This window comes from Antechinus flavipes, chromosome 2 (genome assembly GCF_016432865.1).
Source record: "Antechinus flavipes isolate AdamAnt ecotype Samford, QLD, Australia chromosome 2, AdamAnt_v2, whole genome shotgun sequence".
Lineage (NCBI taxonomy): Eukaryota > Metazoa > Chordata > Mammalia > Dasyuromorphia > Dasyuridae > Antechinus > Antechinus flavipes.
The window spans coordinates 264801893-264873981 of NC_067399.1; the positions used below are offsets into that span (position 1 = coordinate 264801893).

At 35.3% G+C, this 72089-nt stretch overlaps 1 protein-coding gene across 4 annotated transcripts; it reads left to right on the forward strand.

Moving 5' to 3' along the window:
- The first annotated feature begins 18586 nt into the window (after positions 1–18586).
- On the forward strand, positions 18587–30612 carry LOC127549189 (transmembrane and coiled-coil domain-containing protein 5B-like). Of its 4 annotated transcripts, none has more exons than XM_051977016.1 (12): positions 18594–18853; positions 19323–19369; positions 20158–20307; positions 20803–20920; positions 21351–21401; positions 22431–22505; positions 23962–24018; positions 25137–25196; positions 26052–26116; positions 27972–28014; positions 29244–29287; positions 30190–30612. In XM_051977016.1, exons 1-12 carry the CDS (start codon positions 18806–18808, stop codon positions 30386–30388), a joined length of 957 nt encoding a protein of 318 aa, XP_051832976.1. In that variant the 5' UTR covers positions 18594–18805; the 3' UTR covers positions 30389–30612. The 4 variants fall into 4 exon arrangements, with proteins under 4 accessions (XP_051832978.1, XP_051832976.1, XP_051832977.1 ...); XM_051977017.1 differs by having other exon boundaries at positions 30276–30612; XM_051977018.1 differs by lacking the exon at positions 25137–25196 and having other exon boundaries at positions 18587–18853.
- Positions 30613–72089: the final 41477 nt, after the last annotated feature.

The window sequence follows — 72089 nt, forward strand, 5'->3', positions numbered from 1 at the left end:
TCTTTTGCTCTATTGTATTGTTGATGTCGATCTTAAATATATGCTATAAATTTGCCATGTTAAAAAAAATTATCCATGTTGAATTCCTTGAAATTGCTTTTTGATATTGGCTCTTATATGTTAAATTTTCTATTAAGTTTGGGTTTAGTTGAGAGAAAGTCCTGAAAATCTGTGAGTTCATTGAATATCCATTTTTTTCTCTTTCAATATTACAGGTAATTTTGCTGAATATAATATTTTTGACCTCAGGCCTTGTTCTTTTAATTGTTGGTAAATATGATTCCAGGACTTGTGGTCTTTTATTGTGGCTGCTGCTAAGACCTTTACAATTCTAATTGTAGCTCCAACATTAGTTGAATTTTTTTTTCTTGTTTCTTGAAAAATGTTTTCTTTGATAATATTCCTAACGTGTTTTCTGCAAAGGATTTTGTTGAGGTGATGATCGGCTGATTTTTGTATTTCTATTTTCCCTTCATGTTCTATCACTCCAGGACAATTTTCTTGGATTATTTCTTGCATTATTGTATCAGGATCTCTTATTTTTTTGGTCACAACTTTCAATCAGTCCAATTATTCTTATATTTTCTCTTCCTGATCTGTTCTTTAGATCTGTCATTTTCCTTATAAGAACATTCTGTTCTGTTTTTTTTTTTTTAATTTTCTATCATTTGTTTTGTTATTTCTTGGTCTCTCATAGCTTCACTGGCTTCCCCTTGCCCAATTCTAATTTTCAAAGAGTTATTTTCATTTTTGAGTCTTTGTATCTCCTTTTCTAGTTGGTTAACTTTTTTTCATAATCTTGTTTTTCTTGGCTGGTTTTCATTTATTTATTTTAGTTTTTCCTCAATGTCTTTCATTTGCCTTCTAAATTCTTTTTAGCATTCTTTGATAAATTCTCTCTGAGCAGGGAGCTATTTCACATTATTTTTTGGGGTGAAAGCTTTTTTTTTTTTTGCTTCAGTGTCCTCCTCTGAAGATGAACCCCTGGTCTTCTCTGTTTTCATATTATGTTTCTGTGGTGAGGTTCTTCTTTGCCTGCTCATTTTTTTTTAATAAGAGGTATTAGTGTACTACCTTTAATCCTGGGGTGGGGGAATTGTGCCTCTGCCTTCACTTCAACTCTCTCCTCTGCCAGGAACCCCCAAAAAGCTCCATCCTCCAACAAGTGTCCGCACCCAGAAGCGCCTCTGTCCCCCTGCCTCATAAATGAGCTGGTTCCTTCTAGTCTAGGGTTGCATCTCAGCAGCAGAGCTGGGCCTGACATTCCTAATCAGCCAATAATCTTCCGGGAGTCAGATCCTACTAGACAGTCAGAAAGGTGAAAGTTTCTGTGGTTCCTGCTGAGGCTCCAGTCACATCCCGCTCAACCTCAGGATCCTCATTTGGTGTTTCTGTATAGCTAATCTGGTTTTGTTTGCACTTCTCACTGGTTAATCCCAGCCTCAGATCTTCTCAGGTTGTGGCAAGAGGACTCCTGTTTTGCCTCAAGTTTTCTTGATTTTTGTCGAGTCTATATTTGCCCTGAGGCACAAATTTGTTCCATTTGTTGGGGAAATCTGGAGATTTGAAATATATCAACATGCTCTGCCATCTTCCCAGAATCTTCCCCTTAAATTATGATATATGAATGTGATGAAATATTATTGTTCCATAAGAAATGATGAGTAGGCTAATTTCAGAGGAAGCTTGGAAAGACTTACATGAATTGAGGCTAAATGAAGTGAGTGGAACCAAGAGAACCTTGTACACAGCAACAACAAGATTATGTGATGATCAGTTGTGATGGACTTGGCTTTTTTCAACAATGAGGTAATGATTCAAGGCAATTCAAATAGTCTCATGAGGGAAAGAGTCTTCTACATCCCAAGAGAAGAATTTGGATCAAAGCATAGCATTTTCACTTTTTTGTTGTTTGTATATTTGATTTTCTTTTCTTTGTCTTGATTTTTCTTTCTCATATCTTTTCCCCTTTCTTGTGCTGCGTGACAAATAAAGAAATATGTTCAGAAGAATTGCATATGTTTGATCTATATCAAATTGCTTGCTTTCTAGGGAAGGAGAGGGAGGAAGGAAGGGAGGGAGAAAAATGTGAACACAAGATTTTGTAAAGGTGAATGCTGAAAAATATCATTGCATTTATTTGGAAAAATAAAAAGCTATTTAAAAATGAGGACCTTTTGTCAGTCCATTCCATTCTCCCAAAGATCTGCAGTCTTAAAATTTCAGGGCCTGATAGCCTTTGCCACCACCTCCATATCATCATTTTGTTCTTCCAATTTTATGCCATTTTATTATTCTTCAGGAGGCCTCTTTCAAGTCAACCCTGACTACAAATGACTGTCCTTCTCAGATGGTCTTTCATCTTCTCTATATATATCTTATATGCATAATTTTGGGTGAGTTGTCTCCTCCCTTAGATTGTCTACTCCTTGGGAGCAGTTTACCCAGTGTTCTATGTACTATAGCTATTTAATAAATACTTAGTGATTTGGCTTAAAAGTCTCTTATATAACAAATTAATTTGTGTTTGAATATTTAGTTTTTGTATCTCTTTCTCATATCTTTTAAAAGATTACAATCTTCTTGAGGGCAGAGAACATGTATTTTTATGTCTCTTTTAAAAACATATCCCTTAAAGTACTTAATAAAGTATCATATACATAGTATGTATCCCATAAATGGTTGGTTAGTTGTTGCCCTTCATTCTCAAAGAAGACCAAAATGACATTACTATGTTAAAGTCAAGTTAGTGTGTCTGACTGTGGTCGATCAGAACAATATGAACTCAGAATGTCACAGGTCAGACACAGATAGTCCCTATGAATATCTGGGGTAGATTTTGTAACTTTGCATATCTCATGTTTCTTTTGGGCTAATTCAGTATTCCTTTGCTCATAGAGCACAATACCTTCTCTGATGAGGACACGCCATGCTGGGCAATCCTGTGCTAGTGTCTCCAAGTTATACAATCAATTCTAAAATTCTTATGAGAAATGTTGAGAGTGTTCTTATGTCACCTTTTCTGACAACCTTGTAAGCGCTTGCCCTGAATGAGTTTTCTATGAAATATTTTTTTTGGCAAGCAAATATTTGGCATTTGAGCCATGTGATCAGCCCAGTGGAGTTTTGCTCTCTGCAATAGTTTGAATGCTAGCATTTATATATTTATATGCTATTTAATTTGATTCTTATAATCCAGTAAAGTAAGAATTATTTTTGTTCTCATTTTATAGATGAAGAAACTGTGGCTAAGATAAATTAAATGATTTGTCCATGGTCAGTCAGTTAACCAGCTTACTCTCATTTATTGTACTAATGGAACCATCAAACAACTCTGTTGAATGCTGCAAACAATCTAGCCTAAGAATTCTCTATCATTCAGGAAAACTCACTCAAAGTCCCTATGATCTTAGGGAAACCTTCCAAAATCTCACTGACTGTGGGGATACCATTCTGCAAATTCCTGAATCTAAATACCATCACTCTCTACACTATTCACCTTGGCCATTCCCCAACTCTTTTCTTCCTCATATTTGGGATTTTGATATCAGTGAGATATATAATCTTTTATCAAATAACTACAATACTAGTACCCATCAGAATATCAATTTATATAAAATTCAATCTTTTTTTAAATAAAAGCTTTTTACTTTCAAAATATACACAAAGATCATTTTCAACATTCACTCTTCCAAAACCTTGTGTTCCCAATTTTTCTTCGTTTCTTCACCCTACCTCTTCCCCTAGATGGCAAGTAATTCAATATATGTTAAACATATTCAATTCTTCTATACATATTTCTACACTTATCATACTCCACAAGAAAAATCAGATCAAAAAGAAAAAAAAATGAGAAAGAAAAAAAAAGCAAGCAAACAACAAGAAAAAAGGTGAAAATACCAAGGTCTGATCCATATTCAGTCCCCTCAGTCCTCTTTCTGGATGCAGATGGCTCTCTCAATCACACATCTATTGGAACTTGTCTGAATCACCTCATTGTTGCAGAATTGGTTATCATAGAATCTTGCTGCTGTGGATAACGTCCTCTTGGTTCCATTCCACCTAGCATCAGCTCATATAATAATAGAAGAATAAAGAATGTAATACTATCTTCTCTAAAATATAATTGCTCTTTGGGAGCAGATTTCTTGTGGGGCTTCTGGAGGCAGCCTTCCTTTCAGTTCAGAGTAATCACCCCAAATGCAGCCAAGAGTTAAAGTCCAAAACCTTTATTGTTTCTTTCCAAGTCTTGTCTCCTTCCTGAAGCCCAGTTAGCTTTCTTAGAGGCCTATCTCTCTCTTTGGTTCCGAGAGCTCCTGCTGCTAGTCCTTTGCCTCTGCCAGCTTCTGCCTCTAGCTCCCTCCGAATGAGCTTCTAGTGGGCTTCTCTTCTTTGGCCCTGAGAGCTCCTCCTTATATATATTCTCTTAAAGGTGTGAATCTTGTGGAATTATAGTAAGTACTAAGTACATGTAATTAAAGAATCATTATCACATCAATTCCACTGACTTGACACTTTGTAAGAATCCTAACAAATGAAGTATCTTGGAAATCATCCTTCTGATCATTTCTTGTAGAACAATAATATTCCATGACATTCATATACCATAACTTATTCAGTCATTCCCCAACTGATGGGCATCCACATATAATCAGTCTTCACAATATCTCAAAGGAGAAGATTCTAAAAAGTTGAAGAGTGTTTTTTAAAAATCTGAAAAGACTTTAGAAACTACCTAACCATGATACTTAATTCTTAATTTATAAAACATTTCTAAGACTTGTCTATATATACATTGAGTGTATCCTTGATGAAAATGTGAGAATGACTCAAAATCTTACAAAAAAAATGAATGTTGAAAACTATCTTTACATGTAATTGGAAAAAATACCATTAAGTGCAAAAAAAAAAAAAAGTGTGAGAATGGAATAGATAAGCTTTCATGGGCAATTTTCTTTAGTCAACCATTTACTGACAATGATGTAATAACTGAGAGGAATAGAAAATATATAAAATCCTATTCTGCTTCAGTTTGTTAATCACATACACTACAAAGTGCCATTGACTACATAGAACAAGATTAAGCTTTTAAAACTGTTCTCAACCTAAGTGTCTCCAACACACTCTCTCTCTCTCTCTCTCTCTCTCTCTTTCTCACACACACACACACACACACACACACACACACACAAACACACACACACTCTCACATATTAAGCTCATTTTTCAACTCAAATCCTGTCTTTAGCTGGAGACTTTCTCAATCCTCAGATGCTAACAAATGACTTCTCTTCTGAGATTGCTTCCCATCTCCCCAATTTATAATTTGTATGTATCTAGTTATTTATATTATCTTTCCCATTAACTATGAGCTCCTTGAAAGCAGGAGATATTTTTACCTTTTATTTGTATACACAGTGCTTAGCTTAGTATAATAAATAGTAAGTTCCCAATATACATTTTTGTTTGATTGAAGAGTCTTCCAAAGAGAGAACATCTTAATTCTTATTTTGATTCTGTTTCCACCTCCAAAAGGAGACACTTTAGACTGGAAAGATCATAACAAAAATAGTTCATATGGAATTTTTATGTAATATAAATATGAAAATATTGATATCCAAGATAAAAAAGAAAGTACACAGTGGCCTTTAATGCTTTCATCACCTGACCTGAATGAACTATGTTCTTTGTAATTCATAATTCATAGAACTGAATTCATAGAATATAAAAGAACAAAGTAAGAGATGGAAGTAGAGATACATTATGGGACCAAATGAGTTTGTGGGTATACCTTTACTGATCAAGACCCCGGAGCCCTTGTGTAGCAGTTCCAAAGCCAAATAGGTTAAGTACATTTCCTAAATTTTAAAAAAAGGAAAATTCAGGGCAGCTAGATGGCATGGTGGATAGAGCACCAGCCCTGAAGTCAGGAGGACCTGAGTTCAAATCAGATTTCAGACACTTTAACACGTCCTAGTTGTGTGACCCTTAACCCCAATTGCCTCAAAAAAAAATTTCAATAGACTACAATGAAAGATGAGTTATATTTAGTCTATTTGGTAGAATAAGTAGCAATTAATAGAAGATGCAAATAGGAGAATTTAACTTTGATGTCAATGAAAATTATTAACAATGTTGTTGTTATTCAATTGTGTTCAATTCTTTATAGCTCATTTGGGGTTTTCTTGGCAAAATCCTAGAGTGTTTTGCCATTTTTTTCTCTTCATTTTTATAGATGAGGAACTGAAGCAAACAAGGTTCATTAATTTTCCTAGAGTTACACAAGTTAGTTATGTGTCCGAGGCCAGATTTGAACTCATAAAGATGATTATTACTGATTCTAAGCTCAGTGCTCTATTCACTATGCCACCTAACTGTCCATTATTAATAATTAGAACTATGAAAAAGTATATTGAGCTGACTTGAGAGGTAATAGATGTTTTAGAAGTCTTCAAACCAAGATATCTCAGATATTTTGTGGAGGTAATTCTTGTTCAGATATACGCTACAACAGAAGATTTAGGTGAATTCCCAGAGCCCTTTTCCAACTATAATATTCTTTTATTTGGTAGCCATTGAATTGGTAAATGAGAAAACTTATTATTAAATAATCAATTGCTATTGGGGAGATATAGAATTTTTCTTCCTTCCCAGTTTGGAGATTGGGTTAAAGCTTGATTCTCTGAAAGCTTAGATCTTAGATGAAATGAAATTTTGGGATTGTTACCCCACCCAAATAGAAACTCTTACAAAGAAATTCTAATCTAAGGAGAATTCACCCCATTGCTTTCTACTCTGATAGACTTGGGTGGAAATAGATCCTGTTTCATTTGCCCAGGCTGAGGGTGGTCTGGGTCTAAGAGTGACATGATGTCATTCTCATTGGAGTAGGCTCATTGTAATGTTCAGTCTTTAAATAATTGTTAATTAATCATAGCTGATGCTGCCTGAGGATAATACCCACTCATCCAAAGAGTATAAGCATAGAGAAGCTGCCATGATTTCTCTTTGTGCCACTGACCCTTTTTATTAATTATACATAGCATTGATTAATAAAATGATTAATTATCCATAAACTATGTCTCTAACTTTTTATATGTTACTGAAATTAAGAAATGACATCTAAAGGAGCAATTTCAGTCTAATAGTGGTAAGGAATTGGAGAGAGGAGAGGGTTAGGGAGTTAAAGTATTAAGGATTTAAGTGAATGTAAGGATTTAAGAGATAAAAAAGTAGAAGCATTAAGAGAGATATTTTTAGGATATAGAAAACTTGTACATTTGGAGGTAGTGGATTTCATTCAGGTCTAGAGACCCAGTTTTTTCCAGTTTTTAAGTCTCAAACTTTAAAAAAGAAAAATGATATAAAATTAAGCCCTTCTGACTTGAGGACTAATGCGCTATCCATTGCATCATGATATAAAATTAGGACACCAAAAATGAATTAGTTTAAATTTTTATTTAATAAATGCTCACCTGGCCTTCTTATTCCCTGTGGAACTATACTGAGGGAAAAAATCCAGATTTTCTAATGTCACATTTGGTATAAATCATAATGAAGTTACTCATATACTGTTATTTCCCAGATGAACAATGAAATCATACAGTGATAGTTTCCTACCTACTAAATTTGAGTCCTCCATTCAATTTGAATCTGAGGTCAAACAGCATTCCTCCCACTGGATGTGACCTGCTCTCCTTCTCTGATTACCTAGCTTCTAAGATCCCTTCTGGCTCCATGTTTCTATTATACATGATATCAATCTATAGAATATAGGCATTAAACACTATTAAGCTAAAACTAAGTATATTTAGTGACTATGCCAGAGAAGAACAATTCTAAACACTACAAATAAAAATTGTATTCCACTTCTACCTTGATTAATAGTTAAAAAAATATACATATACATATATATATGTATATATATATAGGGCAGCTAGATTTTGCAGTGGGTAGAGCACTGGTCCTGAAGTCAGGAGAACCTGAGTTTAAATCAAACCTCAGATACTAGTTGTGTGACCCGGGGCAAATCCCTTAATCCCAATTGCCTCACCAAGGCAAAAAAAAAAGATTAATAGTCATTTATTTTAAATAAAACTGTATGCCTTGGTTTTAGATGTCACTTCATGAGAATATTGGTTGAGGTGCTAATTCATTTCAATCCAACCTGCATTTATTAATGACTTCTTTGTTTACAAGAGGAAGCTAGGTGGTATGCAAAGGATAAAGTGTGGAACTTAAGAGACAAAAAGATCTGAGTTCATATGCCCAAAAGTGCCAAAACCTGCATACCTTTTGATCCAGCAGAACCTCTACTAGGTCTGTATCTCAAAGAGATCATAAAAAATGAGAAAGGACCCACATGTACAAAAATGTTTAGAGCAGCAATCTTTGTAGTGGTAAAAAAAAAAAAAAAAAAATGGAAACTGAGTGAATGTCCAAGAAGCTGTAGTATATGAATGTAATGGAATAGTATTATTCTATAAGAAATAATGAGCAGGCAGAGTGCAGAAAAACTTACATGAACTGATATTGAGTGAAATGAGAAAAATCAGAAGAACATGGTACACAGTAACAGCAAAATTGTGCAGATGATCAACTTTAATAGATGTTGCTCTTCTCAGCAACACAGTGATCTAAGACAATTCTAAAAAATTTATGATGGAAAATACTATCCGCATCTAGAGAAAAACTATAGAGTCTAAATGCAGATTGAAGTGATTTATTTTCATTTTTTTGGTTTCTATTTTCTTGTGATTTCTCCTTTGGTTCTGATTCTTCTTTCACAACCATTTATGGAAATTGTACATATATAATCTCTATCAATTGCTTGTCATCTTGGGGAGGGGTAAAGCAGAAGAGGGAGAAAAAAATGGAAATCAAACTCTTATAAAAATAAATGTCAAAAAACTAATAAATAAATTTTAAAAATGAGGAAACCAAATTATTACTTTTTGCAGATGATATGATTGTATATATAGAGAATCTTAGAGAATCAACTAAAAATCTATTAGAAACAATTCACAACTTTAGCAAAGTTGCAGGATACAAAACAAATCCACATAAATCATCAGCATTTTTATATGTTACCAACAAAATCCAGCAGCAAGAGATACAATGAGAAATTCCATTTTAAATAATTGCAGACAATATAAATATTTGGGAGTCTACTTGCTAAGGCAAAGCCAGGAACAATATGAACCCACAACTACAAAACACTTTCCATACAAATGAAGTCAGATCTAATCACCTGGAAAAAATATCAAGTGCCCATGGGTAGACCAAGCTAATATAATAAAAATGAAAATACTATTTAAATTAATCTACTTATTCAGTGCCATACCAATCAAACTCCCCCAAAATTGATTTTACAGAGCTAAAAAAAAATAATAACAGAGTTCATCTGGAAAACAAAAGATCAAGGATTTCAAGGAAATTAATGAAAAAATTCAAATGAAGGTGGCCTAGCTGTACCAGACCAAAAACTATATTATAAAGTATTGAAAATCAAAACCATTTGATATTGGCTAAATTTGACCAGTGGAATAGGTTAGGTTCACAAGACATGGAGTCAATGACTACAATAATCTATTGTTTGATAAACCCAAAGACCCCAGCTTCTGCAAGAAGAACTCACTATTTGACAAAAATTGCTGGGAAAATTGGAAATTAGTATGGCAGAAACTAGTATTGATCCACAATCAACACCCTATAGCAAGATAAGGTATAAATGGTTCATGATTTAGACATAAAGAGTAATATTATAAGCAATTTAGAAAAACAAAGTATAGTCTATCTCTCAGATCTGTGGAGAAGGAGGGAATTTGTGGCCAAAGAAGAACTGGAATATATTAAGGATGCAAAATGGATAAGTTTGATTATACTAAGTTAAAAATTATAAAAAGTTAAAAAGAGTATTGACTCAAATTTATAAGAATTCAAGCCATTCTCCAATTAATAAATGATCAAAGGATATAAATAGACAATGTTCAGATGAAGAAATTGAAATAATTTCTAATCATATGAAAAAGTTCTCCAAATGACTATTCATCAGAGAAATGCAAATTAAGACAACTCTGAGACACCATTACACACCCCTCAGATTGGCTAAGATAACAGAAAAAGATCATGACGAATATTGGAGGGAATGTGGGGAAACTGGGACGCTGATGCATTGTTGGTGGAGTTGTAAACTGATTCAACCATTCAAGAGAGCAATTTGGAACTATGTCCAAAGGACTATCAAACCCTTTGACCCAGCAGTGTTTCTACTGGATCTGTATCCCAAAGACATCTTAAAGGAGGGAAAGGGACCCACATGTGCAAAAATGTTTGTAGCAACCCTTTCTGTAGTGGCAAGAAACTGGAAATTGTTCCATCAACTGGAGAATGGCTAAATAAGTTATGGTATATGAATGTTATGGAATATTCCTAGATTATTTGCCATCTAGGGGAGGGGTTGGGGTAAGAAAGGGAAAAAAATTTGGAACACAAGATTTTGCAAAGAGGAATGGTAAAAATTATCTATGCATGTATTTTGAAAATAGAAAGGTTCAATAATAATAAAAAAGAAGACCTGAATTCAAATCTGACCTCTGATACTTACTAGCTGGGTATCTTTGAGCAAGTTAACTGTTTGCCTCAGTTTCCTCATTTATAAAATGAGCTGGAGAAGGAAATGGCAAAGCTTTCCAATATCTTTACCAAAAAAAACCCAAAAAAACAAAGAGGATCACAAAGATCAGATATGTCTGAACAGCCACAACAACAACAATAGTCCACTTCCCCTAAGGATAATAGAAAAACTGTTTTAGGGATAGATACAAGGAAAAACAATTTAAAAACAACAAAATGTTTGCAGCATTATGCTAGATCTGGGGGAGGAAAAAAAAAAGCAAAACTAAACTAAAAAAAAAAAAAACAACTACATTCTATTGGAGGAAAGGGAAGGTGTAATATGTATACAGATAAGATGCATGTTAGAAACAAAGAAACACTAACAAGGATATCAAAAAAGGTTTCTTGTAGTAGATGGCAGGTAAACTGAGCCTTGCTAAAGAGAGAGATTCCAAGAACTGGAGATAAGAAAAATATTGCATTCCAAATATAAGGAACAGTAGACAAAAATACACAAAGGCAAACAAGCATACTTTTCTTTGCTCATCGCATCAATGATTATAATACTTATTAAAAAAAAAAAAAAAGATTAGCCTTGGCATTGCAAGTGCAAAAAGGCATTTTAATTCATGTTTTTTTGCTTGAGATAACTGTTTATTCAGTGTTTAGTAGTGACATGCTTTTAATATTTATCTTTACCAATAGTGGAGAAAAAATATAAACAACTTTTCATTATTCAGTAACTGATTATGAATTATTCAGACATAATGGCTTTATTTCTCTGTTAATTAGCACCTCCATTAAAGACAGGAATAGAAAGGGTAAAGAAGTAGAATTCAAATGAGTCAATTTAGGGCACATTTTGTGTCTATTGTTCTTGGCCTGATTCATCTATACGTCTCTCAGTCTGTGAGATATTTCTACTTTGGTGGCAGAAATACCCTATGAACCAGGAAGCAATAAAGGAGTAAGGAATTCCTCATCAGAAAGTCCAAAGAGAGAGGTTTTTAATTAGAAAAAGTGTTCCTCTGAGAAAGGATGCAAATTCTGCCCTGAACTTTTTAGTAAAAAGTAGTAGTTCATGAAAGAAAAGTCTAGCTCATGTTATGATCTCCTAATGCAAAGCTTATTCCACTGTGGGTCACAACCTCATGTGGGGTTGTGAAACTGAATGAGGAGGTTGAGAAAAATTTGGCAATGATAAAAAGGTATCAAACATTCCACCAAGATTTAATTCTTTTTGTAAATATCAACCAGCACTTCCATCTCATTAAAATGTGTTTGTTTTTGTCTTTGATAAATGGTAAAATTATATGTATACAAAAGAATTATTTTAAAATAAATTTCTTAATGTTTTATTATAAGTAAATGTTTGATTTGTATATCTATTTTATATATCTATATGCCCAGAGTTGCTTAAAAATTCTCAGATGAAAAGGGATCATGAGTGAAAAAAATTTAAGAAACCCTGCTTTAAAGGACAAGAATTTTTATGTTTCTGTACAAAACTTTTCTACTGTTTATACTTTCCAGACAAGCTCAAGTCATCAGGTATTACCATGGACAAGTTACAATTATCTCATTTGTAAAATGGAGAAATTGAATTAGGCAACTTCTGAAATTGTTTTAACTTCCTAATCTTTGACTCTATGATCCTACTATAATAAATGACATTTATACAAATTTTAAGTTTTACAAAGCATCTTATGTTTATACTAACTCATTCAAACTTTAGTATGACCTCGTGTGGGAGATGGATACAAAAACTGTAATACTTGTTTTATACATGAGGAAACCAAGGCTGAGTTTCAGTAACTTGTCCATGACCATACAACCATTAGTGTTCAAAATGGCATTTGAATTCAGTTCTTTCTTATTCCAAGTCTAATTCTTTTTGTTAGAAGCTAACTAGATATTCTAACAACTAGTTCAAGCAGAGGATATACTGCAGCAGGATAATCAGACCTTTGGATTTTACTTTGTAAGTGAATAGACTTGGGTGCTGACTCTTGTTTTGTCTTTTTAATTAAAAAACAATTTAAAATGTTTTTGTTATTCTGAACTTGATAAACACCAGGTAATAGAAATATTTCCATACACAAAGAACACAAAAATTGGATTGTATATGAGCAGTTTGCTTTTAACAAATATAGCTGATTTAACATGTTTATTTCAAAGCTATTCTACTTGTCTCCCCTTGAACTTCCTTTTGTTCCTTTTTATGTGTTTTTTTTAAATTTTCTTTTTTTTTTGGCATCACTTTTTCTTGTGATCTACTCCCCCATTATAACTCCAATTAAAAAAAAATATCCTCCTTCGTGATAAATATAGTCAAACAAAATAAAACAAATCTACATATTGCCCCTGTCAAAAAAAGGATTTCATTAGGTTTTAAATATTTGTGCCCCATTTTCTAATCCAAGGAAGTAGAGGATATGTGCAGGGAACCTGACAGTCATTTCTTTTGATTTTATACTGCCTCAGAAATCCACAATAAAGTAGGGCTCTGGAAAAGAAGATCTCACTGGTTAGGGCAGTGGCTGAGAAGGAAGAAATCAATCCTTGTTGCTTAATTGTAGATGTGAATATTTATGGCACAGGATAGTATGGAGCCAAGGGCAGCCAGTTTTTGACCTAAAGTTTATGTGCACCTAACTTCCTTCTCCATGTTCTCCAGGTACTTTTGACTACCTTTGTTGTTTCTATGGTAATATTATCTTTCTAGGTTGTCTTGGATGAACTATCGATAAATATTTAAGCATTTAAAACCATTGTGGAAATCTTTGCCTCTTCTAGATTGGATCTTGGGCCTTGAAATCACTTTCGGAGCTATCACTTAAGGCTACCTAGCAAATAAGGCAAAAGTAACTTATGATGACAATATTTTTCAAATCACAATGTGAAAAGCTAAATTTTCTTTGGGGAGCTACCTAAATCAGCATTTTAATTTATTTGCTGATGTTTGTCTCAAAGTTTTGCTATGAGATTTTGTGTAAATAAATGGTGATTTGATTAGAGAGATGCTGCTAGTAGAGAAAATAATCTTGTGTATTCCGGGCAAAAGAATTGGGACAAGCAAGAGGAAAGTCCTACTTGTTTTAAATGAATGGTTTGGAAAACAGAAGAGAAAATTTATTCTTGATAGTCTGGATGTTTTTTACATCTGATTTTATTGGATTCTATTGGAATGAACAAATCTGGGCAAGGAAATTCTGTCTACTAGTGCAGATAATTCATAGTTTAGCAATTTACCCTTATAGACTATTGAGTGGAGTAAGTTAAATGACTTTCCAGTGTCACACAGACAATATAGATTGATGGTAGGCTTGAACCCCATTTTTACTTTCCATGTATTCTGCTCTCTAGTCGCTACTAATTAATTCTAATAGCTAATCAAATAGTCACTATACATTATGCACCTATCATACACCAGAAATTATGCAAGGTACTAAGTAGACAAAAGAAAATGCAAAAATTTATATTCTCAAGGAACTTACTTTTTGTCAAGGAAAATTATTCAGGGATAGAGACTCAAAGCATACCAAAAGATGCTAATATCACCTAAAATTATGCTGAATTTACTTTGGATATTATTTTTATTTATATAAAATATCTTCCCTTATGTTACCTGCTTTTTAGCAGGGCACTCCTGAGAACACAAAGATATAACACAAAGAATATTTCTCTAAAGGTGTAATTTTAGGTATTGAAAGAGAATGATATTTTGGAGGCAGAAGGAACTTCTTCTGTCCATTAAATAAGATCATGTAGACAACTACTTATTGTTAAATTTGTCTCTCCCAAATATAAACAATAATTACATACAGTATATACCATTTTTATTATCCAATTTTTTAATATTTTGCTTATCCAGTATTGCTGAAACTATATTCTCATCAACTTTTTGTAACAGATCCTAAGAAAAATTGTCATCTCCTTCAGTGTTATTACATACTATGAAATTAGGCAGAGGAATGAGCTGATATAAAACAGTGAACAAAGTCCTCATGTGAAAGTTCCTTCCACTAATATAGAGTTTATTCATCTAGTATTTAATATATAAATCCTAAGAAAGAGCCTGTGGCACATAGAAATTGAGTGATTAGCCAAGGTCATATAACTAATCTCAGAGTTTCCAGACTCATCATTCCATACAATACTGTCTCTAGAAAGCTGAATATCAGGAATATTTTTAAGTCCCAAAGAAGCTTTTTACTTCATTTAGTCAAGCAGTTTTGTATAAAGAGGGGGTTCCCTAACAATGAAGTTTTAAAAAACTGACAATTTGTCCAGTTTTTCTTATCACTATGAAAAAAGCCTTTCATCACTGTTCCTCTTTGTTATTTTTTCTCTCCAACAAATGAAAATGTGCTACCCAAATGCATTAATTAAATTATCTAATAAGATTCTGCAACTATTAGCACAGAGCTCTAGTGGAAACCAAAAGTCCCCAATTACAGATTATCAATTGCAATTAACTCTTCAAACTATTCCCCAGTTGTATCCGGGGAAAAGAGGAAGAGTTTCTAATAAACATTTTAAAAGATTGAAAATTTTTTTTCAATAGCAGTCATGGAACCTCCAAAGAATTTTTAGGAGAAAATCCTAAATGGTCATTTGGAAAGCAAGGACAATTTACTAACATTTAATCTCCTGAGACAGAGTTATATCATGTTTTTTATTCAACACAAAATTATAAGTATCCTTCAAATTTTATTGAGTCACTAAGTTGGTGGCTTGGAATGACCTCTATCTGTTTTTTTGGTGTAACTTATTCAAGTTATATAGTATCAAAGTCACCATTCTGTTTCACCTGAGATTAAATACCGAGGACAAGGTGAGAATATAGTTTTCATACAGCCAGATACACAGAAATAATGAGCATAACAGATAGTCTGAATATTTGAGGGAGCCCTTGGAACACCTGCAGGAAGTTAGCACCAGGTTTTTTTGGAGCCCTCTAGTTGAAACCACTACAAAAGGTCCCTGGAGGTTGATCTAATACTTGACAATTCAGCCAAACAAGCTCTTTTCTATCTGCCTAGCCTGATTTTCCAGTGCCTGCAAAATACTAGACTGGAAATTGAGAACTGGGTCTTATTCTCAGCTCCCCAATGAAAGTTTTACTTTGGGAACTACTATCCAAATCCCACCTTCTATCAAAAAAACACAAAACTAGTGGACTGATGATGTTTAAAATATGTGACCCATCGCCTAATAAAAGAGTGAAAAATTCAGCATGTATTATTAGACCTTTTTCACATGGCTAATATGAAAATTTGTTTTAATTGACTGTGCATATTTGTAATAGAAGTTTTTGTTTTTCCTTATTCCTCAATGTGGGTGAGGAGTGGGAGAGAGAAAAGGCAGATTTTTCTTATTTAAAAAATAAAATTTAATGAGTTTTCTACTTGAAATAAAGGCTGCATTTTCTTAATGCTAATATTTTACCAGTCTTCTTCTATGACTGGAGGTCATGAAAGTTTAGTTTCTGAGGATTTATATCACCCAGAAAGCAATAGATAGGTACATGGTAGGTATAAAAGCAAGTTTCCAATTGCACAAGTTTAACCTTTATTGGATCATTTGCTGTCTAGGGGAGAGGGAGGGGGAAGAGAGAGAGAAAAATTTGGAACACAAGGCTTTTCAAGGGTGAATGTTGAAAACTATCTTTGCATGTATTTTGAAAAATAATAAGCTATTTTAAAGTCTTAAAAATATGAACTAAAAGATTAAAAAGCAAGTTTTAGTGTGTCATAATTGAAGTATTACAAAGAGTAATTGCAACAAAGGATGCTATAAAAGATATGTATGATAGAAAAGAAAGATGGTATTTATAAGGTGAAAATGAGGAATAACTGAGAACCTGTATACTTAACTGCCAACAGAAAGTTAAGCAAGACCCTGGCATTTTGGGTGACCTCCTGTGGATAACTTATGGGAAGCTAATTATAGGAGTGGGACAGGGCAGGCAAGCATGAATGGATTGCTATTTGCATCATTGAAGGGAGTATTCATACTAGATCCTTTTGTACATTGGAGCTTCCTTTTTAGCTGCTATTCCTTGTTTTGGTTATTTCATTGTTCCTATCTCATAGTCACTTGTGATGTGATATGATAAAAGTATATTCATGAGTTAAATAGAAAATAAGTTATGATTTCACTAAGCTGCCCAAAGAGGCAGTTTCTTTTTCAAATTTTCATTGCTTTTCAGCATTTGCAGAGTCCCAATCTCTCACTTCATATTGTAGAGTTATTCTAAATATTAAGAATAAATTGGACAACTAAATAGTGCAGTGGATAGAGCACCACCTCTGGAGTCAGGGGGATCTAAGTTCAAATCCAACCTCAAACACCTAATACTTCCTAACTTGTGTGATCCTACGCAAGTTACTTAACACCAATTGCCTCACAAAAGGAAAAATATATGTTGAAAATTGTAGCTTTTCTTGATAATGGCTTTAAAGAATTTTTCCACTCTGCATGATAAAACCTTCCATTATGTATATATCTCATTATATTGTCCAATTCAATAGCTTCATTTCAACAAATTTCTTTTGACTTTATAAAATAAGCTAAAGAAAGAAATGCCAAAACACTTCAAGCATCTTTGCCAAGAAACACCCTTCCCTCTCAAAAAAAAAAAAAAAGGTCATGAAGAATCAGCCACAACTGAAATGACTGATTAACAATGAAAAAAGGCAATGGTTAAAAAAAAGTATGTTGCAACATATTACCAACAATGATTTGTGTGTGAGAAATGGCATCAAAGGCATGGAGGACAAATGTAACCAAGAAAGGACATGGTCCAGGCATACAGCAAGAGTGAATAATAACATGTGGAAGGCCTTAATGTAGCTCTGATATCTGCACAGCATTAAAAACAACAGAAAAAAGCTCTTCAAATTTGCTTGGTAGATTCCCAACGGAAAACTTATAATAATATACATAAAAGTCATACCAGATAAAAAAGCAATTATCAAAATTTTAAACTGAACCAGTGGAAGGATTGTTGTCGTTTAAAGATTTTTCATTGTGTCCAACTCTTTGTGATCCCATTAGAGTTTCTTTGGCAAAAATATTAGAATGACTTGCCATTTCTTTTTCCAGCTAATTTTGCAGATGAGGAAACAGGCAGTTAAATGACTTGTGCAGATCACACAGCTAGTATATGAAGAAGGAAGGAAGGAAGGAAGGAAGGAAGGAAGGAAGGAAGGAAGGAAGGAAGGAAGGAAGGAAGGAAGGAAGGAAGGAAGGGAGGGAGGGAGGGAGGGAGGGAGGGAGGGAGGGAGGAGGGAGGGAGGGAAAGAAGGAGAGAGGGAGTGAGGGAGGAAGGGAAAGGAAGGGAAGGGAAAGGAAAGGAAGGGAAAGGAAAGGAAAGGAAAGGAAAGGAAGGGAAGGGAAGGGAGAGGAAAGGAGAGGAAAAGAAAGGAAAGGAAAGGAAAGGGAAGGGAAGAGTATACTCTACTCCCTACTCTTCCTACAGTGATAAGCATGAGCTTTTGCCTCTATGACATGTTGCCCCACCCTATCTTGTGTGCCTGATGGTCCCTTTGCCCCTGGGAGAGCCAAACAAACTCTATAGAGCTACTCCTCTCAAAGATTGTGAACCATTCAAGTACCATGGGGATTCTAAAGCCTTCTTTGGCTGCTAAAGGCTCCACAGGCTTCTGGGTTCTCATGAGTTTCTTAGGCTCTAAAGACTTCTACAAACTCTATCCAGTTTCTTAAGGCATAAAAAGCTCTAAAGTCTCTGAGATTTTCAGAGGGACTCTGAAAATTTTAAACATTTCTCAAAGGCTCTCTGAAGGTTTCTATAGAGTCTAAAGGTTTCAGATGGCTGAAAACCTGTGAAGAGTATGGGGACAGTTTAGAAAGCTGTAAGATTTTTCTAAGTTCCAAGTGGAATAAGTGAGACAGGGTGAAGAGAGAGACAGAGAGAGAGAGACAGAGAGAGACAGAGAGAGAGAGAAAAGACAAAGAGAAGAACATAAAAGAAAGGAAAGGGAAAGGAAAGAAAGAAGAAAAAGAAAAGGAGAAAAAAGGCAGAAGGACAGAATGAAAGGGGAAGGAGGATGAAGGAAGGAATAGAAAGGAAGAAAGGGGGAATGACCAATGGAAATAAGTGGAAAGATACCTCTAAAGTTAGGACTGATGATATCTGGCTTAAATGTATAAGCCATGATGTATGACTGAGGTTACCCAGGACAACAGAGACATGGGAATATCAATTCAGGTAACAACAAGCACAGTGTTGATTTCCTCCAGGCAGCCATGCTCACCATTTCCATTTCTACCTCTCCAGGGCCTTAAAGAAGGCAGGTTAAATAGGAAATAAATTAGGCATCCAATGTTTTTTGTTTTGTTTTTAAACAACTTCCACCTCCTTCATTATCTTTTTTAACATTCTATGGGGGTTTATATTGCTAAGAAAATTCTAGATAGGTCTGCTATGGGACAGATACTTAAGTTTTTCCAAGGATTAGTCACTCTTAAACAAAGTGAGGCATGAAAGGGGTAAAGATAGAGTGTGAACCAGAAATCATTTTCTGTGTTTTAGTTTGGGTGGAGAACATGGAACTAAATAACCAAGTTTTGTCCCCTATCTTTTAGTAATGTTTGTACTTCTCTCTCTCTCTCTCTCTCTCTCTCTCTCTCTCTCTCTCTGTCTCTCTCTCTTTCTCTCTCTCTTTCTCTTTCTCCAGAAAAAAGCTATCATGGAAGAATTTATTCAAGGCGCACTGGATGATTTGTAAGTACTGAAAACAATAAAGAGGGTTCAGTAAGGAAACATCCAATGAGGGAATTTTGAAATTATTTTGAAACCTCTCTGGGAAGGAACTTTAAGCTTATCAAGATTTTTATTCCACACAAGACTGGACAAAGAATTTGTAGGCAGGAAAATCTCGACTTTCAGTTCTTACCTTTTTATCAAACCAATGATAGGGGAAGGTCTGTGGTAGCTCTTTCTATACGTCTACAGAGGGAAAAAAAAACATATTTTTTTACTGATTAGGTCAGAACAAATTAGAAGAGTTTATAGGAAGAATTTCTGGAAATCTCCTTCCTGCCCATCTTGATATAACATAAGTGAGACCTGATTTTTTTTTTTAATTAACTACAGTGTACAAAAATGTGAACTTATAAAACAGATGGATTCTCTTCAGGGTCCCTTTATTTAATTTTTTTAAAATAAGAGAATCATTTTAAATATCTACATTTCCTTTAATATATTTGTAAGATTTCCTATTTGTTATAGTTTTAACTAATAAAAATCCAGTTTGCACATAACATTTTAGAACCTATCATATAAAGTGAAAATACAGGAGAAAGTGAAAATGGAGAATCTGGGATAATATTAGTGTATGTAACATAAGCAGGAGATTCTTTCTAGAACTATATTCTTCACATTGGAATAGTAAAGTCTAATATATGTTGTTGCTTTTAAAACATATTTCACACATGGTAGACACTTAAGAAGTATTTTTCCTTTCTTTTAATTGAATTAACTTGGATTGTAATAATGATATATCCTGTTAGTTCTCAAACTAAGGAAATTCTGAGATTGGAGCAGGCAAAAAAGAATCTTGAAAACCTGAACTTGGATCTTGAAAGGGATATGCTGAACCTAGATGAGGCAAACCAGGCTCTTCTTGTGCAAATCCGAGAGAAAGAACTACAGATTCAAAGGTTAGAGTTTGGTTTGGGTAGGGGAAGGTGGTCTCTAGAAGAGGCTGTTCCTAGGGACAGAGCATCTGGGGATAGGTAGGATGAATAGAAGGAAGAGAAAAGACATTCCTCTGTATCAGTGGTCATTTTTCATATAAATTCTCTTAATAGCTCTGACTCTGATTTCTTTCTTTTAATAACTGAAGACTCAAAATTCAGAGAATTCTGAGAGGACCTAAGGGATTTTAAAACACCTCCCCCATACACACACATAAGTAGCCATTCATCTATATTCAAAGAATATAAGAATGTTGAATTTGGGGAATTAAATACCTTTTTATTGTTCTCATTCCTCAGAAACTCAGATTTCATTGGTCTATCTCTAATTTGAGGTTCATATTTTGTTATTACCAAAGCGTCTTTAGATCTGACCCATGCTTTCCCCAGGATGGAGCTCTATAATTGCAGCTTAATCTTGAAGATTAGTACTTAGTTGTGTGATATTTTGTTATTCAGTCTAGAAAAAGAGATCACCAAGTCCATAGGCCTAGCTGGGGAAAGAGATGAATTTAACCTCACAGCATATGAGAGGGAGGAAGAACTGAAAAACCTGGAATTGGAAACCGCAAAATTGGTAAGAAAGGAGTCTAATGGATTTAGTTTATTACTGTACTATTCTTCCCCTCTCTGTGGGATTTTTCCTGATTTCATAGATTCTAGAGCAAATTAACAGAAATGAAATCACAATTGTCTTCAGGCATGGAGGGAGCAGAGAAGGACGGAGAGATCTGGAAATGGAGTTCTTGGCATTAATGAGATAATAGATGTAAAAGCACTTTGAGTCCTATGAGATTAAAGAATTATATAAAAATCAGTTATTGTTATTATTGTTGTTGTTGGCACTAGAAATCCTAATGCTTGGGCTCTGTTCCCAGATCTTCTCTCATGTTACGTGGGGTCAGAGCACAGTTTTGTCATCTGACAAAAAATTTGGCAGGAAAGGGAACCAAGAGCAGATGGGAAGATATGAGCTGCCATGATTTTTTGTTTTTTTATTTCTGCAGGAAAGGAGTAATGAGATTCTGACTAAGAATGTGAATGAGCTGCGGGTGAAGGTAAGTCTCCTCTTAAGTTTCCCAAAGATCCCCCATGTAAATATCCATAAGTAGACAGAGATGAGTATTGAGAAGGGTTATCCCATTCAGAATGGAATCACATTTTGATGACATGTCTATTTCCCAAACCCTAATATTCACTCTATCTGTATATTTAGATATATGACAAATAATTTTTAGAATCTATGCCCAATCTAAGGCATATTATCAGTGAATATAAAATAAACTCAATATTTTCCTATGATTGTATTAGGAAGGAGTAGGGGAAAAATGGAAGAATCCCTAAAGAAAATTTCTAAAGGAAGAGACATGTTTCCTCATATATTTCAGCATTCTTCTGTGTTGGGCTTAACAATTCATATGAGTTTTGTGGCATAAGGCAACTGGACTACTAGTTTTTGTTTGGTTTCCCCACCTCCCCATGAATGACTGATTCCTTTCCCCTCTTTCCAAGAGATAATTCTAATCTCTTTTTCTCTCTCCCTTTGATGAATACAGAAGGCCTGTAACCTATGACTTAAGCTACTTAGACCAGGATAGCACATGTAATTTTGGTTCAAATAACATATCACTTAAGTGCTTTGCAAATCTTAAAGACTTATGTAGATATCAATTGTATAAGTGGTGGGAGATAAGCATTTATGAACTCTTTCTGGCTTGGGCTTCAAAGGTTCAGGTTGTGGTCTCTAGGAAATACAGATATTATGGTAAGAGTTATGTACAACATATCATAGTTACATATAGTAAAGCACAAGACTGGTCCCAACCAGGACTTAGGATAAAATTCTAGTAAGAATAAGAATGATAAGCAAATTGTTTCAAATAGTTACACAAAGCTAGATGTTTTTGTTAGGAAGGAGCTATCTTCTACTGGGTTTCCTATTAGGAACCCCAAAATACTAAGCATTATCAACTAGAAACCCATTTCCCCTGACTTCAAATTTAAAAAAAAATATTATTCAGTTTCTGAATTTTATGCTTGCATGATTATAGTTCATGTCTGACCATATTTCTGGATTGAAATTTCAGCTTTCCAGGAAAACACCAGAGAATTTGAAAGAAGTTGAAAAAGAAAATCTAAAACAGATGTTGGAGGAATCAAAGGTGAATGCAAACAACAAAAAATTCTCTGATAAATGTTTTTGTGTTTCTACATTCTCCAAATGACAACTTCTTTGGGTTCCTTAAAGTCATGTTGTTTTCAATGCTCTTATGGCTAACTATTGGGGTTGTGGTTAATTTCTACCCTCATTTAGAGATATTTCATCTGAAACGGATATCCATGCTCCTACATCATCATGGGCTTCAAAAGTACACACTCAATATTTCACTAGTTAGTTCTTTCTACAATGATGTCCAAAAGAGCGGACATAAATCTTCTTAAAGTCCTCGCAATCGATTAATCATTCAACAACACTAAATGTCTGCTGTGGGAAGTTCTCAAGGTAAAAGATGATGTGGTCCCTTCCCTTCTAATGAAGGAGATATTAATTATAGCCTCAATTTCCTCATTTATTAAATAAGAAGATTAAAAATAATATTGCTATTAACTGTGTGCAATATTTTCTTGGTTCTGATCATGTCACTCTTTATTATTTCATGCAAGTCTTTCCATGTCTTTCTAAGATCATTTCTTATAGCACAGTAGTATTTCATAACAATTATATAGCATATCTTGTTTAATCATTCCCCAGTTGATGGGCATCCCTGTAATTTCCAATTCTTTGCTGCCACAAAGAGAACTTCTAGAAACATTTTAGAACATTTTAGTTTCCTTTCCTTTACCCCTAATCATCTTTGAAAAAAGACCTAGTAGTGGTGTTGCTGATAGTGGTGTAAACAGTTTAATAACTCTTTGGGCATAATTCCAAATTGTGGTCCAAAATGGTTGGAACAGTTCACAATTCTATCAACAATGAATTAGTGTCCCAATTTTTTCACATTCCCCTTCAGCAGTTGTTGCTTTCTTTTTCAATCACTTTAGTCAATCTGGTAGATATAAAATGATATCTCAAGGTTATTTTAATTTGCATTTTCCTAATCAATAATAATTTTAAGAATATTTTTCATGTGACTATAAATTGTAAAAACTAAATGATTTCTAAGGTCCTTTCTAGCTCTAAACTTATGACATTATGACATATAAACATAAATATAAATACAACCAACTACAGTCATTCAGAGTAAATTCTAGTATAACCCATAGCTTATAAGCTTATGCTAAAAGACTTCTTTAGGTTTACAAGAAATAGGACAATTTAATTGTTCCCCTTTATTAGGATGGCAGTGTGAAAAAGTAATTCATCAGATCTAACTGTTTTGATTCACTTTATCTCTTCCTTTAAAAGACAAAGAATACTATTCACTTTTCAAATCCATGGGATCTTAGAAGGCATGTAATAGTTGTTCTGTGGAATTTGAAAAATAGGATATTGGTATTGGGAAGGATAAAACATGCTTTTAGAGTCTCTGAGGTGAAAATAAGAGATTTTCACAACTATTCATTTTTCTTCTTGCTGCATATCACCAATGCTCTGTGATTGTTTTTCTTCTCTCATAGGTGAGATTACAAAAAGCCACAGACTACTGTGCAGAACAGGAAAAGGAACTGGCTAAGGTAGTGTCAATGATCTTAATATACTTTCATACCACCCTCTTTCTCTTGACTATCTGGCTTGGGATCCCAAAACTGCTCAGAGCCAAGCCCACAGGAAAGAGCTGGATTGATGGATGGAGAAGCTCTAACCAGTGTGTACTATATAATTGGAAATGTCTAAAGGACAGAGACTATGTCTTCATCTCTTTAAATTCTTAGGAGCAGCTGGAATTGCTACTAATCGTAACTACCACCTCTAAGTAGAAAGAGGACTGGAATTGCAATCAGAACTAAATTAAAGGTTCTAGCTCCTATGCTTACTATGTACGACCATGAGTAAGTCATTTAATGAATCTGAGACTCAGCTTCCTTGGCTATCAGGAGAAAATAATATTAATCTCCCTATTAGAAAGAAATAAAATACCAATCCCCTGGAAGGAGGAAAGTGCATTTATAAATTTTGAAATACTCTATAAATACATGAAATTACTTATTAACTACTAAATAAATGAAGAAATGAAAGTCAGTATGACTTGGACCAGACTTAAAACAGGAAGGTCTGGGTTCAGTTTCTGCCTCTGACAAATATTAGCTGGTGTGTCCTTTTAACCTCTTTGTGCCCTCATACAACTCTATTAGACTATAAGTTACAAAGAATTAGTGGAAGGAGTTTTTATACTGGGAATTTTCCCCACTGTGAAGAAATAACAGGCTTGAAGGAAAACAAATCAATACTTAATAGTACTTTTTGGTTTTTCTGAATCTAATGCTTAAGATGAAGAAAGCAGGATGCTGGATCAAATATTCTGGCTTCTTCTCTTTGAAACCCAGGAATAAATATTGCAATACACCATTGCAGTAGCCAATGGCACTGGACAGACACAGTTGCTAAGGTTTTCACTTATTTTCTTATTAAAGTATCATTCCTTTTACGATTGCTTAGTTTGCTCAGAATGGGTCACGAAGAATGAAATAACCTCATCTGGGATAAAATAGAGTTTTTTAAACTATGTAATTAACTATGATAGAAAACTGTGAGAAAATCATAATGGTCATTCTGCATAACATTTGCATGTCATTCTTATTTCTGAACTAACTCATAGAGTTTAGTTTGTTTAAAAAACATTCTGGTTTTCTAGGTAATATCAGAATGCCAATCTGTGGACCAACTCTGTAAAGACCAGGCTTACTACATAAAGGTATCAAATCTGGGAATTTTGGTAAACTTTGAAAACTCATAAGTCAAGATATGGCAACCAAAAAAATCACAGGAAGGTAAAAGGTCTAGAACTGGAGAAATGATAGTGCCTCTGACCTTGGTCAGGCCAGACACAGACCAGATGATGTTCTTTTTTTGGCACCATATTTATGAAAGATACTAATTGGAATATATTCACAGAAGACTGGCCAAGCTAATGAGATAAGAGACCCTGTAATAGGAAGTTCAATTGAAAGTACTAAGGAGTATTTATCTTGAAAAAGAGAAAAAATTTTCACTTTTAAAACTCCCTAACAATTGGACTTGTTGAAAACAGAACTGACTGCCTTGGAAAGTAGAGAGTTCCCCTGGACTGGATATTTTCAAGTGGAGGCTGCTTAATCATTAAAAATATTTGTTCCTATCCATAGAATAAATATTGGATTTTAATTCTCATATTAATTAATTCATTCATTCTATGAATTTCCCCAACAGTTAGTCAAGATATAATAAATTTCACACGGCTGCAGAGTTAAATAAAGCCCCATTTCTCTTATAACAAGTCTTGGTTTAATAGTGGAATCTTTGGTTTCCCAATTGTTCTCACTATGTGAAAATCTTTTAAAATGCACTCCTCTTCTCATCAATATTCTCCTTTATTCTCTTACCTAATCTGTATATAATAAGTAAATACCTACTTCAGCTTTCTGCAAAGCTTAACTTTTGGGGGAAGGAATCAAGAATGAGCTTAGGGTTGTTTGATTTGCTAATTTTCATTGTAATTAAGTAACTGTGAAATTTTCTTGTATATGTACATATATATATATATATATATATTTTAAATTTCCATGAGCAGAAATACCAAGAAATCCTGAGACTGATGGAGAGTGATAGGGAGATGCTGCTCCTTGAGACAGAAATGTGAGTTTTGTCAATTAGCTGGGCCTTCTTAGTTTGAGTAAAACCCATAAAAATCTATGAAAGAAAAAATAAATAAAAATTTTTAAAAATCTATGAAAGAATAAGTTCATACATCAAAGAATCTTAATGTTAAACTGAGTCCCTATTCACAGGAGGCAACTTAGTATTTGTTGAACAGAACTGAATTTCCAATGCACTATTTGTCCACTTCATCTTTAAGGTATGATGTTGATCATTGGAGAGGACTCTATTTATATTTTCTACTTTGAGGAAAGAATTAAGTAAGAGAAAAAGAAGGAGCTCCATGAAACTGAATACATGAAACTCATAATAAGTAATGGTATAATAGAAAGAACACAGAGCTCTGGAGTCAGACAACCTGGGTTTGAATCCTACCTTTGATGCATTTAACTTCTATGACAATTAAGTCATTTAAATCCCCTCATTTTTTCTCTCATGGAAAGGAATTATCAAATGACCATTCCTCATATAAATCCCAAGAGTGAATCAAAATCCCTATACATAACAGACTAATACAGTAGCATTTCCTAAAAAGGCCTAAAAGCCCTCAAACATAATAATTAACACAGTTTTAACAAATCCCATATCAAATCTTAGACACACAATAATAGATGATCCAGGCAAGGTTTAACAGTCATCAACCATTCCCAAAGTCCCTCATATCAGTCCAAAGTACACTAGATGCAGGGTCCAGTCCATGGTCTCATTTAAAACTGCTGCTTCAGGCTGTGAAGTGATAGGAGGCTCTCATTCCATGCAGAGTGGATGCATCATGCTGACAATCAAAGCTGATCCAAGCTGATCCAGGTTCCAGAAACAAGTCAATATCTGTAATTTGACCAAAATCTAGAACAAAAACACAAATCTAACACATAAAGATTAGATCAGTCTCAGATAGAAAGACTCAGTTCATTAAATTTACTCATTTCCTCCACATCTATGAAATAGATGAAATCAAATAAAATATTATATGTATTTTATAAATCTTCAAGTGTTATATACATGTTAGCTATTATTATTATTATGACTAAAATATGGTTGCATGGACTATCTCATAGGCTTATTTACATTTTCTATTTTAAAATTTTTTATTATGAATTTAATCAACATAAACACAAACATTAAAATATTGAAAGAACAAAAAGATAGTATTTGAAACTAAACTTGTTTTTCCTAAAAACTTGGCTAGTCTTTCTGAATTAAATTAAGTTTCTATTTTAAATTTAATATAATAAAACTGTTTTTTTAATCTGTGGCCCTTCTCTTTTCTCCTTTGTATAATTTCTAACATTTCGTTGATAGTCTTCTTTTTTGTGTTTATCACAACCCATTAACTTCTTCCCATGTAGAAATACTGCCTTGTAAAAAAAAAAAAGTATCATATTTATAAAACATTTTGCAAACTTTAAAGTACTTAAAATGTTGTATTTCTTGTTATTACATTGCACGAATTAGTAAACAGTGTTGACCTTGAACCCAGGTAGACCTATGTAAAAATTTTGCCTCTAACTGGCTGTAGGACCTTTTAATAAGTTGTTTAACCTTTTAATAGTTCTGAGGAACCCTCTAACATTTTAAGGTGCTAACCTACGTTGGTGGTAAAGGAAGTTTCCTCATCTGGGATTTTTCTATGCCAATGAAATTTATTATTATTTACATTTTCTTGAATTCATACTTCAATCAGTCTTTGGCATAGCTATTAATAATCTGACTAGATTAATAAGTTTGACAATTAGAAATCATTTTTACAGCAGTGACTTTTGTGTCAGTGTAAATACTTGAAAGTCTTTTAGACATCTCTGGACGTAATATTTGTTTTTGTTTTTCCTTTTAGAAAAAAAGCCCAGAGCATATACAGAAAATCTGATTTGATTCTGGTAAGTTTCCCTTTTATGCTTCTCTGCTCCATCCCCTTTTCTTCATCTATGCTTTCTTAGTGTGTAAAAAGAAAGCAATATAGAATAGAGATTATTTGAACCTATTTATGAGCAAATAGTACAAAACTCTAGGTGATTTCTTGAACAACTAAATTCAACAAACATTTATTAAGTGCCAAAGACAAAAAACAGGCAAGCAAAGAAATCTCTGCACACAGGGGAACCTATATTCTACTTGAAAGAATATGAGACCCCATGCATAGAGATAAAAATGCAAGGTAATTTAAAGAATAAAAGAAAGAACATTAATAGAGAACTTAAAAGGAACTTCAAGATGCTGGAAAGTTGAAATGAGGAGGGAATGAATTCCAGAAGTGGGAGTTTAAAATTGTACAATTATTTTCTAAGATGTAAATTTAGCACAATCCAAATAGGGAGTTTAGGCTGCAGTTGAAATGCACCTCCCTTTATGACTCCCCTGATTTTGGGAGATTGTCAATCGTTATTTCTAGGCCAACAAAGACATTCATAACACCCCAAACTCACTTCCACCCTCAACCTTCTCCCAACCAAAATTAAAAAAGGAAACAGGTCCTACAAGCACAGTTGTGGTACCAGCTTCAACCAAGCTCTCTGCCTAAGGCTCAGGGACTTCACTTGCACTTTATCCTCTTCTAGTGTTCACCTGATTTATACCAGTAGTAGTCCCTACTCTCCAGGATTGAAAGTTCTCTAGCAGAAGTGCTAGTGTTGTCTACTTCTACTCATTTTTACTCATTCCCTGAAGTAACTGGACATGCAATCTCTAGGTGACTCCAAGTCGTCTCTTCTTTTACTATGTTCTGCAACAACTACTCCAGTCAATGAACAACTTTTTCTTAAATGTTTATTATCTGTTGGTCATCTTCTAATTACTAAGCACTAGGCATAAGTAATGGAGAAAAGAAAGAAGAGATGGAAGAAAGGATGGATGGAGAAAAGAAAAGGATGGAACAAAGGGAAGGAAGGGAAGGAAAAAAAGAAAGGAGGGAGGAAGAGAAGGAAGGAAGGGAGGGAGGGAGGAAGGAAGGAAGGGAGGAAGGGAGAAAGGGAGGAAGGGAGGAAAGGAGGAAGGGAGGAAGAGAGGGAGGGAGAAAGGGAGGGAGGGAAGAAGGAAGCGAGGGAAGTAAAAAGAAAGAAAAATAATTCTAAGACCATCTTCTCATTTGTTGTACCTATTGCTTTCACAGGAAGAGAACATATTCAAAAAATTGCAAAGACATTTTTGGTTCAGGTAACTGAAAAAGGCTTGATTTAACTAGCCCAGAATACATTACCCTGGCTAAGGGATACCTCAGATATGGGATGCTTTTATACAGAAGACCAATAGGAATACTTGGCATAGAAATAACAATCCATTAGTCACAAAGCATTTTCCAACCCCCAGAATCCTTCTTGGCCCACCATGCCCAGAGTTAATGCCAGAGTGGAAGATGTGATACATGTTTTTGCTAGAAGCTGCAAAACAAGATAGACAGGATGAGATTATGGTTCTTGTTTAATCCTGCATAGTCCTAGTCCTTTAAGTAAAGGATTCATTTAAGTGATTTAGCTATAAATCTTGCCCTGTGGAAATTTAGGGCCAACTTGGACCAAATCTTGGTGTATAAGGTTACCTTACAGTTACATTTTTTAACAGTATAACAATGATATAACATTGTATCAACCTTTGTAAATCATAATTTGAAAACATCCTACACCACTAGTTCTCAAGCTTTTTGATCTCAGGACCCCTTGGCACTCTGGAAAATTATTGAAAACAAGCTTTTGTTTAAGAGGGTTATGTCCATTGATATTCATAATATTTAAAAATCAAAACTTCCTTATTATTTTTATTATGAAAACTGCTTAACCTTGCCAACTCTCTCCAAAAGTTTCAGAGACCACTCCTGGAGGTTCCCCAGACCCCACTTTGAACATCATTGTTGTACTCCAATGAAAATCATCACCTTATCAATAATTTACAGTCTCAGAGAATGTAGTCTGGGCCATTTCAAGGTTAAGTAACAACGTTAATATATGTCACAGACAGGACTTGAATGTTACTACCTCTCAGGCTGGCTTTTAATTTAATTATCTGCTATGATAAATCTCTGAAACTTTGGTTGATGATAACCTGCCCCACTCTTTTTTCAGGATTGCCCAGTTTGTCTTCTTGATAATCCTGTTCTTCACGAGGATGCTGAGCTTTGGGTTTTTGTATCTTCATTTAATAAATCCAGATTTTGTCCTGAACAATCTGCCCAAGATTATGGACAGAGACACCTTGTGGAGACTGAGGAACTTTCTACTTCCATCTCTCAATCTCCAAGCAGAGGACTTTTTGCCACACTAGTCCAAGGTCAGGCCCTTCTCTCCAGAAGGTCCCAAGCTTCTCCCAAACAGAAGTGACAAGCAGTCACCCAGACTTTGGGTGAGAATGGAAGGGTCACAAAGTTGGACAGCAAGAGTTCTCTTTAGAGTTGTTCACAGTGCCCTGGTCCTCTGTCCTCTGTATTCATTTTCTTTTGATTCCCATTATGATTTCTCTCTTCTAATAAAAAACATGATCATTTAAAATCATTTGATTTGAATGTTTAATTGATCCTTTGGTATTGACTAAGCTACATATACTTGGGGCAATGATGAACTTCAGTATAAGGTTTGAATGTCATGACAGATGTTATCCTGTGTAAAAATTCAAGGACTTTGTAATTCCTCCCTTGATTGATTGGATCTGACTCCCCAAATATATGCTTTTATTTCATCTCAGTGCTCCCAATTCAATTCAATTCAACAAAGAGTATAGGCCCTAGTTTACAATTTCACATTAGTAGATTGCTTATTTTCCTCCCCCTTTTTTCTTTCCACATCTGTTAGAAAGAAAATAAATAGCCAATGTTCTGCTAATTGTTTTTTGAAGGGTTGCCCGCTAAATTAATTTGCAATAAAGTGTGAATAGTTGTCAGAATGTACTGTCTGTCACAACCCATTCTACCTAAATTGGAACCTAGAACACTTTTGAATCAGACTGGCTTAGGATACCAAAAGCAACAAGCCTTTATGACAAGTGCACTTTGATTTACAAATGAGAAAACAGATAGTCTGACACCAGATAACTGGAGAAGTACAAAGAATACAGCTGGGGAGATCACAGGGATTTTGAATGTAGTGATTGTTGTTAGGATACAATAAGAGAAGGAAAAGGGTAGAGGATGGTCTTGCAAGGGGACTGCCTGTGACTTAATGTCTCCAAGCTCTTTTCAATTCTCTAAGGATGGAAATTCCTGAGTCCAAAGAGTTTGAGTGTATAAGTGACAGATTTATTATATGAGAAATAGAGTTTTTATTCAGGTGTGTTATAATTACTTTTCATCTCTGATAGTGTCCCAGGAAGGAGGGATCCTAAAAATTGATCAATGAGGCAACCTGCCCTATGAATATGGGATAAAGGAGTTTCTAGCAATGGAGGATTACAGCAATTGCAGTTTTCAGAAAAAGGCAGGTTAGAATTGCCAGATAATAGGGAGAAGGACGCAAAGAAGATATAGTCTACACAACAAAGTCTAGGTCAAAATAAAAAAGAGACTTGAGGACTATCAATATCCCAGGAATATTTTGATTTTTAAGCGATAAAAGGCGGCAGCTAGTTGGTGCAGTGAGTAGAGCACCAGTCCTGAAGTCAAGAGGACCTGAGTTTAAATCTGGACTCAGATATTTAACACTTCCTGGCTGTGTGACCCTGGGCAAGTCACTTAACCCCAAATCCTCAGCAAGAGAGAAAAAAAGGAGAGAGAAGAGTCTGTTAGTCTAAAATCCCTATTGGTAGGATTTCAGTGGAAATATGTTTGAGTAAAGATGACTTCTTGATTTCCCTCAAATTGCATCAAGACTTTCAATTATGGAAAAGGCTATGATGCTACTTTAATGGCAATGCAGAGAGTTGTGGAAATCCCTTCTTTGGTTGGAGGTGCAGATCCAATGTGAAAAGAATTCAACAACCAGAAAAGTATGGATGGCAAAAGGGAAGGTTATTGGCACTGAGAAGCCACAGCTTTGCTAGGAAGGCAGACTTCTGAGTAGCAAAGTCCTGTTAGGGAAATAGAGGTCAGTACTGAGAAGAGAATGTCTTCACAGTGGGCAAGAGTCCTGGTTGGCAGCTGTGCCAAAGGGAGAAGTCCCTTGGCAAAGCATAATCCTACTTCAGACTTCTGCAAAGATATGGAGCTTAGAATTGTCCTTTATAGAAGTCTGACTATAAAGCTCCCACTTGAAAAGAGTCAATGCCCCCAGGCCTAGATACTTATCTTGGAGTTTCAAGCCACTCAATATCAGAATGAAAATCACTTTGAAGATTTTTTCCCAGAATTTGAAATTTCCTGCAGTGGGAGGGGGGGGAGGGGGTGACTTGCTTTAGAAAAGGAAAATATGGAAATTTTTATGCCTTCTTCTAGACTCTCTAGAGTCTGGGAGACCCCAAATCAAAGGGGACACAATTTCAGAGTGATTATTTTACAGATTAAAGAGGACACAGTTTCTAGCCCGACAGCTAGAAGAGTGAGCTTGGTGATAAGAAAGAAGAGACAGGATTTGTGGACTTTGAGCAAGTTTTATAGTAGAGGAAATAGAGGTCCATAGAATTTTAAGTAATTTGCCAAAGTATCTTAGAGTCAGTAAGTGGTAGACCCAAGAGTTGAATCTGGCTCTCTGATTCCAAAATCCAGTATATTTCCACTGGATGAATACCTGAGCTATGAACACTATGGCATATATTTTCCTTTTAGCTAAAGTACCTTATATAAGATTATCCTGAATCTCCCTCCAAAGATAATAATAAGGAAATTTTTCACCCTGGGATTCTTGAGAGTCCAAGGTGAATCCTGATCACCAGAAGGTACACAAAACTGGAGATCAAATAAAATGAGAAGACAAACTAAAGAGGGAAAATTATATATATATATATATTAGAATGTTAAGGGAACTTGCTTAGTGAGAGTAGCTTCAGATTCCTAAACTATATATTTGGTCTTATAAAGCTTTTTCAGGCCTGATTAGGAAACACATTCAATCAGCACAGCATTTCATGGTATTTGAATGAACCAATGGGGTACAATCTGTCTCTCAAAAGAAGTCAGTCTGAAAGGTCCCTAGTTTGTGGGGGTGCATAACCCAGTTAGAGAACACAGTCTGCAATGGGGCTTTGGACATTCAGCCTAAGCAGGATAGAAGTAGTAGAGTTTTGTGTAGTCAGTCTAACAGAATGAGGTGGGGTGGGGAAGAGGAGATTTTGGTGGTAATAATTCCATTAAATAGCACATTCCAATAATAAAGTTATTTTTTTTCTTCCACATATAGGAATAACCTTCCTAACTACAGTTCTTTAGTAGTCACTGAACATAACACAAAAAGACATCATTAAGAATAACTCATTTATGTCATTAATTGACATTTATAAAATATTTTTGTGTAGTATATATGAATGTGTGTAATATAAATGTATTTATGTATGCATAGACTAGAGCAAAACTTCTTAAACTCTTTCCACTTATGTCTCCTTTTCACTGTAGAAATTTTTACACAACCCTGGGTATATAGGTATGTAAAATAGGTATATAACATTTACTGAAAGTAAATCATAATTTTGTGACTCCCACATTCAGTAACCCCCCCCCATACGAAGTTGCATTTCATAGTTTAGGAAGCTTTAGGCTAGAGAACAATTTGACTGGGGAGTTCTAATGAGTTTGAGTTAGTGAGGTGACATCCTCATGCTGAAGTTGAGATAGACTTAAAGACTGAACATTTATATTATCTTTATTGGGTTAATTAGAAAATTTTTGCTTCAGAGTCTTAAAGGTAAATTACAGGATGTCTCAAATGTTTTTAAGCTGTTAAGATTTTTTTTCTTTTTCTAACTGCCTCTAAGACTTTTGGAACACTTTAAAAAATGCCAACTCACATTTGACCCTAGTGACCATTACTAGTCTCCTCTTCCTTGAACTCTGAAAATAGGATACTAAATTAGAGATTCTATGAAGTTCTGTTAATTTGATTTCTCTATATTAGTAAATTTATTGGTTTATTCTTGTGACAAACTGGGAAAGAGCATTTGTGTGGACCACTACATTATATCCATCAAATTAGTAGCACTAAATCCATCAAAAAAAAGACTAAATGCATACTTCTTGTTTGTTAATGCCATTTTCTGGAAGTAATGAATTCAGGCACTTATTGAATACAGGCACTTATAAAACTGTGTTTTAAAATATATAAAGATCAAAAGGGTCCCTTAATCATCAACTCATTTTTTATTTATTAGCAGGCTGCTTCTTTGGCTTATTCCTAGTTCAGGTTCTGAATTGAATCATAAGAATAAGCTTCTGATCCATATGCTCAGTGTGCTTTCCTTCCCAAATCTCAAAGTGGTCTGTAGGCTAAATGAAAGCAATTTAAGTAGAATGTTTAATGAAATTCAAATTTCAAAGAAATTGAATCTATTCCTTTGTATTCATGGTGAGAGAATTTTGAGGGCGTTTGCAAAGTATATGCTTGAATTCTTTAAACCTAATGACAGGGAGCAATAGTAGGAGGGCATCAAGGTGAGTAGGAGGGAGAAAGCACAGCATTGGAAACAAATGCATATTATTCTGGTTGAATAAATTTTTTTCTGAGTGAGTATGTATAGAAAACTATTTTTACAAAAATGTTTCCTTCACAAAGCTTGTCAATATCCTGGCATGTCATACATTTAGAGAGGTCTTTTAATTTAATGATTTTCTTTCTCAAAATAACTTTTCAATTATCTCACTAGGTACTATTGCTCTTTGGCAAAAAGAATCTTGTCGACATCTTGGGAAGTCTTTACTCATAGAATCACAATGAAAGTTCCCTTTCAATTCCCAAATCTCTACCAATTTGACCATTCCTCTCAACAAATCAAAGTCTTCTCAACCTCTTACTGATGCTTGCACTGCATGTAGACAAAGCAGATATCTGCTAAATAGTATGATTTTTGGATCAACAACAATACAACAAAACTATTCTCACTAGATTCCTGAGATACTGCAAACTGGAGAGTTGATCATTCTTTCCCATTCTTTCACCAACATTTAGCAACAAATGCTCCCCAAATAAATATGGTAAGAATTACTATTGCACCAATAAAAAATGAAAGCAGAGACCAATAAATAACTTAGATATTCCAGTGAGATTTATTTAAAAAATAAATAAATAACTTAGCTGAATCCTAAGATGACAAGAGTACTGGATAAGTTTTTTTGTTTTGTTTTGTTTTGTTTTTTAGCACAAAGATATCATTGTCATAGTGTTGTGTCACAGTGCTCTTTTATCATCCTGACTCAGTTTCCCTAAATTGTTCTGCTCAATCCTGCAAAACCTCCCCTCCCTCTTTATCAGAATATTTGATAAGGATAAAAGATCTTGTGTTTTAGAATATCAGAATGCCTCTTCCCATCCCAATCTCTCAGAATGTCAGATACCATCTTATCAAGATGTTTCTCCCCATCTCCAGGGTACCTTCCCCCATTATGTCATCCCCATCTCCGGTGTCTTCCCCCCACCCTGTCAGAGTCCCGTTCCCATTCTCAGCACCCTGACTCCGCCCCTCCCTCACTCTACCCCCTGTGTCTGAGCCAATATGTCATTAAGAACTCACATTGTTTGCTGGATTCTTGGAGACGACAGTCTCATTCAGCCCTGGGACCAAACCATGGATCCATTTGGTCCCAATAAGTTTCTCCCTTTAAATAAATTATTAAATACGCTCTAATCTCTATCCTGCCTCAGTTTTTCCGGCATTACATTTTGGAGTTTCCACTGAGATTTTAGAAAATGAGAGCAGGATTAGAGATTAGAGACTTTCGGGTCTCCACCTTGGGTCTCAGGGCAGCTGGGGATCTGGGTTCTTGGCCTGGAGAGACCGACCCTCTGGATTTGTTTCCAGAGTCTCCAGGGAAGAGAGCAGTTCTCAGTTACAGCCACGCCCGATTGTGAACACCTCCATTTCAATGGGAGAGTAAGTCTGGATGTCTTAGGACATAATCTGATCTGTTTACCTGTTCTCTCTGTCTGTCTGTGCTAGCACCTGGATTCTCAGAATAATAAAATGCTGACGGGCATTAAATTCTGAGAAGGTATCAACAGGACGCTGGATAATGTCCTCTGGTTTGTCTTCTAAGACACATCTGGTCTGATCTGACTCTGAGCACCTTTTTGGGCACTCTCTGGTTATGTGTGTTAAATGTTGTAACTATACAGTCCATGTCTAGGCTGATAAGGCAGCCACATGGAATCCTCCCCCCTCCCCACTAAGTGTGGTCCAGCCACTTTCTGCAGAGACTTGGCTTTGGCAAATGATTTCAAGAGATAGGCCCATTTTTAAGTTAATTGACTGAATATTTGTTTCTTTTGATACATAATGGTTTCCTTGGTTAAGAAATATAGTATTTCTAAAAATCTATAATTTGGTAGGTCTATTTCTAAAAGTTTAAAGGATATTTTTAAGAATCTTTCAGATTCTTATATGTGGAAGTGGGTGTTCTGTATAAGTTTAATTAATTGTATCCTGTAGCCCATCATTTAAAGGGCTTCTGAAAATAATAGTTTTTTTTTTTCCCTTGTCCTTTTGAAAATGTTTCTGTTAAATATGAAAGATAACTTGTGAACTTACTGAAACAAATTTATTATTGTTATCAATATGAGGTTATGGTATTTCTAAAAGTTAAACAGTTTTAAGAATCTCTTAGATTCTTTTATGTGGTATTAGGATATTCTGTATAGGATATTCTAAGTTTTAATTGATTGTATTGCATCATCCTGAGGTCATTTAAAAAGCCTCTGAAAATAATATTTTTTATCCTTTTGAAAATGTTTCTGTTATGGACAGTATGTAATTTAGGATATTTATCTATGTATTGGATATTTTTAAAAGCCAAATGATTTGTATGTATAATGTTCCTTTGTGAAACTGTCTACTTAGATACGAAAGAAGTGAACTTACAGAGAAATTCTTCCTGTTATAAATATAAGGTTATGGTAAATATCTGTTTAGGATTTATCTGAAACTTTAGTTAATGGGATTTGTTATTTGAAGTAAAATTTCTTAGGCTTATAGTTAATGCTATTTGGGAGTTTTAAAACTCCACCCTCTGACAGTTAGTGGGACAATTAACTGGAGTAAAAATGAATTAAAGCTATTTCATTCTGTTTTGCTGAAAGTTGAGTTTTCATTGCTTATGTTATGTTTTAGTTGTGTCCCTGAATTTTTACCTCCTGTGATTGATTTCTATGATCAGAGCAATGGTCAATAGAAACTATTAATGCAATTCAATTATGTCATACCTTGCTATTTCCAATATGATTATATGTAATCATTATATCCTAAATACTTGGCAAATAAGTATTTAGTCTGGTCATTTCTCTCTTACTGGATATTGTGTCTATGATATTCAAGTGTTTTTTTAAAGTTTCTAAATAAGGAGAGGACAATTAGCATAGTAGACCTAATTGATATTTATGGGGACTATAACTGACAGCCTTTTGCCTGTGACAAAAGCATCTCTTCACATAGAAAGCTGCTGGGCAATCTATTCTGGCCTTGCCACATCTTGTAGCAGTCCTTGTGAATCAATCTTTCTATCTCAGACTTCTAACCTTTATTTGTTAGATTTGCGTTTTTTTGTTCTAGATTTTGGTCAGATTACAGATATTGACTTGCTTCTGGGACCTAGATCAGCTTTGACTGACAGCACACCACATGTATCCCCTGCATGAACTGAGAGTCTCTGCTAGTGCCCAGCCTGAAGCAGTTTTTGGGAGACCATCATCCCTGCTCCTAGTGTACTTTGGACTGATATGGGGAGTTTGGGAATCCTGATTGGGTCCTCTATTACTGTGTGTTTAAAATTTGTTAAAACTGGGATTTATTAAAACTGTGTAACTATTGTTGTATGTTTGAGGGATTTTTAGGAAACTTACTCTACTAGTCTGTTATGTATTTGATTCACTCAGGATTTATATGTGGAATGGTTGTTTGATAATTCCTTTCCATTAGAAAAAAAAAAAAAAAAAGAAGAAGGAGGAGCTAGGAAATTGGGGAAACTGGTGTATTATCCTAGAAATCCTTTGAACAGTCCTTTTCGTTTTTACTCCTTGCTTAAATTTACTGGAATATAATTTGTTGGTTATGCTTTAACCTTGGAACCCATTATTCTGTTGGAATTGCCCTGGCAGTCTCAGTTTTGGGGATTATTTTTTAAAAACAACCAGAAATCAGACACCTGTCTGGGGACTGGCAGTCTCTCTGATCTGTTTTTCCACTTCTGTAACCCCAGTTCCTTAATTAGTATTTCAGCATTCTCAAAAGACCTTGCAGTTTGGTATCAGGCTTCTAATAGTTTGGGTTTGCCTGCCTTGGTCTAATTGCATAATCCATTCAGAAATCTGGATCTTAGTAGCAGTTCCTGTTCTTCTGAGCAGGGACAGGTGGAGCCACTCCAGGCCCCACTTTTTCCCTCTTTTGGAGTTCCTGACAGACTTGGTGCCCCTCTTAGGACGGGCAGCAGGACTGTCCGGAGCACTGTTATTCCCTATATAAGCAGAGGCTGAATTAAATGCACAAAAGACCACAGACTTAACTCACAGTGAACTGTCCATCTCAAACTGGACTTTGGCTGAGATGCTCTGGAACTGCAGAGGACCTGACATGCTAGCAACAGGAAGTTTTTTGTATTGCTGATTAACTCTGGGGTTATCAGGGAGAGACTTGTCTTTGCCATAAGTCTTTGCATTTTTCTAGTTTTAGTTTGGTTTATTTGCTTTACATAGGGTTGGCCAAAATTATGATTTGAATATTTAGAAGAGAGAGAGAGTGGAATGTTTTGTCACAGTTCTCTTTTATTATCCTGACTCAGTTTCCCTAATTATCCTGACTCAGTTTCCCTAAATTGTTCTGCTCAATCCTGCAAAACCACCCCTCCCTCTTAATCATCAGAATATTTGGTAAGGATAAAAGATCTTGTGTTTTAGAATATCAGAATGCCTCTCCCCAACCTCTCCCCATCCCAAGCTATTGGAATATCAAATATTGTCTTATCAAAATGCCTCTCCCTATCTCTAGTGGCTCCCCCCACCCTGTCAGAGTTCCGTTCCCACTCTCAGTATCTTGACTCCACCCCTGCCTCGGGGTACTCCCTGTGTCTGAGCCATATATATATATGTCATTGAGAACTCACATTGTTTTCTGTATTCTTGGAGACGATAATCTCATTCAGCCCTGGGACCAAAACATGGATCCATTTGGTCCCAGTAAATCTCTCCCTTTCAAATAAAATATTAAATACTCTCTAATCTCTATCTTGCCTCAGTTTCTCCAGCATTACATTAGAATGGGGCTTTTGCAAGAAATTACAAATGAGGAAAGAACGGTTCCATTTTTATTAAAATGTCAGAAGCTATTAATGAAAATATTGGCCCTTAACATGTAGGAAGATAGTATTACAACATATCACATTTAGATTAAGGAAGGAGATGTCCCCAAATTGAAGTTGCAATTGCTTATTTAAAAATAATAAATCTAATTTACACTAATTTATTTTTACTTCTATAAGTAGAAATTCACATGCTAGTAGCAGCTTAAATTATAGATAAGTCACAACAGTCAGCAAAGTCATTGACCAAGAAAAAAATTCCCTTAACATAATAACATATTAAAATTAGGTAATAGGCACAATAAAAAGAGCATTTAGATTTTGAATAAGAAAAATAATCTTTTTGGAACTCAGGTTCCTCATCCATAAAATGAAGGTAATTCAGTAAGTTAAGTCCTTTGTAACCATAAACAAATATAAAAATTAGTTTATTAGATTAGTTAGTCAATCATCAAGCAAAGTTCTATGACTATTGATTAAAACAGGACAGTGAAGTTTTCTGGAAGAGAAAGATGGGAATTTCTGGAACATGAGGCCCTATCTGGGGAGAAGACCAAATGGGAATGGGAGGAAGAGGGAACATCTTCAACAACCAAGGTATGACTTGAAGCCACTGTGCCCCTGAAAAAAGGCAAGAAGGCTTCCTTGGAGGTCATGGAATAGGGTAAAAGTAGAAGGGGGATTTTAAGTGGAGAGGTGAGAATTCTTAAATGTCATTTAATTCACAATTTTGTCTAGATCCAGATACTTATACTTACCCCAATAGTCTCTTAGTCCAATGGTTGCTTTGTTTATTTCTTTCATGTGCTTATTTTTTACAATCATTTTTTAAAATTTTTGAGTTCCAAATCCTCTCCTTTTCTTTAGTTCTCTCCCACCCATTGAGAAAACAAGCAATATGATATCAATTATACATGTGAAGCCATGCAAAACATTTTCATATTGATCAAGTAGCAAAAAAACAAACAAAGAAAATTAAGTGAAAAAAGCTTGCTTTGTTCTGGCTCTGGAAATGAATAGCATTTTCCACCATGAGTCCTTCAGAATTGTCTTGGATTTTGTCTTGCTGAGAATAGCTTAGTCTTTCATAATTGTTCATCCTTACAATATTACTGTTAACTGTGTACATTGTTCTTCTGACTCTGCTCACTTTACTTTGTATAAGTTCATATAATTCTTCCTAGGTTTTTCTGAAGCCCTCCCGCTTGTAATTTTTTAGAGCATAACAATATTCCATAACAATCACATACCACAGAGGCTGAGCCAAGATGGCAGAATGCAGGCAGCAACTCCCCAAATTCCACTCCAAAAAACTTTAACATAAGGTCTCAAATTGAATTTTTGAATGACAGAACCAACAAAAGGTTAGGAGATTGGCAGGAGAGGTCTGTGACACGGAAGTGAGAAATCATCCCTGAATATGCTGCAGAAACACCAGCAGCAGGTCTTGGAGGCAGCAACTTCAAGAGCTCAAAGCCTAGAGTTGGTAAGGGAGGGGGAAAACAGCTGACCAGAAAGGTGACCCTTTCTTGGCACTGGCTGCAGGACATTGTTTTGACAATTTACAGTTCTGGGTTACAATTTCAGGGCGAAGACTAGTACTTGTGACCACATGAGAAGAGCAGGAGACCTGTTACAGTATCAGAACCAAGAGGACCACTAGTGCTTCTGGCTACAGGGGAGCAAGAGTCCTTATCACAAGTCCAGGGCGAAGAGGAGTGCATTTGGTCACTCACAAGGGAGTGAGGTTTCATTTCGTTAATAATAATAATATTAATATATTATATATCAATTATATTAATGTTAATTAATAATACATTAATATTAATTATAATGTAATAATAATAGTTTATTTTTCAAAATACATGCAAAGATAATTTTCAGCATTGCAAAACCTTGTGTTGCAAATTTTTCTCCTTCCCTTCCCCCCTCCCCTAAACAGCAAGTAATCCAATATAGGTAAACATGGGCAGTTCTTCTAAACATATTTCCACATTTATCATGCTACACAAGAAAAATCAGATCAAAAGGGGGGGAGGTGATGAAAAAAATAAGCAAGTAAATAACAAAAAAGGTGAAAATACTATGTTGTGATCCACATTCAATTAAGGTACTCTTTCTTTCTTTTTTTTCCTGAGGCAACTGGGGTTAAGTGACTTGCCCAGGGTCACACAGCCAGGGAGTGTTAAGTGTCTGAGATCACATTTGAACAAAGGTCCTCCTGACTTCAGGGCTGCTGCTCTGTCCATTGCACCAACAAGCTGCCCCTAAGGTCTTATTTCTAAGGCAGAGAGGAGCACTAGTGCATGTAACCACAGGAAAGCAGGGGTTCTAATCACAATTTCAGAGCCAAAAGGAAGGCTAGCACTTTCAGGAAAAGGAAAGCCAAATTCTTTCCTGTGTAAAGACAAGATCACCGACCAAGAAAGCTAAAGAAAGATCACATCTCTCCTCAGATCATACCACCATGGAGACACTAAAAACTTACAGATCTCCAGACCTTATTCTGAAAACAGACACATGAAAAATCTGAATCTCAGGACAGTACCCACTCTGCCCTGGGATCAGAGCCTAACTTTAATATAAAGTTAAAATTCAAGAAATAGAAAAATTGAGCAGACAGAAAGAACCTGACCATAAAAAGATACTATGGTGACCAAAAAAAGCAAGACAAAAACTCAGAAGACAAAGTTGTTTTGAAACAACTAAAAGCAAAAACCCAAAGCACAAGCCTATGTAGAATTCCTGGAAGACCTCAAAAAAATTTTTTTAATTCAAATAAAAGAGGTAGAGGAATAATTGGAAAAAAGAAATGAGAATATGCAAGAAAATTATGAAAAGAGAGTCAACATCTTGGCAAAAGAGTCACAAAAATACTGAGAAAATAATTTTAGAAATAGAACTGGTTAAATATTTTTTTTAATAAGTAGAAAATTTCACAATAGATTCACTTTAATCTTTTTTTCTTGACCAGTTGTCTGATCCCCTTACATCTCAGTTCCTAAAGCTTCCCCTACTCATATTGCTGTCACTGATGCCTCCAAGGTCCACAGCTGTCCTGTGGGCTCTGGACTAGCCCTCCTATCCTCCTCTCCATCCCCCTCCTGCCCCAAGTATCACAGACCTTTCCTTCCAACCCCCTCATTTGTCTTGTCCTGAAAAAAAAGTCTCATTCTGACCTTTTGTTGGCTCTGCTGCTCCAGAATTCAATTAGAAGCATTATTTTAAAGTGTTTAGAGAAAAATGTGACAACTCCTCTCTAGTACTGCTTCTACTCTACCACCTTTCTCTGTGGTCACTTTCAGTGTTAAATGATGGGGGCAGACTGCCTGAATCAGCTGCTAACCCCAGGAGCAAGGGAGGTGAATGGTATGATGTCAAAGGCAATGTGAGAACTTACTGTCCTCCAAATAACTCTTTAATCCAGGTGCCACAGTGTCTGAAACTTTATCATTAGAGATAGATCCTTTAAGATTCCTTTATTGCCAATCCTGCTTTAAAATGCAATGAACCACTCTAGAGAGAGTTAATATATTAAGTTTGAGACTAGATACAGATAATACAAGGTATTAATGACTGATCAGATCAAATTTGTTCCCCATTAAAAAAATCTTTGGCTGTCACATCTAGGAAAGCCCAAGAGGCAGAAATAAAAATGACTCTGGAAGAATAAAGATGAAAAGAAATAATAATAATTCATATTTTTATATCACTTTAAGATTTGCACATTTTTTTTAAATCTCAATTAAACCTCAAGATAACTCTATAAGGTAAATGCTAAAGGTATTATTTCAGTTTTGCAGATTAGGGGAAGTGACTTGCTCATAATAACACTAGGTAGTGAGTATCAGAGGCAGGAATTAAATTCAGATCTTTCTGCTTCCAGGTCCAACATTCTTATCTAGTATGTCATGCTCCCTCTCTAAAGAAAATAAAGTTGTAGTATACAGAAAGTAAACTGCCTATTTCACATTTCATCATTTTATCACTACTCAGAGGTTCCCAGATTTGAATAAACTGAAGCAAGGAAGACAATTAGAAAGCAATTTCAATGATCTAATGAGAAGTGACAAAGGCCCAAATTAGAGTGATGGCCAGGTGAATAAGGGAGAAGGGAACAGATGTGAAGGATGTCTAGGCAGCAGATTTTAAAAAGATTTGAAAACTGATTGGATAAGAAGAGCCAATCATATTCCCAAGCCACATGCCTAGCACTATGGCTGGAGCATAAATCCTTAAAAAATGTTTATTGGTTGAACCATCACATCATTCCCCTGCTCAATAAATTCCAGCAGCTCTCTTTTATTTCTAGGTTGAGATTTGTGGATTTAAAGGTTTTCTCAATCTCTTTCCAAGCTTTTTATATTTGGACTCTATAATACAGCTATATTCGTTTCTTCTCGATATTTCTCATGAGACATTTCATTTCCCACAGAAAGGTGAGGCTCCTCTGATAAGTCTGTTCCCTCAGATTTAGTCAACAATCATCTCAAATATGACTCTAGGCCATCAGTTAGGAGTCATCCCAAATCCTTCCAGCAAAGTCAGGCAACTTTGGAGGTACTTCTTTGACAAAGTTCCACACCTGGTAAATTCCTCAAATTGACTTAGAATAACCTCTCAATTTGTATAAAGCAAATCTCACCTTTCGATTTAAAGACTAAACTTTAAAACTGCATAATTTGTAGGACTCCACTAGGGGACGTTGCACTTCATTGAAGTTCGAGTGTGGATATTAATCTCATTTCCGCTGGTGTTAAGGCGATCAAGGAAAACCCTTTACACCTTTACCTCTAACCTTTTCTGTATAAAAAATGTATCAGGAAACTATGTGAAGTTTGCTTACTCCAAGCCATCCTTCTTGTCCTAAATTTCACCTTTAGATCTTAATACAAAGCTCTGGATTTTGTCAAATTAAAATGTAAATCACTGGAGCTGTCTTTTATGCCTTGCTGATAGCTGAGACGCCTGGAAAGGTGGAAGAGAACATTAAGACATTAGGTACCTATTAAAAGAAGGAAGTAAAATTAAGAGGGAAAAAAAAAAAATGAAAACCAGGTATGCTGAAGATAAACTTCTCATAGAAGAGTTCGAATAGTGTTTGAGTCAATCAATTTGTTCAACCAACTTTTATTATTAAGTATAGGTACTACATGTAACACATTATGCTATAAAGAATAGACCTGGGATTTCATTAGTATAGGGAGCTAATGGTGAAGAATACCCTTCCTCAATGCACCTGATCAGGATTGCCTTAAGCCTTTAGAAATAAAGTGATTTACCAAGAGGTCTCCCAGACTCTGAGGTACTTGAGTTCAGATTTTCCTGATTTTAAATCAAGTTCTCTATTTATTACACGAAATTGGGATTCTAGGATTTAAAAAAGAACAAAAGAAATTATATAGTTTCTGATTTTGAGAAGTTTATATTAAACTCATATAACATGTTTATGGTAAATAAAAAGAAATTAATTTCAAGAGAAAAAATTTTAATGATTAATCATTACATATAACTATAAAATTAATATGTTATGTAATGATATTTTAATAAAATACATTCCATTTTTAAATATTAAATTATTAATTATTAATAATCAAAAAGGGTATGTAGGGGGGCGTTGACAGGGAGTCAGAAAGGGCTTCAAGTAGTAGATGAAACTTAGCCATGCTTTGAAGGAAACTATGGATTCAAAGAGGCAGAGAAAAAGATGGAGTACATTCTAGGCAAAGAGGACAGATGACTCTAATTTCCCTTTTTTCCCCAGGATCCATTATGTTTTCTCCACTCACTTGACACTCTGGGTATTGGAGTAAAACCTTTCATTTGTGGGGTTGTTTTCTTGGCCATTCAAAGTAAATCACTATTCTGGTTGCTAGTTAACATGATGTGAAGAAAGATCCAGTCCAGGGCCAGTGTGCTAAGGGAAAGGAAGGTGGAAGGTGAAGAGTGATAGGGAGTAATTTGTTAAACTAGACTACTCTAAAACTAAAAGATCCTTTCCATCCCTGAATTGAAATGCTCATTGTACCTTTTGCATCTATCCCATACCAATTGCAATGATGTCAACTCTTCTAAAATTCTTTCCTGTACAATAATAGCAATCTGCATTGTTGGATACAGATGCCATCTTGGGAGTACAGTTTCTAGTTGCTTTCTTCTTGGGATAGGAGTGAGTTCAGAAATGCAAAGGACTCTAGCTCAGCAGTTGCTAGTTTGATTTCTACTGAGATAGCAAAAGTAGGAAACTTGATAAGTAAAGGATGGTGAATAGAGGATCATAGGTCCTATTAGTTTGCTTTGAACAGTCCCAGCTGTCCCAGCCAAGCTATTGGACTTCCCACTGAGCTCCCACCTAGTGAATTTATTCTAGGACCTTCACTACTTGGGGTTTGGGGTTGCAATGAAGCTGGGTGAGAATCCTGTTATTTTTTAAATGAAGAGATTTACAGTCTCTAAGAGTTAGCTTCCTTAGCTTGATTTTAGGATTTTCCTTTACTTTTTTCATAGGCAAAATATTGACAGAGTGATAAATCTGGGGGTTTTCCATAGTATTGGGCTCCTCAACAACTACATTCCTCACTCATGTGTGGAACATTGCCTAATCTGTCTCCACCAATGAAGAAAATCACATGCAATTGGACTTTGAAGTTTCAGGTTATATCTGCTATTTAAATAACAGTGAGCATTAAAATATGCACCAGAGATAGAAGAGAGAAAGGAGATGGGGTTCTGACCCAAAGTGAGCAAGGCACTGATTCTGGATTCTGCTGTAATTTCTTCTTTTTACGTTTGTATAAAATTTCTAGGTCAATAGCTTTTTGTCTTCAGCCACATTAATAATTACTATTAACCAAAAGAAGCTCATGGCTTATTAGGTGCCCATTAGAGACTTGGTTAGGATAAATTCATAAAATTGGAATGGATCTTACACACCGTTAGGCTTGAGGTAAGGCATATTAATAATTTGTGTTCTCTGAAAGTGGAATTGGCTTCCTTGAAAGGGTATGAGTTTCTTTTTACTTTAGTTTTTCTAGGCTACAGTAGTTGCCTATTTCTTCAGAATGTAATGGAGGGCAACTTTGGTCAAGTACAGAACTAGATGGCTTCTGAGGTCTCTTCCAACTGTGAAGTCTTATGATTCTATGATCTAATTCAGTCTCCTAATTATTCAAATGAGAAAACTTGAAATTCACAGAAAAATGACTTTCCAAAGGAAATGCAGCTAGAAAGAGGAGCACTAGGATCCAAACCCAGTACCTTAGATTAAAAAATTCAATGTAAATTGTTTAACATATATTGGATTGCTTGCCGTCTAGGGAAGAGATAGGAGGAAGGAAGGGAGAAAAAGCCACAAGGTTTTGCAAGAGTGAATGTTAAAAACTATCTTTGCATATTTTTTGAAAATAAAAAAGCTATTATTTTTAAAATCCAATGTAATTTTCACAGCACTGCTGGTAGCATAACATAATATTCTACTATCAAAACTGGAGGTCTTTTTAATTAAAATTTTATTTATGTATTTGTTCATAATATTCATATTTTTAAAAATTTAAATGTTGCCTCTATCATCAGCCACTATTGCTCTACTGGATACTACTACCAAGATTACCTGTGAGATTTCTTTTAGATTTGATAGATCTTGTGGTCACCTCTTTATTGTTCAGTCATTTTAGTTGTGTCCAATTCTCTTGATAACCCCATTTGGGATTTTCTTGGAAAAGATACTGGAGTAGTTTGCCATTTCCTTCTCCAACTCATTTTCCAGATGAGGAAACTGAGGCAAACAGAGTGAAGTGACTTGCCAGAGACACACAGTGACTAAGTGACTAAGGCTAAATTTGAATTTCGATCTTCCTGACTTAAGATCTAGATCTCAATTCACTGTCACCTGTCTGCTCCTGAGAAGAGGATAATTGAGTCTGATAACAAGGTTATTTTTCTTCCACATTGTGCATAACAGAAATTCACATATAATCCTCTTTTTTGTTCTTTTCCTGTATATTAAAATGTTTGTAAGTTCAAAAAATTTTTAAATTACATATAGAAAATACTCCATGGGTAGAGTATTTAGGATAGAGGAGATTCACTATCAGATACATTCTTGAGAATGATTTGGCCAGTGACTTCCTCTGGACTCCCAGACTTTTTGTTCCTACTAGTCAATATTCTTACAACTTGTCAGTCTGACCTAAAAAAGAGAAAGATAACAGAAGCCCAAGTGTCCCAGGCTTTTAAAACAGATCAGCCTAAACTGAATGAGGTAATTCCAGAACCACATCCTGATCCTTTGATCCATACCACTGAAAGAAAAATCTCACAGCACAGAAAATTTGGCATAAAAGGAACCATATCTGAAAGGCAATTTACTTGACTAGTTATTATTGTTCTGTAGGCTGCCAATATTGTTTCTAGATGTTTAGTACTGCAATAAGTGTTTAAAGTAGGGTTTTCAACCACCCCAGAGACAGCAATAGTATAATAAAAGAGTTTGCAGTAGAAATTCTACTCATTCCAGAAGCCCCAGCTCAAATATCACTTCTCATTTTAGTCTTCTTTAGAGTTTCTTCCCCTCAGTTTCCTAGGCTGAGACTGTAACCTGTGTTTCTCACAAAGGCCGAGGCATTTTGCCTGAATCTCTCCTAATTGATTAGAGAGAATGTTGATGTAATGCAGCACGAATGCATGAGAATAGACCCTGGCTATGTTGTCTGAGAACAGCAAGTTAAGTCAGTGTCACTGGATGTATGTGGGGATGAGGAAGGTGTAAGAAAATGGGAAAGATAGGAAGGAGGAAGTTGGGTTATGAAGGGATTTGGAAGCAAATAGAAAATTTTACATTTATGGACACTTATGGTTTAATGGTTATAGGGAAACATAGGAGTTCCCTGAGAGAAGGGGTGACCTGGCTAGCCTTGTACTTTAAGAAGATTAATTTGGGTTTTTCCCCCAATTTAAAAAAAAAATTACTTAAAGCTTTGAGTTCTAAATTCTAACCTTTCCTCCCTCACAAAGACAGTAAGCAATCAAATATATATTATATACATGTTATATAGATAGGTATATAGATTATACATTGTAATTGTGTAAAAATATTTACATATTAGTCATTTTGTACAAGAAGACTTGAATAAAAAATGAAAAGAAAGAAAGTGAAGGAGAGAGAGAAAGAGAGAAAGAGACAGACAGACAGACAGACAGACAGAGGAGACAGAGAGAATATTTACGCCTAGCACCAAGGTTTTGAAAAGGAGGCATTTTTATTAGAGAAAGGACATGGGACAGTTTCTCTAGGATCAATTTCAGACATCTGGGAACAAAGAAAAAGATTTGGGGAGATATGGGCTTTAGTGGAAGCTGTCCCCTAAATAAAAAAATCAGCTGTCCCTGATTTCCAGTATCTTTTTAGAAACTAGGGAATTTCCCTTTTAGTTATATTGAGGGGCTTTCATATGGTTTGAGCTAAGGTAGCTGATTGCCAGTAGAACAGCTCATTCACTTAGTACATTTTCTGGTTTATTTTAATCTGTATTATTCCCCAAAATTCTGTTTTGTGATTTTCTTGGCTTTATTTAATATTTGTGATGGTCTTTTGTATAATAAACATTTGGTGGGAAGACAAATGTAAGCTGAGAGTTGGCTACCTTCCACCATAAAGGAAAAGCAACCAAGGAAGCTAGTAGTTTTTATGCTGAACTTTTGTATTTTTAGACACCAAAATATAGAGAAGACAGAGTGATATATTTCTAAGCCATTATTACCTCTTTCAGTAGAGCAAAGAGATCAGCTTCATAACCCTTTCTCCTGTTCCCTGCAAAAGAAGAATTAGTCTCTTTTGGAAAGAAGTGTGCAAAATTCATGAAATATCTATCATTGCTTCCCTTTGTACTTCCTGCCTACACATTTAGATAGCTCATGTAAATATATATACATCATTCTGTGCACTGGACCCAGATGGTTCTGGAGGATAAAGACCTTGTACAGGTCTCCTCACTTAAATCCAATTCATTTTCATGTCATGGTAGCACCTCTCTGAAGTCATGGTCCTTTTCCAGAATGAAGGACAAACAACAATCCTTACATAAATGATCTTTCCTTCCTTGCATTATAGCTCTCTCACATCCAGAGCTAGGAAAGATCTTGTGAAGAAATTGAGGAAAAGGGAACTTAAGTGATTTGAATAAAGTCACAAAGTCACAAGATGGAGAGCTAGGATCAGAGATATAGGTCTCTAGCAGAATTTTCTTTATTTCTATACAGGGAAAGGAAAAGCAGTTCAATGGTTCTTCCACTAATATCATATGATTTTGGACTTTCACTTCCTCATTTGCAAAATGAAGAGTTTGCATTAGGTGCTCTCTAGGTTTGCTCCCTTTTTGACATTCTATACTTCTATGATTTTAGCTTAGGTTACTCCTCACCCATTTCAGCAATTAGATAAGATAAGATAGGGTTCTTCCCATCTCTTCCTTCTTTCAATCTCCTTATTTTCAAGTCAATATATCCATAAGTATATATTGTATGAGGGAGTCAAATGCTTAAATATGAAACTAAAGAGAAAGGAATCAAGATTGCATTCATTCATTCACTTCAGACTTAAGAAAAATTCATTAAGTCTTAGTTCTATGGTTTGAAACCACTTATAAAGTTTAAATTCACTTTTCATGTGTATTAATAAAGAGAAAAAGCAGTTCATTCTTCTTTCTACTGGAGGTCAATTGCTTATCTGTCATATGCTGTGCCTACATTATTCTTGTTTCCATCAAAAAAGTAGAAGTAGTATTGCTTACTAAGTGAGACTCAGAGATGAGTATTTGCATAGAAGTTCTCAGAGCCAAAAATGTCACTAATATGTGGTTTACCCCAGTAAGCATAGCTATTTCAATTAGAAGAGCAAGCCACAGACTATCTCAATAACATCCTTGATGGTACACAAGGGCTATTATATAAAAGATATGGGATTTGATATTGCATTTAAGTTTGGAAGACTATATTTTTCACTGAATGAAAAGAAAAATGATAACTATGTTTTCTCCATTGAGTAGACCATAGTTGAAAACTTATTTATGAGACAAAGAAATGAAAAACAGGTATAGGAAAGCCTGATTTTATTTTTGCTTATTAAAATTCTTTCCTTCCATCAAAGCTAGCTTCAAAGTCACCTCTTCCATGAAATCTGTTAGGATAGTGCTTGCTGTAATAATATTTCCATTAAAAACACTTTTCATATCAATTACTTTGAATATATATATTATATATATAATGTAACTTGTAAAGTAGATGTATAGAACTATGTAGGTATGGGTATATGATACAGAATGATCCAATTACATTCAGGAAAGTCACAACAAATCCTACTTCACTCAGTACTATAAGTCAATAGTACTATTGCCTTATCATCTTATTAATTATTTCTCTGGATTCAAAGCCAGACTAGCAAAAATATACTCTGGATTATCATTAGGAATTAATAAAATTATAAAATTCTGTCTTTACTCACACAAAGTTTCCTTTTTTCTCTCATCCTCAAACTTTGAAATGACAAGCTTTAACAAAGACCACTATTACTTACTATATGTTTTACTAATTATGTCAAATAATATAGAAACATAGATAAACATTTAATCATTGTATGTACTCTGGTGGCTTATAGCCAGTCTTGCCTCTGTGAAAAGAGAAACTGCTACAGAAATTGTTTTCTTCAATTGTTACTACCTACCAATAGTCCATGAGGCAGCTAAGTTGTACAGTGGATAGAGTGCCGGCATGGAATCAGGAAGGCAAGAGTTCAAATTTGACCTTAAATATTTATTAGCTGTATGATCCTGAGCAAGTCACTTAACTTTGCCCCAATTTCTTCATCTAAATGATGAAGGAAATGGCAAACCACTCCAGTATCTTTGCCAAGAAAACTCCAAATGGGGTCAAAAAGAGTTGGATGTGACTGAACAACAACAGTCTAGTTCTCCTAAGAATAATGATGGTTTTAGTTTCTTCCAAATTTTAAGACTTCTCAGAAATTTCAATTTACTACATTTCTTTTTTCAAAAGGATAGTTAATTTTTTTTTTCCTCAGCATTATAGTTAGATCTTATTTTTTTCTCCTTGGAATGAAAGTTAACTTACTTGTCAAAGTTCTTCCCACTTTTCCAGCAAATTTCTAGCACTTTTTATCCATAATGATTTTCCTAAAGCATATAAACCACCTACTCTCTTACCTCCATTAGCTTTTATTCCCATCTTTCACAATTATTTCTGCAATCAAATATAAAGCCCTGTTTGCCACTGGAGCTTTACATAACATTTTACTTCCCTTCATACGATGGATTATATAGTTACAGGAGGCTACTTGCTATTGCTCACAAAGGACATCTGTTATCTGATCTTTAAACTTTTTTACATTGCCTATCCCCAATGCCTGGATTGTTCTGCCTCCTTACTCACACCTTTCAGTTACCTAGTTTTTTTCAAGACTTGGTTCCTATGTCACAATCTGCAAGAAGCCTTCCTTGGTACCCCCACTGCCAGGAGATTACTTTCTGTTTCTCTCACTTCTTTTCTTCTTCTGTTGGTTCTGCTGACATAAGCTCTCTTTAAAATCACCGTACTATGCAAAATCCTGTAATAAACACCACAGGGCTCATAGGAAACTAGAGCTAGGGTCTGAATATTCAGAAACTTTGTTAGTGATGCATCAAAAATAGGAATCTAATTAAAATGGTATCACAGCTTATGAAATACATAAAATAATGTTATAAATACCAGCTTGGTCTGATGCTGAACCTGGTCCCTGATTCCGACATGGCAAGGCTGGCAAAGTCTCTGGCTTTTTGACTTGAGGGCAGCTTCTGACAAGCCATAGTGAAAGTAGGAATGGGGAGTAGTGGGGTGGAGCTCCTACTGCACTAGAGAATATACAATAAATGTCATGTCACCTTTAAAATGTCCTAAAGTTTGCTTGTAGAAGTGCGTATAGAAAGGGTGGTAATTTGTGAATTATTGTGAAAAGGCAGAGTTTTCTCAATATTTCTTGCAGAAGAAATCTTGGGTAAGTAAACTTGCAATTTGAGTTATGATCAAAGTGTTCTCTAACATATTAATTGTGATGGAACAAATATACATTTTCAAAGTAAGTATTAGAGCAGAACTATGATAGATATACACACATCTATAACATATAAATGTATAGAGATTTAAATATATGTAGATAATCTATATATTCATATAAGAATAACCACTAAAACAATGTACATAAGTAAAATAATATGAATTTCAAAATAGCAGAAAAGGATCTGAACAATATAACCATCATGGACAATTTTGGCTTCAAGAAGAGATGAAAAATATATGTCATCCTTTCCTTCTAGAGGCAAAATATTCCATGTTCAAATTGTTATTTGTGCATATGTCAGAAGTAATCTCTCGCTATGTGTCAATTTTGCTTAACTTTTTTTTCTTTGTCATGAAGATAGCTTTTGAATGAATAAGTAGGGAGCATCTCAAAAAATAAATATGATCTAAGTGAAGCAGTGGATAGAGGTTCAGGCTTGATGTCAGGAAAATTCATCTTCCTGAGTTCAAATCTGGCCTCAGACACTCACTAAGTGACACCCTGTGTCATTTAACCCTGTTTGCCTCAGTTTCCTCATTTGTAAAATGAAATGGAGGAGGAAAGGGAAAAACTACTCCAATGTCTTTACCAAGAAAATACTAAATGGGGTCATGAAAAACTGGACACTACTGAAAAAAACAAACAACCACCACAAAAAGCATAAGAATTCAATAAAAAAAATTTTAAAAATAAAAAGGAAATGAATTTGCTTCTGAATAGCCAAGAACCTAATATGTCTCAACTTTTCCCTAAATCATGCCTAATAATCACACTAAGAATCACAAAGCAGCAATAGTATTTGGTCAAAACAGCAGAGTCAAAGATCTAAAACTGGAAGAAATTTTACAGTCTAATTTTAGAGTTGAGAAAACATTTTAAAGACTGGTCGAAGGTCATTGGTAAAATCCCAAGAATTGGGATTTTAACTTAAATCTTTTGTTTCCAAGTACAGTCACTATCCTTTGCTTAAAAAAAAAAAAAAAAAAAATTTTTTTTTGCTAGTACTTATACCTCCTGACTCCTGACCTTTGCGAAATTTCCATTTCTGAGAGAGAAAATAGTCAAAGCTTCCCTTCCAATGTGAATCATCAGATGCCTCTTTTTATTTTGGAATTTCTTTCAGGAGGTGATTAGTAGATTCTTTAGATTTCTATTTTACCCTCTGGTTTTAGAATATCAGGACAATTTTCCTTGATAATTTCTTGAAAGATTATGTCCAGGATCTTTTCTGATCATGACTTTCAAGTAAATGAATAATTTTTAAGTCATCTCTCCTAAATCTATTTTTCAGGTCAGTTGTTTTTCTTTCTTTTTTTTTTTTCATTTGTTTTTCCAATGAGATATTTCATTTTTTAAAAATTTTTTCTTTTGTTTTGTTTTGTTTTATTGTATCTTGATTTCTCATAAAGTCATTAGTTTTCATTTGCTCGATTCTGATTTTTAAGGAATTATTTCCTCAGCAAGCTTTTGTACCTCCTTTCCCAACTGGCCAATTTTGCTTTTTAAGTCAAAAATTCTCCTCATTAGCTTTTTGTATTTCCTAATTTTTCCTCTACTTCTTTTACTTGGTTTTCAAAATTCCTTTTGAGTTCTTCCATGACCTGAGCCCAATTCTTATTTTTCTTGGAGGCTTTGGATGTAGGAGATTTGCCTTTATTACCTTATTCTGAGTGTGTGTTTTGATCTTCCTTGACACCATCATAACTTTCTATTGTCAGAAACTTTTTTTGTTGTCTGCTCATTTTCCTAGCCTATTTATTACTCAGGTTTTAACTCTATTAAAGTAGGGTTCTACTTCCAAGGTGGAGGTGTCCAGTTCCAAGCCTCAGGGATTTTGTGCAGTTGTTTTCAGAAATTCTTCTAGGAATCTGACCACAAGTATTCTTTTCTGCCCTGGGGCAGTTAAATTGAAATCTTTCCTCACTTGGGTTTTGTCTTCTCTTCTCTCAGAATAGTTTCATGCATTCATAGTCAGACAAACTTATGTTAGATGGCCTCAGACACTTACCAGCTGTATGACCCTAGGAAAGTCATTCAACTTTTCTTATATTAACATATATAAAATAGGATTAATGTAAGCACCCACTTTAAAGGCTATTTTGAGTAACAAATGCAATTAAAAAAATATATACTGTGTGTTTATATGTGTGTAATTTATAATAATACATTTATTTTATGTTATGGTTCTGTTTTACATATATATGTGTGTATATATATATGTATATATATATATTTTTTTACATGCATATAGTATTTTACAAAACCTTAATGGACTTTGTTCTGGTGGTCATCCTACTCTTCATAACGACTTTTTGAATTTTTCTTGATAAAGACATTGAAGTAGTTTGCCATTTACCTCTCCAGCTTATTTTTTACAAATGAGGAAAATGAGGCAAAAAGGATTAAGTGACTTACCCAGAATTCTATCTACTGCACCATCTAGCTGCCCTCAAAGGACTATATAAATGTTAGCTATTATTATCTAATTTTTTAAAAAATAGGTTTGAGTAACCGAAGAATAAGATTTAACATTAAAGAAATGAAGCTTTCAAATACCATTTGCTTTTGTGGAGTAGAAAGAAGGCATCAAAAGCTTTCTCTCCTTCAAAGTCTTTTTCCTCCCAGAGAAATTGGAAGTGAAAGGTTGGAAGTGAAAGATTAACAAAGATTGGCTTCTTTGCTCTAGGGATAGAGAGAGAATGAAGATGCTGTAAACCCATTTTGTTAGTCTCACTAGGCTTCATGGTTTGGAGTTTCCATCTGTTCTTAATTACTTTCTCTTCTGGTTACTGTGTGATGGGGAACTGGCACATGCACATACCCCATCCCTTTGCTTGTCTGAAGGACACTAGGGGTTTTGCTTTCCGGAGCAGAGTGATGACTTGCAAGAGAAGCACCTTAGAGATATTGTAGAAAATATACAAACTAACATTCTACTAGTGGTTCTGGTCGGCTAACTACACTGTGAAAGTATAAATTTCCTGTTTCATTTTGAGGACATTCAATATATCTCACTAGTCTTGGTGTCTGTTTTTCATTGTGTTCAAGTGATAAATTAAGAAGTAAGAGGACAGACCTTAGAGTCTTCTCATTTCTGAGCCTATGGGACCAAGAGAAACGGGTTTTGGTCCTTGGTCTTTTCATTTTTTCTTTTCTACATTAAACTGAATTATTCTCATTTGAATTGTCTTAGGTAGATTCTGAAAATCACCTGGCAGAAAAAGATACCAGAAACTGATGTTCTTTCTCGAACTAAACTTACCAAACATCCAAACTCTATTGCAGAAAGTGCAATTCCATTGGACCAGTCACATTCGAATGCCAAATGTACGCTTGGCCCCCCAAAAAAAACCAAACTATTTTGTGGAGAACTCATATAGGGCAAGTACTCACAAGATAGTCAGAAAAAGTGATACAAGGATCACTATCCCTCTAATAATAGAAGGAACACAGTTGATGAGAGCTAGAGGTGACCACAACCCCTCAGGGTTACTTTTTGGAACACTAAGGGGAAGTTTAGCAGGCTAGGTCTGGGAGAAAGGACCAGAGCAAAATAGTTGCAATGGCCTTGCATTATAATAATCAACACCCCAGATACAGTCTGACTTCCTCTACCTTTCAATTATGGTGCTCTGTGCCCTCACCCTAGCAAGCAGAAAAGTGTCTAGGATAAAATGGATGCTGAAAAGCATTTCTTCCATTTCTTTGAGTTTTTTGCACTTATTATTGAGGTCAAAAGCTATGAAAACTGGGAGAACTCTGGATATTGCTTGTGACATTTCTAGTTCATCAAATAACAATGATGATAATACTACTAGAGAGGCAATTTGCACCAAAAGAAGAATTATGCTTAGAAATTATTTAGAATAATTTAATTTGGAGTAACTGAATTTGTCATCTAAGGACTTGGATTGACCAGTGGTTGTATAAGTAATTTCCCTGGGGAGTAAATCCTTGCTAAGATTTAAGGATTTCCTATGTGTCCTAGTCTATTGGATTTACAGAATCATAGAGGCCACCTATTTCTACTTCTTCATTTCACATGTGAGGAAACTGAGGAGCTAGGAAAAAGTAACTGAGAAAAACTTGTTAAAAATGGTGGAGAATGAAAGAAGAAGTAATGCTCACCAAGTGTTCCAAAACAAATACGACCTAGGTTAAATTCTAAATCCCTTGATACCTTGGGCAGATAAGAAAAAGAAAGTTCTTCTGCGGTTTATAAACTAAACAGATCCACCCCATCCATGAAGGGTTATTTGGTTAGTATTTAACTAAAATACCATTTGTAAACAATGTTTTTGAAGTTAAATAATTCTGTTAACTTTATACAAAGTTATTTTAGTAATATTTAATTTTAGTGTAACAATATTTCTTGGCTTTTTTTAAGTACTAAGATTTCTTCATTTACATTTCTTTCTTAAAAAAAAAAAAAAAAACCTCATTGTTAATTTATTTGTTGTTGTATCATTTGATATATCCCTTTCTGCCCAAGATGCATTTCTTATAACAAAGAAGAAAAAAAAGGGAATTTAAAAATTCTGTAGCTCTCTCTTCTGTTCTGCTGGCAGATCTTCGTCTTTGTCCCTAACCCCCTGAGAATGTATTCTTGTGCCAAGTTCACTTCTACCCCTGCCCACGTGAGGAGTGACTTTCAGCTGCTGAGTAGACTGTTATCTGCAGTGGTGATAAAATTGTCCAAGATTTGGACAGATGAGTCTCAGCATTCTGGCAACATCAGGTTCCTTAACTTGACTTGTCTTCAGGTGTGTATTTGTAACTAGTAGTGTCTCAAGAGACATGGCACAATAGCCAAGTTCCCAGGGTGGGGGTTGCCACTGTGGGGGTGGCATAGGTCTGGAGCTAGGATTAGGACTGTGTTTAGAAGTCTCATTTTTTATTATTCCAGGAACTCCTCCCTGAAGCAGCAGTTCTTTTATGCCGTCCTGTGCTTTTTTGTCTGATATATCCTCATCCTCTTCACCATATGATAAAGACATTTCTATCCCCCAATTTTTCTGAACATTCCTCATCCTCCTTCCATGTTTCTTCCAGCTTGTGTGTGCTTCCCCCTCCATCTTATCACACAGCTCTGGGGAAAACCATAGGCTAAGGATTTGACAGAGGGGAAAAAAATACTGTATTAATAAGCCAACCAATGCAACCACTAGATCCAAATTAAATGTAGTGTTCCACGTCCATATTTCCGATCTTTGCAAGAAAGGGAAGGAAGTGTGTTTTATTGGAGTCAAAATTACTTATATCCTCTTTGGAAATAGTTTATATATTCCAACTTACCAAAGAGCAATATTTCAGTTAGTCTAGAGTCCAATAGAGTTAAAGAATGATACTTCTTTCCCCGCTTTATCAGGGGCAAATGCTTACCAAACAGTCCTTAAATGTAGTATCTTAAATCATTCTATTTTGTCAACACACCAAACCATCAGACTGAATTGATGGTGCCCTAGATGTTTTAAGCTTATAACTGAATCTTTTTAAAAAATGAAGTTACCAATGTAAAAACACCTTTCACTGTAAAAGCATTTCCTTCCTCTTTCAATTCTAAACCTCCTGATCATCTCTGATGCTTTATGCCTTTTTGTACTGGTTGAGTTGCTTCTGGCTAGAGCCATAGCATCTGATTCAGTATGGAATCCAGATGGCCAGACAGGGGAAATAAGGCAAACTCTAGTGATTGATCAGGACATCTGTTCATCTTAGTTTTAAGTTCCACACCAGGTGTAGACCTACTCTCCCCACCTTTCCTGACCACACTGTTGGGAAGGATGCTGTCACATATCCAATGCATTTTTTGTTAATGGTCATATTTAACAAAACAGCTGGCTTTTCAGTATCCTAGGAACAAACCACTTTTCTCCTGCTGTATCAGGAAGATTTCTGTGACAGGAACCAAAGGCACCTGCAGTAAATATGAAAAGGAAAAGAGACTGAATTCTAACCACATATTCCATGTCTTTCTTCTCTTTTCCATTGTTTACAGCCAGTTAGGGGAAGCCAGTATGATAGAATATAGAGAATCATCCTTGAAGTCGGAGATCTGGATTCAAGTTTCCCCTTTGACACAAACAACTGTATTTCCCTGCACAAGTCTCTTAATCTCTCAATGCCTTAAGCAACACTAAGACTATATATTGCATAAAAGATATCAACTCACTTTGGTAAATGGAGTTTTCTTGCCAGGAGTTCTTTATATCATTAAATAACAAACCCATTCTCTGTCCTCTCGCTACTAAAATGTTTACATTTTACTTCTCACCACTTCAGCTTCTATAATGACATTCATTAACCTGAATTACATGGAGTCATGAGAGTTTTTTGGTGAATCAAGAAAGCCCAAGTGGAAATTCCATCATATTCTGCCCTAGTTAGACTATTCAACTATCCTTTTCAGTTCTGGATTTTCATTTTAGGAAGGGCATTGAACAACTAGGGAGTGTTTAAAGCTAGTTGAATTCACTGAGTAGCTAGAAAGCATCTAGAATTAGTTGAGTTCATGCCATATGACAAGTAGTGAAAGAACTAATTATTTTTATTCTGGAGAGGTCTAGAAGGAAAGGGAAGAAGAGCAAGCATGATAGATACATTACAGTACTTCAATAGTTGTCACCCAAAAGAGAAATTAGACCTGTTTTGCTTGGCCCCAGAATTGTATCAAAAGGGAATTGTAAAGGGTTGAAACTCTTGAGTTGATGCACTGAGGTCAGACAACCAAGCACTTAAGGATAATTACCGATTGAACAATACAGGCAATAGTAGAGAGGAGAAACAGAGACATTAAGATGCTCCTCCAAAAACAAAAGAAAGGGGGAGCCACAGGTAACCCTAGAGAACTTCTAAATTTAGCTCTTTATACTATTAATTTCTTGATTTTTGACACAGATGCACTGGCTCTGGCAGACAGGTTTTATAACCCACCAGAAAAGCAGTGTCCAGTGCGAGCAGCTCCACTATCTTTAGATAATCGCCAGGTAATGTGGAGAGACCCAGAAAGTGGTGAATGGAAGGGACCAGATAGGCTAACTGCTTGGGGGAGAGGGTTTGCTTGTATCTCTACAGATGGAGAAGGAATCAGATGGGTGCCAATGAGCCACATTCGCCTTGTCCATCGCAGAGAGACAGAGCAGACCCTTGAAATGAAGGAGAAGACCCAAGAAATATCGGGTGGTTCTGTTGCTGACTGTGCTCACCATTGAAAGAGTGTGGCAGTTATGGCGTTTGACTCATGGACATCAAAAATTGTTGGATTTCAAAACCCTCAGGAATCATTGGATTCTCTGAGACATGATAAGACTTTTTAGGACTTGAAAACCTTCAGGAATCATTGGATTTTCTGGGAAATGATAAAACTGTTGCAGGACTTCAAACTCTATAGGAATCATTAGATTTCCTAACACATAAGAAGACTGTTGCAGGACTTCAAAAATTTGTGGGGATTATTGGATTCCCTGATATGTGAAGCAATGGACAATAGATTGGTTTTGGACCATTTCTTGACTGCTGAAGAAGGCTAATTACCAATTGGACAATACGCTATAAGCATATGCTTGGAAAATGGCCCTTCCCACTATCCTGTGCTGGCTTGATAATTGATGTATGCAGAGAATTGTAGGAGGGACTAGGGGGTGAAGTAAGACTAGTCAGGGTCACTTTTGGGTGGGAGCAAAGAGGAGAAATTGTGGAGATCCTGTGTCCATCCAATTCACTTCTACCCGTAAAGACCAAGGACTTTTGCTTATCCTGACTCTGGCTGACTCCAGTATCCAGGGTGCTAACTCAGCCTTCACAGGGAATAATGATTAGAAGTTGCCTTTGGGCTTGAAATTGTGTAAACAAAACAAAAACACTTCCTAACAATTTGAATTTTGAAGAAATGGAATGGATTTTTTTAATAGTCAGTAGGTTTCCTCACCTCCACTCCCGATCTTTAAGTAAAGATTGGGAAATTCTGAAACAGGTATATTATAAAGGGAATTCTTTTCCTGGGATGCATTGGATTAAATACTTGAGGCTCCTTACAGCCCTTGAATTCTATTACTCCTGGAAAAGAAATGGGGCTGAACTGTTTGCCATGTAATGAATCTCTTGGCAATCCTATTTTATAGAAGAATCAACTTCTGAGGAGAAATATCATTAAGGGAATTGCATGAGGCATTGGAAACATAAAGATAAAAGCAAGACAGTTGTCTTCAAGGAGCTTTATAAGATACTGGGATGGGGATATGGGAATATATATTTTGCCTTATTATGGACTTTTAGTCATCAAAAACAAACATTTCAGTTTACAAAGAACAAGAAAGTGGTTTAGACATGATGCTATGAACCTCCACTATACATAGAGATTTTTTTTAGAAACTAAACTAAGCAAGGTAATAATATTTATTGGTAAATACAGACATACCTTGTTTTATTGAATTTCATTTTATTGCATTTTGGAGGTATTGCACTTTTTTATAAATTGAAGTTTTGTGGTAAGTTTGCATCTAGCATTATTTTTTTATTAGCATGTGCTCACATTATTTCTCTGTGTTCCATTTTGGTAATTTTCACAGTATTTCAAATTTTCTTGTTATTATTTTATCTGTTATGGGAATCTGTGATCAATGATCTTTGATGTTACTATTATATTTGTTTTAGGGTACCACAAAACATTCCCATTTAAGAAAGGAAATTTAATAAATGTTGTATGTATGTTTAATTGCTCCACCATCTTGTTCTTTTTCTTTAGACCTTTCTATTCCTTAAAACATAACAATATTGATCTCAGGCCAATTAATAACCCTACAATGGCTTCTAACTGTTCAAGTAGTAAGAAGACATTTAATGAACCTAACTTCATTGTTTTATTTTAAGAAATTGCCAGTCACCCCAATCTTCAGCAATCACTTCCCTGATCAGTCAGCAGCCATCAACATCTAGGCAAGACTACCAGCGAAAACATTATAATCCACCAAAGGCTCAGATAGTGATTAGCACTTTTTTTTTTAGCAATAAAGTATTTTTCAATTAAATTTTGAATATTTTAGACAATACTATTGCATACTTAATAGACTACAGTATAGTGTAAAAATAACTTTAATATGCATTAGGATATTAAAAAATTCATGTGACTTACTTTATTGTGATATTTGTCTTTTTGTTATGGTCTGGAACCTAACCCATGATATTTCTGAAATATGGCTATAAATATAAGTGAAATACAAGATAAATATGATGAGAGGACTGACCAATGAGGATCTGGTCTTGTTGGCAGTCTATGTAGAGGTTTGGTGAGCTGCTTCCAGAAATGTACAACAAAGGAGCTCTTCCTTCTGGATTCAGAGCATAGCTAGATATTCTCTCTAGCTATTCCTGTCAACTTACTGTGTGATGATGAAAAGCCTTCTAACTAGCTCCTGAGCCAAAATTGAGTGTTCATACAAAAGGTTCAAAGACTATCTGCCCACTGGAAAACCTATAGCACCTCCCTTTCACCATAAACATAAAAAAGAGAATTCTTTCTTTCCTGTGCTATTCAAATCTGTCTCATCAGACAATTCTTTTCATCATCACACAGTAAATTGGACACTTACAGAAGCAGGTTTATAAGGCCTCTTTCTTGTTCTTGGCCAGCACTCAGAGTATTTCATGTATGCTAGAAAGGCTGGGCTCTTACTGAACTTTACTCCTTAAATAAATACCCAGTGATATAGGGAAAGCATGATGTAGAGGAGAATTTGGAAGGCTTCTTAAAGAAGTTGAACTGATCAAAGGATATGAATAGATAATATTCAGATGATGAAATTAAAACTATCTATAATTATAAGAAAAGATGCTCGAAACACTATTGATTAGAGATGCAAATTAAAATAACTTTAAGGTACCACTTGATACCTCTCAGATTGACTAAGATGACCAGAAAAGATAATGATAAATGTTGCAGGGAATGTGGGGAAACTGGTACACTAATACATTATTGGTGGAGTAATGAAATAACTCAGCCATTCTGGAAAGCAACTTGGAACTATGCCCAAAAGGCCATAAAACTGTGATATGCTTTGATCCAGCAATGCTATTACTGGGTCTGTATCCCAAGGAAATCATAAAAGAAGGAAAAGGATCCACATGTGCAAAATGTTTATAGTGGCTCTTTTTGTGGTGGCAAAGAATTGGAAAGTGAGGAGATGCCCATCAATTGGGGAATGGCTGAATAAATTATGGTATATGGAAGCAATGGGATATTGTTGCTCTATAAAAATGATGAACAAGCTGATTTAGAAAGGCTAGGAAAGATTTACATGAACCGATGCTGAACAAAACAAGTAGAACCAAATGTGTATTTTAAAAAATTAATGTGTGTGTATATATATATATATATATATATGGGGAAAAAATAAAACAATTTTAAAAATTTTTTTAAAAATGAAGCTGAACCGAGTCTTGAAGGATGCTTAGGTTCTACAATTCAGAGGTGAGGAAGAAATTACTTTCAGACATTTGGAATATCCTATATAAAGGCATAGTAGCAAAAGATGGACTTTCAGGTACTGGAATAGAAAGTATGGCAGTTCAAATGGATCCTAAAGAGTTTAAGAAAGAGAAATGTTAACATGGGGAGCATAACTATAAAGTACTTACAAAAGGTTCCATAAACCACACTTGAACGTGGCCATTATTACTTATAATCCAACTGTCAATCTCTTTTCCTTGAAAGTCTGTGTGATTTTATTGTAATGTAGAAAGATGAGAAGACCTTGTTAAAAAGGAACTTGAGAGATTATTTAATTCATGTCTTAGAATGTCTAAGTTTTCTAGCTAATTATGTGATTGTGGAAATGTCATTTAACTTCATTGAAATCCATTCTACATATGTAAAGTGAGGAGAGTCATGTTTTCTATTATCTGTTCCACGAGGTGAGAATATGTTTCTTTTTCTCTATAAATGAAGTTTACTTTATTTTTCCTTTCTAGTTACTGATCCCTCAAAACAATAGGTAAAGAAAAACTAGAGAACTTTAGTTTGAGGGCCATTTAATATGAGATACATTACAGATCTCCGTAGACCCATAAGGGAGATAGCAGAGAAGTTTTTCTTTTTTTGTTTGCTTATTATTTGGTGATCTGCTCTCTCTCCTGCTTCTCTCCTTTTTTTCTCCTTTTGCTGACAGGGCTCAGAAATTTTCCTAAGTTAGCCCCTTCAAATTGCTCAGCTTTGGTAAGAAACCCAAGCAGAGAAGGAACCAGACACTGGAATGAAGGGGTGGATAATAATTCTTTTGAGATAGGAAATACATTTGACTCTGGTAGAGCTATAGTAAGGATTTGGAATGAGGATAGAATGAAAACATAAAGATCTAAGAAAGAGAGAGAGATTGATCATGAGAATCATAAAAACACATCTCATTCCATAAAGTGGAAACTGAGGACCTGGAAGTGAAGGAACGTGACTAAGATGACATAACAAAATAGTAATAGACTTGATATAAAACCCAGGCTTTATAAATATTAGTTATCATTATTAGCAGTTGGATATCTGATAAAATATATTAAAGAAGTACTGTGAAAAGTATCTCTTTTAGTTTGCAAGGGGAGCAAGGGTAATGGAATCCTCAAGGTCAGCTTTCTGAACCTCTAATTCTTTTTACCTTGAAGAATTAGAGGCACATACTCAGAAATCTCGAATATACCTCTTGAACCTGGGATGAACAAGTGAACTGTGCATGCAACCTATTCTTCCTGATCCTCTTCAGATATAAATTGGTCTACAATTCCTTTCTAAGTCTGAGATTGTGATTCTGTTTGTTCCACAACGCTATAGCAAGGGGTAATTGCATATCTCATATAGTTTTCAGTTTTCATCTTCTCCAATTTCCAAGATGGTTATGGTGTAATATATCATTGTGGTAGTGGTGATAAAGTTACATAAAAAGCAAATACACATTTACAGTATCCACTTAGGATACTTGTATTACAATCAAAATCTTTGGAGGTAATTGAGAACTGTAAGAGGCAGCTAAATGGTGCTATAGTGCATGGGAATGATGGGTCTGAAGTCAGGGAGGATCTTCTTCCTGAGTTCAAATCCGGTCTCAAATATTTACTATTTGTATATCTCTGGGCAAGCTATTTAATTCTTTTTGCCTCGGTTTCCTCATTTGTTAAATGAGCTGGACAAGGAAATAGCAAACCACTTCAATGTCTTTGCCAAGAAAACCCCAAATGGGGTCACAGAGAATCAGACATTACTGATATATGACAGAATTACAAAAAAAGAACTGTAAAAAGTGAGCCTCAAGATGGGACTGTAATCATGGCTATTATATCTCCTCAGAGCTCCAAGTGTAATTCTGAGGGCGTAGATGCTATTTTTTCTAATACTTTAGCTCAAGAGCATCACTGGTATGTTTTCCTGTCAAGAATTAGTTTTTAGAAAGGGACTTATGAGTAGTTCATTTTGTTCTAATATTTAATACAAACTACCAGACCTAGCCCGGAACAACTGGTAGAGTCAAAAAGGAGTGGGATGAAAGGATGTCATTAAAGTGTAGGATGTGCAGTGTAGAAGAAGGTGATCTTGGTTTGTCCTCCATGCTTTGGAGTGTGCCTTTTGAGGTGGTAGTTGCTAACTGTGGCTTCAACTCCTGGGAGATTAGACAGTAAACTGTGTGTGGCCATAGAGCAAGGAGAGACTGATGTGATTAGTCTCTGTGTCACTAAGAATTGTACCCTGAAGAAAAGCACCACAAACTGTTGATGATCAGATCGGTATAATTCCTCTCCCACCAGCTGGTAGACTTAGGCTTGGTTCTGTGCCACATCCCATCTCCCTCAGCCTCCAGAAAGGACACTTTGAAAAACTGTGCTGAAGGAATCGCTTGGTATTTTTTTAATGTGACATCTGGGAGGCTCTTGAGAGCTGTGTCATGTGGAATTTTTTGAGAGGCACTTGAATAGAAATTACTTGATTCTCCCCAGGAGGAACCCAGAGACTTTTCTAGAATTCAGGCTATGGAAAAATGCTCCAACTGTACCACAATGGATTTTCTGTTATCTACTGGACCCCAGGACACTCTCTTTTCTTCAGTGAATTTATTCCCTGATTCGCAGTCTTTCTTTCTTCTCCAGCTTCAGTCCCTGTATTAGGGAATTTCAACATACATATTGATACTACCTCAAATTCTACAACAACACAATTCTGTATTTTATCCCACTACACTTATCAGCTGCTCACAGAGATGGCCATACATTTGATCTTGCCATCACACACAAGTGTGTCATTTCTATAATCAGAAACTCTGAAATTCTCTTTTCTGCTCACCCAATTTGTTATCATTCCATCTCTCTTTCAGCCCTGCAACCACTATGTCTGTCCTTCACTCTTATTCTCACTCACTGTGACCTCAGATCCCTTTATCCCTCAATTCTTTCCCAGGTCATCTAGCCTGAACTCTCCTTCCTTTCCCATCCTGATCTTTTGGTGAATCCATTTAACTCTATACTGATATCTTCTCTCAAGTCTCTTAGCCTTTATTCTATTAAAAATATGGTCCTGACAAGCCTCAGCCTTGGATTACTCCCACGATTTGCTACCTTTGTTCCTACTCACATACTGCTGAATGAAACTAGAGAAAATCATGAAACCATGTTGACTAGGTCCACTTCAAATCTGTAACATAATCTCAACTGGAGCCGTACTGCATCAAGGCAATCTTTTTACACTTTTCTAATTGTTTCACCATGACACGCTGTGGTACATTTTCTAAAACTTTTTATCAGCTTTTTCAAGCCTTCCATGGTTCCCTTTACTTGTATCCTCTGAAATGAGAACCTTACCTCTTATTTCACTGGAAATAGGAGGCTAATTGCTGAGAGCTCCTTCTCACCATCTCACACCACTTAATTACCTTCAAGATACTGCTATCTCCTCTTTCACCCTATCTCACCCTATCTGCCTGTCCAACTGATCCCAATATCTAGCGTTCTCTAACAGATGGTCCCTTCTGTCATCTCTTCTCTTTCACTAATCTTTAGTCTATCCCTGTCCACTGGTTACTTCTCTTTAGACTACAAAGATATCCAAATTTCCTCTCTTTTTAAACAAAAAGTCTTTATTTGATCCCCTTTTTTGATATTTATTATATCCCCACTAGTTATTATATCAAATCTCTTCCTCCTTTTGGAGACCAAACTCCATGTACTTTCATTTTCTCTCCTTTCTCTCTCTTCTTAATTCACTACATTTTAGCTTCTGACTTTATCATTCCACTGAAACCATTTTATCCAAGTTTACCAGTGACCTCTCAGCTATCAAATTTGATAATCTTTTCTAAGTTATTTTTCTTCTTGACTTCTCTATTGCTATTAACACTACTGGTCAACCTCTTCTCCTTGATACTTTCTTCTATGGTTTCATGACCTTACTCTCTCCTTGTTTTTTTCTTACCTATCTAACCACTTCTTCTCAACCTCCTTTGCTGGATTTTTTCTTCTATACTGGCCCACTAACCATGGATATCTGCTTAGGCTTTGTCCTGGGTCCCTCTCTTTTCTCTCCATATACTATTTTTCTTGGTGACTCATCAACTTCCATAGATTTAATTATCATCTTTATGCTGATGATTCCCAGAACTACTTATCCAGTCCTAAATTTTCTGCTCACCACTATCCTTGCAATTTTAGCTGCCTATTATACAACTCAAACTGAATGTCCTATAGCCATCTTATATTTAGAATCTTTTTTTGTTCAACCCTTCACCTCTTTAAATTTCCTCACTATTGTTGAACAAGTATGACTCCCAGGCACCAAATTTTAACCCAAATGTCATTCTTGACTACTTATTCTTGCTTAACTTTCATGTCTAATATACTGACAAATTCTGTAAATTCTACCATCACAATGTCTTTCATATATGTCCCTTTCTCTCTGACATTCCTGCCATGTTGATTCAGACTTTCATCATATTATGTCTATCTTGGAGCATTAGTGTGCTGACTGGAGGAAGCTAAATGACCAGACAGAATGCTAAGTCTGGAGCCAGGAAAATCTGAGAAGTCTAGGATTGGGGGTTTTCTTCCTTTAGTCCTAATTTTTGTTCAGGCTTGTTGAATTCCCAAGATCATATTTCACCAATATCAGTCTTAAAATTATTTAAGTGTTCATTTGAATGGTCTAAAAGACCTTAAAGATCTTGGCGCCAAGAAGTGGGATAGGGTGGAATCAATATTCTATCTGTCCCTCTCCATGCAGATTAGGTTAGTTTTTCTTTAAAAGTTATTGAAATCATCCTGAACATTTAATTGACTTAGAAGACTAAAGGCACACAATGTTGACAAAACTTCCTCATTGCCTAACAAAAAATAAGCACGAAGTGTTCCATCTACTATTATAAGCTTGCATGGCAAAACAAATCTGACAAATCAGAGCCAGGGAAGTTTAGCTTGGCTGGATCAATTTTCTGCTATGGCTATATAGTCTGCTATGGCTAAGTCAATCTCCTTTAGTATCTTATGAGCATCTGATTTAGTTCCAATATCAAATAATTGCTAATAAGAGACTGATCTGAGTCCAGCTCAACTTTGAAGTTAGGTCTAGCTCATAGCAAAAAAGGTATTTTATTATGACAGCAGAGGTTTAAAAAAAGGGGGTGGGGAGAAGACTCAAGTCAAAAGCACCTATGGTATAGGGGTAATTCAAAGTATATGCTTCTTAGAAGCACACTGCATTCTTTTTTTCTTCTGGGATTTTTGTAAATCTTTGAATCTGCTTTCCTCGTCTTGTTTAGCTTATCTTTTGGTCCTGATCAAGATGCTGCCATGGCCTATTCAAGGGATTCTGCTATGAATTACCATTGGGAAGATGGTAAGTCCAAAATCCTTCAGATCATCCAAAGCTCCCAGCGGTCTCTCTAACTAAGGTATTGGTAAGAGGGCAAAGAGGAGACCCAGTTCAAGCCCAATGAAATCTCCCTTTAGCACCCCCCCCCCAAATGATCCTTTAGAAGAATAGTTCTCTCTGCTCTTTACTGCTAGATACTTAAATTTCATGACTCCAAACAGCATGATAGTTTTATACAGGCCCAAGAAGTAGCAATCAGGTCCTTCAGCTAATCCCAAAAGATTTTATTTTCTATTTCTATTCTAAATGTTCCACTTATTTCTACTGGATCAAATGAGATAGTAATTGTAAAGTGCAGTGCCAGACACATAACAAAGTCTATATAACTGTTGTTTGTTGTTGTTGTAATACCCAGGGAGATGTTTCAGCCTTCTTTTTAGATAGTGAAAAAGCAAGTTGTGTTCTCACCTGATAAATGTATCAGCATTTTATTACTTCCTTCAAATTGAAAAGGGTTAATTTTATAGGTTCACCTCCATTAGGTTCATTAGAGTGAACCAATTCATCAGAAACCTAGACTTTAGTTTTCTTATCCCTGAAATGAGGAGGGTAGTGTCCAAGATCCTTTATATGTTTGTATCTGTACTCATAAAATCCTATGATTACTGTGAAAAATGAAGGGAGAGAGGAAGGAAAGAGGAAAAGGGGGAGGAAGGAAGAAAGGAATGGAATGGAGTGGAATAGAATAGAATGGAATAGAAAAGGAAGAGAGAGAGTAGGAGAGAAGGAGGAAAGAAGAGAAGAGAGAAAGAAGGAGAGAAGGAACAAAAGAAAGAAAGGAAGGAAAAAGGAATGGAGAGAGGAGGGGAAAGAGAAAGGAAAGAAGGAAAAGGGGAGAGAGGGAAGAAGAAAAGGAGGAAGGTAGGAAAAAGGAATGGAGGAAAAAGATGGAATGAAGAGAAGAAGAAAGAAAAAGAGACAGAAAAAGAGAAGGGAGGAAGGAAGGAAAGGAAAAAAGGAATGGAGTGAGGGAGGAAGGAGGGGAAGCAGGAAAGGCTCTGGAAGGAAGGCAGGGAGGAAGAAAACAAAGAGAACTTTAGAGAAAGAAATGGATTACAGAACAAAAATATTTTCTTGTTCTTGTTGTTGTTATTTCTATTTTGTGGAATGCTGTTGTTGGTCCTTCATTCCTGAAGAGAGCTCTCTTTAAAAGGGTAATGTTTTGATTTGTATGTGAAATGGATTTGAGTGAGGCCGACTCCAGATCATTATAGCCCAGGAGCAAGACAAAGTTCAAAACTTGTGAAATGCTAATGGTTTTATATAAGAATTTCTACCTTATTTTGTTTGATCTTTTATTTTTGTTAAGTGTCAACTTTTTATAATAAAGTAAGCTTTTTTTTTTTTTAAAGTTTACTCTTAAAGTAAGGTTTATAATCTGGTTCTTCAACTGATTTTGTAAAAGCCAATTAACTTCAATGCTTCATGTGTAGGCACATTGTTTAGTCAATCACTAAGCATTTATCAAGTATATTAAATGGCTGTTATATAGCAGTCACTGGGCTAAGTATCATCATTATTAAGAAAGGTAAAAAAACCAAGCAAACAAACAGACAAGAAATTTATAATTTGCTTTGTGTGACACTCCCTGCTGCATACTTCTAAGCTTGTACTCTAGTTGGGCTCCCGAGGAGGTTACTAACTCAGTTTTCATGGGTAATGCTGTAGATGTCTATTCCTCACATTTACTCATTAACTCCCACTTGTGTGCATCCCATTTACAGCCATCAAATAAATTTAACTCTTAGTATATGCATTTATTAAAGTGGTATAATAAGAAGAATTGGGACAAAACATCTTCCTCTCCTCCACCTAGTATTGCCGCCCCCCATAAAGTTTGGAGCACAATGGATAAATTCACAATAGTATCCATGGAACAAATGAGTTCAAACTGAAGAGTAAAATGGTAATGAGATAAGATACACTTTATAATTACATTCTGGGAACTCTAGCACTATTTGAGTTGAGGTAGAGAGGGAAATTCCCTTCTTTCCATTTTCATTATACATCATTAGAGGTATTCCCTCAAACATTGCATTTATAATCACACCATAGACTTGATTTTATTCAGGGATCCCTTTTTACCTCAATTGCAGTGTAGGGTGTTTTAGATAATCATCCAAGTATATAAATACTATTTGAATTTTCATCCTGTGTGTACTTGAACAGATCCAGCAGGAACCACAAATCAAATAGCAATGAATTTAATTAGGATAAAATAACAAAATAAATTTGTGTTCAGCTGTATCCAATTCGTGGTGACCCCATTTGGAGTTTTCTTAGCAAAGATACGGGTGTGGTTTGCCACTACCTTCTCCAGCTCATTTTACAGATGAGGAAATTGAGGCAAACAGTGTGAAGTGACTTGCCCAGTATCATGGAATAGGTGAGAGTCTGAGACCAGATTTGAAATAAGGAAGATGAGCCTGATTCCAGGCCAGGCACTCTATCCACTGAACCACCTAGCTGCCCAACAAAGTAAATAATAAGAGGAAAACCAAGTAGTTAAAATATTTTCTAAACTAAAACAATACATGAAGGGAAATAATCTGCTAACTCCCATGACAGTTAGGAAGGGAACACTCTTCAGAAAATTTACATTCTTAGGTGAGGAATGACTTCATGGTCATAGTTGTAAACCTTTCATGGCTCTGTCTCAAAGCAATTGTTACACTTCATTGCCTTTCAGCTTCTCTGCTTTCTAATGCTGCAAGATACTGTTTTTCATCAAGAAAGTCCCTTCAAGATTGCACCATAAAATCAAAAGAAAGAAATTCCATATTTAAAGTACCTTCTACATAAGATAAATAGAATTTCTGAATCAATTGATAAATATTTATTGAATACATAACTTTAATCTTTTGGTTTGTTGGAATTCTTACCTATAGGATTTTCTTTAAATGAATTTCACAGTTTCTAAGAGTCATAGATACACAAGATCAGAGTTAGAAAGGAGCTCCAAAATCAATAAATTCAACCCATACCTGAACAACAACAACAACAAAAACAAACCCCAAACTCCCCAAAACTCTACAATATCCCTGACAAGCTGTCATCCAGCCTTTCCAACATCACTTGATAGCTGACTCCACTTTCCTATAGCTCTATTTGTTATCAAGGTTTTCCTTATATCCAAGGGAAATCTATTTCTCTGCAACATCTACCCATCACTCCTAACTGTACCTCTTTAGGATGAGGAGCTCAATTTAATCCTTCTCCTACCTGACATATATCCCATATTTGGAGATGGCTATCATGTTTCCGTCCTCAAGTTGTCTTCTCCATGCTAAACTTTGGAAATTCCAGATATTTCTCAGTAGAGAGCCTTTCCTATCTTCTATTTGAAAAGGTATTTTTAAACATATATAAAATAAAACTTTACATTTATGGTTGTTAAATTATTTGTATTATTCACCTATATGTAAAGATCCTTGGCCTAAGGCTCTCTCATAGTCCTGAGCTCATGAACTGGGTTTAATCCTGGAAAAAACTGACCAAGGAGTGTACTAGAACCGTCAAGCTGATTCTTGGCATCCAAATGCTAAACTTTCAGTATGATTATAAACATTTATACCTCGGAAATCACCAAATACTACAAATCAGGATTGATTTA

What these genes read in the sequence shown, in the direction of transcription:
- LOC127549189 (XM_051977016.1), top strand. Translation starts at nt 18,806, where the DNA reads ATGACTGAGGTTACCCAGGACAACAGAGACATGGGAATATCAATTCAG. An exon ending in AATTGGAAACCGCAAAATTG is followed by an intron (nt 20,921 to 21,350) that starts GTAAGAAAGGAG and finishes TTATTTCTGCAG; the next exon opens with GAAAGGAGTAATGAGATTCT. An exon ending in CTGCTCCTTGAGACAGAAAT is followed by an intron (nt 26,117 to 27,971) that starts GTGAGTTTTGTC and finishes TTTTCCTTTTAG; the next exon opens with AAAAAAAGCCCAGAGCATAT.